This window comes from Sorex fumeus, unplaced genomic scaffold (genome assembly GCF_029834395.1).
Source record: "Sorex fumeus unplaced genomic scaffold, SorFum_2.1 ptg000093l, whole genome shotgun sequence".
NCBI classification, from domain to species: domain Eukaryota; kingdom Metazoa; phylum Chordata; class Mammalia; order Eulipotyphla; family Soricidae; genus Sorex; species Sorex fumeus.
Window position 1 is genome coordinate 6,467,265 of NW_026606150.1, and position 59,690 is coordinate 6,526,954.

At 61.7% G+C, this 59,690-nt stretch overlaps 2 protein-coding genes across 5 annotated transcripts; one reads left to right on the plus strand and one right to left on the minus strand.

Annotated features, from left to right (window-relative positions):
* Positions 1 to 1,600: 1,600 nt before the first annotated feature.
* TCIRG1 (T cell immune regulator 1, ATPase H+ transporting V0 subunit a3) lies at positions 1,601 to 12,063 on the plus strand. Its single transcript, XM_056131759.1, has 20 exons — positions 1,601 to 1,648; positions 4,611 to 4,731; positions 4,852 to 4,930; positions 5,737 to 5,957; positions 6,043 to 6,128; positions 6,322 to 6,448; positions 6,607 to 6,689; positions 7,181 to 7,274; positions 7,369 to 7,581; positions 7,799 to 7,943; positions 9,157 to 9,296; positions 9,364 to 9,521; positions 9,740 to 9,830; positions 9,932 to 10,050; positions 10,675 to 10,888; positions 10,990 to 11,115; positions 11,214 to 11,291; positions 11,434 to 11,551; positions 11,682 to 11,859; positions 11,934 to 12,063. Exons 2-20 carry the CDS (start codon positions 4,615 to 4,617, stop codon positions 12,013 to 12,015), a joined length of 2,469 nt encoding a protein of 822 aa, XP_055987734.1. The 5' UTR covers positions 1,601 to 1,648; positions 4,611 to 4,614; the 3' UTR covers positions 12,016 to 12,063.
* A 1,143-nt stretch (positions 12,064 to 13,206) lies between these two features.
* Positions 13,207 to 49,940, minus strand: CHKA (choline kinase alpha). Of its 4 annotated transcripts, none has more exons than XM_056131637.1 (12): positions 49,610 to 49,940; positions 36,016 to 36,127; positions 26,484 to 26,537; positions 22,924 to 23,037; positions 21,224 to 21,357; positions 21,032 to 21,136; positions 20,724 to 20,782; positions 20,039 to 20,126; positions 19,806 to 19,914; positions 17,477 to 17,583; positions 17,059 to 17,140; positions 13,207 to 13,773 (listed from the first exon to the last, which is right to left on the minus strand). In XM_056131637.1, exons 1-12 carry the CDS (start codon positions 49,906 to 49,908, stop codon positions 13,714 to 13,716), a joined length of 1,323 nt encoding a protein of 440 aa, XP_055987612.1. In that variant the 5' UTR covers positions 49,909 to 49,940; the 3' UTR covers positions 13,207 to 13,713. The 4 variants fall into 4 exon arrangements, with proteins under 4 accessions (XP_055987612.1, XP_055987613.1, XP_055987616.1 ...); XM_056131641.1 differs by lacking the exon at positions 49,610 to 49,940 and adding an exon at positions 41,889 to 41,937 and having other exon boundaries at positions 13,217 to 13,773; XM_056131638.1 differs by lacking the exon at positions 26,484 to 26,537.
* Between the last annotated feature and the right edge of the window lie 9,750 nt (positions 49,941 to 59,690).

Consider the following 59,690-nt stretch of genomic DNA (forward strand, 5'->3'; position numbering starts at 1 on the left):
CCAGACCCTCTGGCTGACTTGCTTCCTCTGCTTGGAACTTTTTTGGGGGGCTGGGAGGGGTTAGTAGTGCTCAGGGGTTACTCCTGGCTCTGCACTCAGGGATCACTCCTGGTGAGCTCGCAGGAGCATATGGGGATCGAATTCGGTTGGTGACATGCAGGGCAAACGCCCTCCCTGCTCCAGCACATGCTCCCGATTCTTCCTCACGGTTCTAGGTTTGGGAGGTTGGGTGGCTGGTTCCCTTGGGACCCCCCCACTCCAGCATGGCACGTAACTTCAGACACGGGAGCTCCTGAAAGGACACCCCTGTAATCTGGGCCCCGCAAATGCTCCTGTGAGCCCTTCAGTTTCAGAATGCTCCTCAGGGAGGGGTCCGGGACCCTCAGGGCTGGGAAGGGCCCAGGTGCCTCCTCTTCTGCTGTGGCCCTGCTTTCAAGGCTCTGGAGAACTCCAGCAAGGGAGCCCCGCTGCCGCAGCTTCTCGGGCCAGGCCTGCTGATCTCCAAGAGTTGGAAATGATGGAGCATTGTGGGTCCCTATTCAGCTGGTTTTGGTGGCCACAGGAGGCAGAACCTTTGCAGAAATGGCTCCCATGATGGCCAGTGGAAGTTTATCTGGCAGCTGTCCACAGCTGTCAGACTGCAGCTCTCTCCTGCTGGAAGCAACCCCTCCACCCCATGCCACCTGGTTCTGCTCCCCAAACAGGGACCTTCTCACTTTGGACCCCAATGACGGTTCGTTCCTGCACGCTTTTTTTTTTTTTTAAATAGTGAAACACCATGAGGTACAGTTGTAGACTTACAAATTTTTGTGCTTGGGTTTCAATTATACAATGATCAAGTACCCATCCTTCCACCAGTGCCCATTTTCCACCACCACAGGTCCCAGTATCCCTCCCACACCCCAACCCCCCATCCCACCCCGCCTCTGTGGCAGGGCATTCCCTTTTGTTCTCTCTCTCCTTTTGGGTATTGTGGTTTGCAAAAGAGGCATTGAGTGGCAATCATGTTTGGTGGTGAGGTGTCAGGGCACTTGTGGCTGGCCGTGCCCTGAAGGAGAGGGCAGAGGAACATGCTGGATCCCAGTGAGTTCCCGCCACTCGTCTGCCCCTACCCGGGAGAGGGGAGAAATGCAGGAGAGATACCCAGCATCTCCGTCTACGTGGACCCTGACCCCCCTAACACCTCCCCATTCTAGCCTTGGCGCTGGGCTGGCCAGACCCTGTGCACCAGGCGGGCTAAGCCGGCCGGTGCGGCGGGGCGGGGCGGGGCGGGGCTTTCCAGGACAGCTCCAGTCCCAGGCTGGCGGAGCCTGGGGGCGGGGCCTGGCTGAGGGGCGGGGCTTCCCGGGACGGCTCTGGTCCCAGGCTGGCGGAGCCTGGGGGCGGGGCCTGGCTGAGGGGCGGGGCTTCCCGGGACGGCTCCGGTCCCAGGCTGGCGGAGCCTGGGGGCGGGGCCTGGTTGAGGGGCGGGGCTTCCCGGGACAGCGCCAGTCCCAGGCTGGCGGAGTCTGGGGGCGGGGCCTAGAGGCGGGGCGGGGCTCCCCGGGACAGCCCCGCCCCCGCGGGGAGTGAGTTGCGCTGGCGCCGGGCTCGGACCGCAGAGCCCGGAACTCGGCGCTGAGCAACGCGGCGCGCAAGCCGCCCCGGGGTGAGTGTCACCGCTATCACCCGTGCTTCCTGCGGGCCCGGCAAGCGGGTGCGGGCGCCCCCACCCTGCTGTGCCAGTGGAGGCCGCTCAGTCGGGTGGGTCGCAGCGCCTTCCCGGGCGAGGGGGGAGGAAGGAGCCCGCTGCTCATCGCCGCTGAGTGAGCCTCGTTTCGCCCGGGCAGCGGGCACGCAGAGAGTTCTCTGCTGGAGCCGCGGAAGGAGCGACCCATTCTCCTGGTGGGAAAACTGAGGTCCCACTCACCAGCTTCTGCACGCAGAGCGAGAGGCAGTGGGTTGTTTCCCCAGAAGCCCACCAGTCCGGAATGATGGGGGTGGGCAGCCGACCCCCGCCACCAGTTCAGCTCACGGTTGCGGGCCAGGGTCTGAGGAGCGCCGCTGGGCCCAGGAGCTGGGGGCTTTAGACTCCGTCCCTGGCAGAGACCACGCAGGCCTGATGGCAGAGGAAGGAAGGGGCTGCAGTGTCCCGCAGGCCACAGGTTGGAGGCCCAGTTATCTGGTCCGTGCGCCCGAGGGCAGGAGAGAGGGGCCGCGCCTGGAGGGGCTCTCTCACCCTGCCCTCCTCCGCGGAGGGTGCCCTGGGAGCCAGGACCCTGTTCCCCGCCGGGCTGGAGTTTCCAAGGCTCCCACCCCTCCCGCCTTGGCCAGCCCATCCTTTCAGGGTCCCCGGACAGAGAGAACAGCCCTGCCCAGGCGTGAGCTGCGCCCGGCTCCGCTGTGGCTTGGTCCTGGCCACTGCACGCCACGTGACCGGGCCTGCCCTCTTCCAGGTCCCTCGGGAACACACGCTGCCGCGCCGTCCCCAGCGTTGCTCCTGGGGTCCAGGAAGGAGCGTGGGGAGGGGTTTCGTTCTCCTGTTCACCCCCAGATCCGGTCTTTGGCTGGGGTGGCTAAGCCCCATCCACCCGAAGAAGTGGGGGGCCCCAGGGGGTGAGCTGTCCCCAGGTCACAGCCCCGCCGTCCGGGCCTGCTGCCGCCCGCCTGGCCTTTGTCTCCGGGACGGGTCAGGGAAGGGCTCCGCTTCCGTATTTTTGTTTCGGGTAAAGCAGGCCCCGGGGCAGCCCCGCGAGGAAGTGACCGCAGGCCAGTCCCAGGCGGTGGGCGGGGCTTCGGCGCCTGTGCTCCCAGCCGGCCCCGACACACCCCAGCCTGCGGGCTCAGGAAACTGCGGCACGGAGGCCGAGAGGCTGGTCCTGGGTCCCCGAGAACGAGAGCGGAGCCCCAGATTACGGACTTCTGCGGGGCCGCCGAGCCGCCGTCCCGCCACACCTTGGAGGGAGGCCAGCCAGCCCTTCCCGCCCGCTGCAGTTTCACTTTCCAGTTTCCCCACCGCGAGGGATGCTCCCGCCCCACTTACGGGTTGGCGCCTGCCCCGCCCACCGCGCCCCAGACACGCCCACCTCGCCCTGCCTACGGCGGTCTCGCCCCGCCCACGCGCTCTGGACACGCCCACCTCGCCCTGCCTTCAGCGTTCTCGCCCCGCCCACGCGCTCTAGACACGCCCACCGCGCCCTGCCTACGGCGGTCTCGCCCCGCCCACGCGCTCTAGACACGCCCACCGCGCCCTGCCTACGGCGGTCTCGCCCCGCCCATGCGCTCTGGACACGCCCACCGCGCCCTGCCTTCAGCGTTCTCGCCCCGCCCACGCGCTCTAGACACGCCCACCGCGCCCTGCCTACGGCGGTCTCGCCCCGCCCACGCGCTCTAGACACGCCCACCGCGCCCTGCCTTCAGCGTTCTCGCTCCGCTCTCCGCGTCCCGCCCCGCCCACAGGGCCCCGACACGCCCCCCGCGCCCTTCGCTCCTCCCACAGCGCCGGGTCCCCCTCCATGCCCTGCCTACAGCGTTCTCGCTCCGCCCACAGTGCTCGCGCCTTGCCCACCGCACGACCAGGCAGCTCTGCCCTCACTGAGCTCCAGGGGAACCCCTGAAGGCTCCCCACATCCATCCTGAGAGCTGGGGAGGAGGGAGCCACCTACCCGTTGGGACAAGTCTGGCCCTGGGTGTCAGTGACCCTTGGAGTGAGAGGCCGGGGCTCCCCTCTGCCAGCAAGAGCTGCAGCAGTCAGGAGGCCTTGGTGGGGGGTGGGGGGACCCTTGGTCTGGGCCCCCAGACGAGTAGATGCGGGAGGCTCGCAAAACCACTCTCCGGCCCGCGGAGGTGGCCCTAGGATCCGTAGACTCCGTCCCTGGCAGAGACCACGCAGGCCTGATGGCAGAGGAAGGAAGGGGCTGCAGGACCGACCGAGTGAACACGAGACACAAGAGACAGAATGCAGTTCAGAAACAGAGAGAAAAAGGGACAGACTTTATTGGGGGCAATCAGGGTATATATCCATTAGTGAGGCAGCTACACAAAAGGTCGTGCCCATATATGGTTAGGAAGGTTTGTTTTCACATCTCACGCATAAAGTTTATGCGTATCTTGTACCAGACACGAGGTAGTTACACAAAGGGCCATGTCCATATGATTTATCAGACATGAGGTAGATACACAAATGGCCATGTCCATATGATTTATAAAATTTACATGCATCACGTACCAGACACGAGATAGTTACTTCTTGTTATTACTGACAGCCATGACAGATGTTCTCTCAGGATAACATACATCAAGATAACCATACATAGCACTGGCTTTGCCTGTTGCGGGGTCACGTAGGTCAAGATGACCATACATAGCACAGGCTGTGCCTGCCTCGGGGTCGTAGGTCAAGATGACCATACCTAGCACAGGCACTTAGGCCTTGGTCAGTTAAAGGGCCAGCTTCCCACAAGTAGACACAGCAGGTCAGAGCAGGGCCAGTGTCCCTCGGTCCCTTCGCAGGACTTTCCCTTGCATCCTGGGCTCAGTCTGCACTGCTGAGATTTTGTGGGCCTCAGTTTCCCCACCTGTCGAGGGTGGTAGGCAGGTCAGTGTCTGAGTCAGCTCCGTGTGCCCCGCAGGACCATGGGCTCCATGTTCCGGAGTGAGGAAGTGGCACTGGTGCAGCTCTTCCTGCCCACGGCCTCAGCCTACACCTGCGTGAGCCAGCTGGGCGAGCTGGGCCTCGTGGAGTTCCGGGATGTGAGTGCCCTGGGGAAGGCCCTTCCCGACACGCGTGGGGTCTGGGTGGCTCCTGTTGGGGGGGTCAGGCCTGGGCCCCAGGCCACTCCTTGGCGCCTGATGTGTGTGTGTCCGCGCCAGCTTAATGCCTCCGTGAGTGCCTTCCAGAGACGCTTTGTGGGGGATGTCCGGCGCTGCGAGGAACTGGAGAAGACCTTCAGTGAGTTGGCCCCAAATCCCCATCCCAGGCAGCCTTCCTGGAGAAGGTGCCTCCGAGCTTGGACTGAAGAGTCTGGGTCACTGAGGCGGAAGGCCAAGCATGAAGGTCAAGGCTTGGCGGGAAGCGTCAGGCCAGGCCAGCCGTAGTCTGGGGGATGTTCTCGGAATACACCTGGGGTGATCTGAGCAGAGCAGCCAGGCCACCTTGGAAAAGTCTGAGCCCTGTGGCTGTCCAGGGGCCACGCCAGGGGGGCTGTTTGCAGGGGAGAGGCAGGATCAGAGCTTTCTCTGCCGCAGACATGCTGGGTGTGTGGGGCCAGAGTTGGGATGGGGATTTGGGGTGCCCAAGGAGCAGCTCCCCAAACCGAGCTGAGAGGACTCCCTTCTCGGGCCTCAGGACGGCCTTTCCCGACACACCTGGTGCTTGAGGGGCCCTAAGGACATGGGGGTACTAGGGCTCCGTCCCTGCTGGGGCCCGGCCCGTGGAAGAAGGGGTGCCTGTGCAGGGACATATGGGGCCTGGGATTTTGTGGGTGTCAGTCAGTATTAGCTGGTGGCCAGTGGATTTTTGGGGAATTTTCTGGTGGCACACCCGGTGGCACGCAGGAATTACTCCTGGCTCTGCACACAGGGGTTCCTCCTGGCAGGCTCAGGGGACCATTTCAGGTGTCGGGATTGAATCGGGCTGGCCGCATAGGAGGCGAGCGCCCTCCCTGCTGTACTGTTGCCCCGGCCCTGGGGTGGGTTTTGGGGTCCCTCCGACGTGAGGTCCCTTCTCGGCTCACAGTTGCCCTCCCCTGTTCCCAGCCTTCCTGCAGGAGGAGGTGCGGCGGGCGGGGCTGCCGCTGGCCCCACCCACGGCCGGGCTGCCCGCACCCCCGCCGCGGGACCTGCTGCGAATCCAGGAGGACACTGACCGCCTGGCCCAGGAGCTCCGGGACGTGCGGGGCAACCAGCAGACGCTGCGCGCCCAGCTGCACCAGCTGCAGTTGCATGCGGAGGTGCTGGGCCAAGGCCACGGCCCCACGGTCAGCAGCAGCCCCCGGGCCGGGGTGGGAGGGGGTGGCCGGTGCAGCCAGGCCCGCTCTGGGCTCACGCGCTTCCTCCGTGCAGTTGGCCGCCACCCACGTGGACGCGACCTTAGAGACCATGCCGCTGCTCCAAACCCCCGGGGGGCCACACCAGGACCTCAGGGTCAAGTAGGTGATGGGCGGTGTCACGGTCAGCCCTGACCGCGGGGAGGTGGACTCCTTGGCCAGTGCTCGCCCTCCTTGACAGTCCGTCCCCCTGTCCTCTGCGGTTCCCCCGGAGGCTGCCTATCCCTCCTCGGGCGGGCGAGGGGGTGAGCTGGGGCCCTGGCAGCCGCCCCCCCAGCCTGACGTGGCCTGGCAGTTTCGTGGCAGGTGCCGTGGAGCCCCACAAGGCGGCCGCCCTGGAGCGCCTGCTCTGGAGGGCCTGTCGCGGCTTCCTCATCGCCAGCTTCAGGGAAACCGAGCGGCCACTGGAGGACCCCGTGACGGTGGGCGGGGCAGGCCTGTGGGCGGGGCCGGGGCTCGGGGGCGGGCCTGTGGGCGGGGCCGGGGCTCGGGGGCGGGGCCAGGGCGGGCCTGTGGGCGGGGCCTGGCCGCGGGGGCGGGACGTGGGGGGGGGCTCCCTTCTGAAGCCCCGGTTCCGCAGGGCGAGCAGACGACCTGGATGACCTTCCTCATCTCCTACTGGGGCGAGCAGATCGGACAGAAGATTCGCAAGATCACAGCCTGGTGAGTGCCAGGGCCGCGGCCACTCTCCACCCTGGTGCCCATGCCAACCCCGTCCCCGCACTCCGCCCCGGGGGCCACGCCAGCTCCTGTTCCTGCTCTCCATCCTGGTGTCCACCTCAACCCCTCTCCCTGCTCTCTCCCTGGGGCCTGTGCCAACCTGTCCCCGTACTCTCCCAGGTGCCCATGCTAACCTGTTCCCCCTCCCTGCCCCGGTGCCCACGCTAAACCCGTCCCCCCTCTCCGCCCCGTGCCCACGCTAACCCGTGCCCCCTCTCCTCCCACGCTAACCCGTCCCCCCTTTCCGCCCCATGCCCATGCTAACCCATGCCCCTCCCCATCCCGTGCCCACGCCACCCGCTCTGCGCCCCATGCCCGTGCTAACCCATCCCCCTCTCCTCCCACGCTAACCCGTTCCCCTCTCTGCCCCGGTGTCCACGCTAACCTGCCCACTCTGCGCCCCGTGCCCATGCTAACCCGCCCCTCTCCGCCAGCTTCCACTGCCACGTGTTCCCGTTCGCCGAGCAGGAGGACGCCCGCCGCCGCGGTCTGCAGCAGCTGCAGCAGCAGAGCCAGGAGCTGCAGGAGGTGGGCCCCACGCCCGGGCTGGGGGTGGGGAGATGGAGCCCCCAGCCCCGGGCCGCGGGCCCCCCACGCTCGCTGAGCGCCGCTCTGGCCGCAGGTGCTGGGCGAGACGGAGCGCTTCCTGAGCCAGGTGCTGGGCCGCGTGCAGCAGCTGCTGCCGCCCTGGCAGACGCAGGTGCGCAAGATGAAGGCCGTGTACCTGGTCCTCAACCAGTGCAGCGTGAGCGCCACGCACAAGTGCCTCATCGCCGAGGGCTGGTGCGCCGCGCGGGACCTGCACGTCCTGCAGGGGGCGCTGCGGGACAGCTCGGTGAGTCGGGGCTCCCATCCGGGCCCCCCAGGAGCTGCGGAAGGTGGGCACGTGCCACGCTGGGCAGCGATGGGGTGACTGAGGCGGGCGACTGGCGGCGCCTCATTTCCCAGCTCCGGGCTGCCCTTTCCCGGGTCCGCGATGTGGGTGGGGTGGAGCAGCCGGGCCCCTCAGGCTGGCCTGGGGCCCCTCACCAGCACCCACTTGGTCCCTGCAGAGCGAGGAGGGTGTGAGCGCCCTGGCCCATCGCCTCCCCTGCCGGGACATGCCCCCCACGCTCATCCGGACCAACCGCTTCACAGCCGGCTTCCAGGGCATTGTGGACGCCTACGGCGTGGGCCGGTACCAGGAGGTCAACCCGGGTGAGTGTCACAGGTGCCCCCTCCCTCCAGGCTGTGGCTCCCCAGAGACCCTGGTGCTCGAGAGGACGCCAGCATTCCTGTGTCCAGGGGCCCGCCTGGGTCTGAGCGCGACCCCCCTTGACAAGATTCTGAGCTGCTCTGAGCCTCAATTTTCTCTTTTGACTCTCAGGGGTCCCAGGGCCAGTGTCAGCCTGCTGGTGTTCAGCCTCGGGTCAGGGTCAGGGGCTACTGCTACAGGTGGTCTGTTGAGGGGCCCCAGCGAGAAACCAGTGAGGGACCACATGGGGTGGGGAGCAGTGAGGTGGTAAGGAAGGAAGGGAGTGCAGGGCTGTGTGTGCAGGGGGGAAGGGAACAGGGCTGTGTGTGCAAAGGGGAGGCAAGCAGGGCTGTGTGTGCAGGGGGAGGGGAGCAGGGCTCTGTGTGCAGGGGGAGGGAGTGCAGGGTTGTGTGTGAGGAGGAGGGGAGCAGGGCTGTGTGTGCAGGGGGGAAGAGAACAGGGCTGTGTGTACAAAGGGGAGGCGAGCAGGGCTGTGTGTGCAGGGGGAGGGGAGCAGGGCTGAGTCTGCAGGAGGAGGGGAACAGGGCTCTGTGTGCAGGGGGGAAGGGAGCAGGGCTCTGTGTGCAGGGGGAGGGAGTTCAGGGTTGTGTGTGAGGAGGAGGGGAGCAGGGCTCTGTGCAGGGGGAGGGAGTTCAGGGTTGTGTGTGAGGAGGAGGGGAGCAGGGCTCTGTGTGCAGGGGGAGGGGAGCAGTGAAGGTGCCCTCTTGCTCCTGCCTGCAGTGCCAACTGGCACAGCTGCTGGCCAAGCCCAGGTGGACCCACCCAGTGCTCCCTGTGGGGGTCTTGCATTCCTATGAGTCCCCCCCACCCCGTCTGAGCCTTGGTATCCCACACTCATGACCTCGTTTCCCCAATTCCCCTGTGAAGCCCCTACAGTGGGTAGGTGCATGGGAAAGTTCCTTTTGGGAGCCCCCAAAAGAATAGTGCCAGTTCTGCATTTCTACAGGGATGGGGGCACTGATGACTTGAAGGGCCGTGTAGAGACAGACCCACAGCTGACCCGTCTGTTGCGATTAAGGAGGTGGGGCTCAGAGAGGTTGGGTCACCAGCCCGAGGTCACGAGGTCACGCAGCATGTTGGCTCCTCTGTGGCAGCCTGGCCTCCCTGTGGGTGGCGCTCCCCGGCTCTGACTGACACGGGCGCCTGTCCCCGCAGCTCCCTACACCATCATCACCTTCCCCTTCCTCTTTGCCGTCATGTTCGGGGACGTGGGCCACGGGCTGCTCATGTCGCTCTTCGCCCTGGGCATGGTGCTGGCGGAGGACCGGCCGGCCGTGAAGAAGGCGCAGAACGAGGTAGGGGCCAGCCCGGGGGTGCGGGCGGGCTGCGGGCACGGCCAGGGCTCACGGCCTCCCACCCCAGATCTGGAGGACCTTCTTCGGGGGCCGCTACCTGCTCCTCCTCATGGGGCTCTTCTCCGTCTACACCGGCTTCATCTACAACGAGTGCTTCAGCCGCGCCACCGCCATCTTCCCCTCGGGCTGGAGCGTGGCGGCCATGGCCAACCAGTCCGGGTGGAGGTGAGTGGGTGCCCACCCCCCCAACCCCCGACTGCTGGGCTCCCTGCCCCCTGCCCCTGACTGTTGGGCATCCCGCCCCCTGACCACTGTGCACCCTGCCCCTTGCCCCTGACCGTTGGGCACCTCTTCCGCAGCCCCTTGTCCCTGTCCGCTGGGCACCTCTCCCCACCCCCCCTACTCCTTGCCCCTGACCGCTGTGCACCCCCCCTCTGCCTCAGTGACACGTTCCTAGCCCAGAACCCAGTGCTCAGACTGGACCCCAACATCACCGGCGTCTTCTTGGGGCCCTACCCGTTCGGCATCGACCCTGTGAGTCCCAGCTGAAGGGCGAGGTGCTCCGGCAGGTGTGGGGTGTGGTCAGGGAGCCCCCCACTTCCTTCTGCCCACTGACGGCTGTGCCCTCCCCCCAGATCTGGAGCCTGGCTGTCAACCGCCTGAGCTTCCTCAACTCCTTCAAGATGAAGATGTCCGTCATTCTGGGGGTGACCCACATGGCCTTCGGGGTGGTCCTGGGTGTCTTCAACCACGTGTGAGAAAGGGGGTGCAGGGCAGGGGCGGAGCCTAGGGCGGAGGGCGTGGGTGTGGTCAGAGCGCGGGGCGGGGCATGTGATGAAGGGCGGGGCCAGGGTATAAGGCGTGGCCAGAGCCTGGGGTGAGGTGTGTGGTGGAGGGCGGGGCAGAAGGCATGGGTGTGGCCAGAGCGTGGGGCGGGGCATGTGGTGGAGGGCGTGGTGCGCATAGGGCGTGGCCAGAGCGTGGGGCGGGGCATGTGGTGGTGGGCATAGGGCGTGGCCAGAGCGTGGGGCGGGGCATGTGGTGGAGGGTGGGGCTGGAGCGGGCGGGCAGGGCCTAGGGCATGGGTGTGGCCAGAGCACAGGGTGGGGCATGTGGTGAAGGGCAGGGCTGGAGCCAGGGAGGGGCAGGCGGTGGGTTAGGTGTGTGGGCTTGGCGGGGGTGGGCCGAGGAGGGGCGGGGCCAAGAGGGAGGCGAGGAGGCGGGGGCAGGGCCAGGGGCGGGGCTGTGGGGGGCGGGGCCGGAGCTGGGGAAGGGGGCAGTGGGCAGAGGTGTGGGCTTGGGAGGGGCGGGCCTAGGAGAGGGCGGGACCGAGGACAGGCAGGGGGCAGCTGACCCACTGACCAGCCCTCCCCACCAGGCACTTCGGGCAGCGCCACCGGCTGCTGCTGGAGACGGTGCCCGAGCTGGTGTTCCTGCTCGGGCTCTTCGGCTACCTCGTCTTCCTCGTCGGCTACAAGTGGCTGAGCGTGGGGCCGGCGGACGCCGCGGGGGCCCCCAGCATCCTCATCCACTTCATCAACATGTTCCTCTTCAGCAGCAGCGCCAGCAACCGGGCGCTCTTCCGGGGCCAGGTGGGCGGGAGTGGGCTGTGGTCACGCACTCGGGGTCCGCCGCTCGAGCTGGGTGCGGCCTCGAGCAGGTCCCTGACCGGTGGGTGTCCCCTCCCCTGCAGTCCGCGGTGCAGTCCACGCTGGTGGTCCTGGCCCTGGCCATGGTGCCCATCCTGCTGCTCGGCACGCCGCTCTTCCTGTACCACCGGCACCGGCGCTCAAGGGCAAGGCCCGCTGGAGGACAGCCGGTGAGCTCCGGGAGGGCGTGGGGAGGGGGAGTCGGGGAGCAGGTGTCTCGGGAGGTGGCCATGGGCAAACACCACGGCTAATGTCCCCACACCCCCAGGACGACAAACAGGGGCTCCTGGATACGTCAAGCTGTGACGAGGAGCTGGCCGGGTGCCCGGGGGACCAGGACGATGAGGTAGTTGCGGTGCCTTCTGGCGGGGCAGCCGGGGTCCCCTACCCCCTCCTTTGCCCATCCCGAGCCCACTGTCCCCTCGCTTCCGCCCGCCCCGAGCCCGCTGGCCCATTCCGCTGGCTCCTCACTGCCCCCGTGCCCACAGTTCGTGGCGTCCGAGGTGTTCATGCACCAGGCCATCCACACCATCGAGTTCTGCCTCGGCTGCGTGTCCAACACGGCCTCCTACCTGCGCCTCTGGGCCCTGAGCCTGGCCCATGCCCGTGAGTGACCAGCTGTCCTGGGCCCCACCATCCTGTTTAGTGGGCGGGGGAGGAGTGGTGCTGGCCTCGCCGGCCCCCCAGGAAGGTGCCCCCCCTGTGTGCCTGGTGCCAGTGCCCCCCTTGCCTGCAGAGCTGTCGGAGGTGCTGTGGGCCATGGTGATGCGCGTGGGCCTGGGCCTGTGCCGGGAGATGGGCGTGAGGGCCATCGCACTGGTGCCCGTGTTCGGCGCCTTCGCGGTGCTCACGGTGGCCATCCTGCTGGTGATGGAGGGGCTCTCGGCCTTCCTGCACGCGCTGCGCCTGCACTGGTGAGTGGCCGGGCGGCCGGGCGGGCGGGGGACCCCAGGACTGTCCAGCCTCATGTCCCCCTGTGCCCCCCTAGGGTGGAGTTCCAGAACAAGTTCTACTCGGGCACCGGCTACAAGCTCACCCCCTTCACCTTCGCCTTGGACGACGATGACTAGCGCCCCCGGACCTCGCCCGCGATGGGGCGGAATAAAGGGGCGAATGGGAACGGCGTCCTGGTCCTGTCTGGGGGTGTCGCTGCTCCCACCCAGCCACACTCCCTGGCCGCTCCGCCGGATGCCCTCTGGAAGCCCGGCTGGCGCCGAGCTGAGGGGCAGGGAGGGTCTGAGGGACTCTCCGTTCGCGGGGGGTGTCAGGCTGGCTGGAAGGAGGAGGCGTCTGTGCCACGTGGCCTCAGGCTTCGCCTTCCTGGACACCCAGCGCCCCCCATGCGCCTCCCCCCCGCGCACAGGGCACTGGGGTCACACCAGACCCCCCACCTCACTCTGCCATCTTGCAGAGAAGGCAGACAGCTGGGCCCCAGGGTTGGTGTCCCTGTTCTCTGCTCTGCAGGGACAGCGCCCAGCAGGGAGCTGCCCCATCCTGTCCCTGCCAGAGCCCCCGGGCACAGAGCTTTGAGGCCCCACAGCCGGGCAGTCCACGCGGGGCCCATGGTCACGGCCATGTGGCCCAACTTCCAAGAGGGGCCTCCATGGCTCCACCTGGCCGGGCTCTGAGCAGTGTCCACCGCGTCTGTGGTGAGCTGCAGGGTGGAGCTGGGGACAGGTGATGCCCAGAGCCGTGGTGGTGGACACGGCCGCACCTAGGCACCAGCACGGGAGCGCCAGTCTAGTGCCAGGGTCAGGATGCGGGGAAACCCAAACGGCAGGGCAGGGGGTGGGCCCAGATTATCAGCCACAGCCAGAAAGCACCTGGGAAGGCCAAGGGGGCCGACCCAGGGCAGCAGGGCCCCAGAGGCTTTTGCTGGGGGGCAAGGTAGGGACACACACGGCAGTGCCGAGGGGGGCCCATATGGGATGCCTGGGGTGGAAGCGGGGTCGGCCACGCACCGCAAGGCAGCTGCCTTCCCCCTGTCTCGGCCCCCGTGGCCATTTTTGACACGCGGGATCCCCTCAACTCCCCCCACCATGCAGACTCCTGCACAGCCTTGCAGTCTCCCCGTGTGGGGAGCGGGCCCAGAGCAGGAACCCCGCGGGGGCTGGGCCCACGGCACCCCGAGCTCGCACACATCCACAGTGGGGCACGGTTAGGTGGTCGCAGCTCTTTATTGTCTGTAGCGTACAGTCCAGCCGCAGAAATGTGACGCGGGGAGTCGGAGTTCAGAGTGAGAAACCGCGTCGCCGGGCACTCGCGGTCTCAGGTGTGCTGCCGGCGGCCGCGTCCCCCACGGCGGCTGGGGCCCCCCAGCTCCAGGCTGAGCAGAGGTGGGGGCGGAGGGGCTGGGCCGGCCAGAGCGGGTGGCAACCGCATGTCCGTCGGGCATCTGGCGCCCTGCCCGCCCAGAGCCAGGGGAGCGTCGTGCCCACGGGGGTGGGGGGGTGGGGGTGGGTCGCTAGGAGGTGCCAGCGGCGAGGGCTGCTCACAGCGCCCCCTGCAGGCGGCCGGCGGGAGCTATTGCACTAGTTCCTATACTTCTGCTTCCCGATGCAGGCGGGCCCGGGTCCTAGCGGAATCTTACAGGAGATAGGGCAGAAATGTGACTCGACTTTAATACAGTCCTCCGTCTCAGACACGTCTGTGCTCAGTAGTCAGACATCCGGCCTCCGTGCTGCCCGCAGGCCGGGCATGGGCGCACGAGGAGGCGCGGGCGGGGCGCGCCCACGCGGCCCAGGGCTGAGGTGTGGGGTTCCTGCAGGTCACACTCCCAGCTTCCTCTTCTGCTCGAAATAGGCGTCAAAGCGGGCCTGGGCGTAGTCCTAGGAGACACAGGGACAGCTCAGCATGGCCGCTGGCCCCTCCTTCACAATGAAGGCTCAGGGCGGCCGCCAAATCCTGGGGTTCCCCACAGTCTCCAGACTCGGGGGCACTGTGAGGGGAGCAAGGAGTCCCTGGGCCGCCTGCTGTCCACCTGGTACCTGCTCTGCCTACAGTGCTCGGTGCAGACACTGCTACGGGAGATGCAGGTCTGGAGCCCCTCACCTCCCGGGCCTCGCTGTCCGCGCCCATTCCGGGTCACTGCCCAGGCCGTGGCCACCACAGCCCCCCCATACCACTGCCACCGACTGGCACAGCAGTGAAGGAAGGTATGCATGCCTGCGCCCTGCTGGCTCCACAGGGCAGATGGGAAGACGCTCTCTGGCCATCTGCTGGACTCCGGGCACTTATATTTTATCTGCCTTCTGGCCTCTGAGTTCCTTATTTCTTTTTGGGGGGGTCACTCCTGGCGGTGCTCAGGGGACCATACGGGATGTTGGGAATCGCAAACGCCCTACCTGCTGTACTATCACTCAGCCCATCCTTTTATACTCCAAATGCATGTCCTGGTCACTATTTTCCCAGTCTGTGTCTTGCCTTTTTATTTTCTGAGAGCAAGAGTTCTAAGGGTTGAAGTCGAATGAGGGTTTTCTCCTTGTCTGTGCTGCCTGGGGTCAAACTCAGGGACTCGGGGTGCAAGAGCTCTGCCAAGCCCTGGTCCGGCCCTCGAGGCAAGTGCTTGATGCAACCCAAGAACTGTCATGGTCCCCACAGCCAGGATCGCTCTGTGAGGGAGACCTCTCAGCTGTGGGCACCGTTCCAGGCTGTCAGTGCGGAGACAGCGCGGCCGGGACGTTGGCTGGGGGAAGAGGCCCGAGATCAGTGTGCGGAGGAAGGACGTTTTCTGATTTGTTTTGGGTCACACCCAGCAGTGCTCAGGGGTGACTCCTGGCTCTGCACTCAGGAATTATTCCTGGCAGTGCTTGGGGGGCCATAGGGATGCTGGGGATTGAACCCGGGTCAACCATATGCAAGGCAAGCGTCCTCCCCACTGTACTATGGCTTTGACCCCCCAGGGACTATTCTTGTCCCTGGGACCCTTCAGCCCAGGAGCTCAGACACAAGTGCTCACAGCGTGTAGGGGGCACAGACAGCCAGGCTGCCAGGATCATGCTGGGCACACACAGTGACAGCAGGGTAGGGTGTGCCTGCCCCTCCCACTACTGGCCTTTACAGACTGACCTTGAGGCCTGTGTCACCCGGAGGCAGGAGACAGCCTTCCTGCATCCAGCACTTCCCCATGACCCCGTCCAGTGGAAGCACTCCTTCCTGCCCTGTATCTTGGGGTCCCTCTGACCTGGGGGCAAGTGGGAGGAGCATCTGGTCTTCTCTGTTAATTCCTCAGGGGCCCCATGCGCTGGTGGGGGGCCTGCTCCTGACCCAGCGTTCGGGGTTGCCCCGGCAACGCTTAGGGGACATGTAGGGCAGGGGTCAGCCGGGCCCCTGGCCTCTTAGCTGTCTCCCCAGCTCATTTTAAACTCGTTTTGGTGACAGGCTTCTCTTTCTAGTTCCTTTTGAAAAACATTTTCAGGGTTTTGGGCTACACCCAGCAGCACTCGGGACCGTATGCGGTGCCAGGAACTGAACCTCGCCTCCCGAATGCAAACCCTGCTCCCCTCATTTTTCTAGACACCTTTTTTTTTCTTTTTGGGTCACACCCAGCAATGTTTAGGGGTTACTCCTGGCGATGCTCGGGGGACCCTATGGGAAGCTGGGAATCGAACCCGGGTTGGCTGCGTGCAAGGCAAACACCCTACCCCCTGTGCTATCGCTCCAGCCCCACACCTCTTTTAACTGCTGATTTCCTTATCCTGGGGCCGCCTGACCATGCTCGGGGGACATAGACACACTTCAAGGGACCGAACGGCCCCGTGCCTGCCCCCTACACGGTCTTCCCAGACCCTCTTTCTAGCTCATTTTTGTTTTGGGGTCACACCTGAGGGTGCTCAGGGTTCCGCCTGGTTCTGCATGCAGGGATCACTCCTGGTGGGGACTGGGGCCACTCAAAGCGCCGGGGACCGAACCCGGGTCAACCACGGTCAAGGCAGGAGTCTTAGCCCCGTGCTGTTTCTCCGGCCATAACCAAAAAGAGTTAATGGTAAACTAGACTTTTAAAAAAGTGACTGTCTTTTTTTTTTTTTGCTTTTTGGGTCACACCCGGCAATGCTCAGGGGTTACTCCTGGCTCTGCACTCAGGAGTTACTCCTAGCAGTGCTCAGGGGACCATATGGGATGCTGGGAATCGAACCCGGGTTGGCCGCATGCAAGGCAAATGACCTACCTGCTGTGCTATCTCTCCAGCCCCCTCCTTTCTTCTTTAATCCAAGATTTATTTAGAAATATCCTAGATCTTTTGGTAACTGATTTCCAGTTAAAACCCACTCTGGTGGAAACATTCTATTTCAATCCTACCATCTGCGTTCTGGCAGTGCTCAGGGGGCCCCACAGAGCTGGGGACCACCCCCGGGGCCCCCACACGCGCAGGAACGGGCTCTCTCTGTCCATCTGCCCAGCCTCCATCCTGAGTCTCCAGCTGGTCTGTGCCAAGCCCGTGCCCTGTGCCAGCATGGAGGTCAGTCGTGTGGACACCCCGGCATGGCCCCTGCACTTTCCCTCACAAGCTGTGCTGAGCCCGGGGCCACCGTCTGCCTTGCTCCCTAATTGTCAGCTACTCATCTTGGGGGTTGGGGTGGGGAGGCACAGTCGGGACCATGTGGTGCTAGAATCGAACCCAGAACCCCCGCACTCCAGCCCACCAGGCCATCTCTGTGGGCCTGCATTATCGCTGAAGCAGGAGCTTTCGTCTCTGGACGAAGGGGCGACTTCCATCAGGAAAGGGCGCCCTCAGCATCACAGGCAATCTCCTCTCTGAAGGCCTCAGGGGTCACAACCCTGCTCTGCTCTAACCCTCTGGGCCCCCTTCCGCCTGAGTGCATCTGTGCGCTGCTGCCCTCTGGCCAGAAGTGGACCCTGTCCCGCCCGGTCGCTGAAGGCGGGCTCCAGCACTCCCGAGACTCATCATCTGGGGCTGGGACAGGGCACTGGGCACGGACTCCTGCCCGCGGCATGCACATGGGGTCCCCGGGTCAAAGGTCCCGAGACATCCTGGAGCCAGCGCCTGTCTGGATGCAGGGGAGTCGCCCCCCGTGCAGCCTGTCGGGGGTCGGGGCTCTGAAAGGCAGACGCCAACAGGCGCCCGGGGCAAGGGAAGAGTCACCCGCACATACCATGTACCCAAACTCGATGGATGAGATCTTGGCCTGCACGATGGACCAGAGTCCCCAGAAGAAATGCGACGCCAGGGCAAACCTGCAAGCAGACGTGGGTGCGTGAGACGGCGAGAGCGGGTGGGTCGCGGGCTGGACAGCGTGGGGCTCTGGCAGCGGGAGAGGACCGTGGCAGAACCGGAAGGCCCTGAGCCACACGGAGAAGCTCGGACGCTCTCTGTTTGATTTCTTTGGTTTCTGGGTCAGGCCTCAGGAAGGACCCCTGGGGGTGCTCTGGGGACCCTCTGAGGTGCTGGAACCCCAACTGTGATCGCAGCAAAGCAGCCGCATGCCAGGCGCGTGTCTCGGGGCCTGCACTGTCCAGGCACCCAAGGGCTCCACACACACCCAGCCCTGTAGCACGCGGAGGGGTCGGTACCTGTTGACTTCCACCAGCATGTCCTCCTCCATGCGGGACTTTTCTTCATCGCTGAGGTTTGCAAACTCCTCGTGGAATGTCGTCAAGTAACTGGAAATAAAATGGAGCTTAAAAAAAAAAAAAGCAACATGTCAGACTTCCCAGCAGACGGGCAGAAACAAACGCTGGGGCTGGAGCAACACGCAGAGTGGACGGCACTTGCCCGGCAACCCAGTGTGGCTCCCGGCACCCCACCGGGCCCCCGAGCACCGCCAGGAGTGATCCCCGAGTGCAGAGCCAGGAGGGACCCCTGAGCATCGCCGGGTGTGACCCAAAACAAACAAAAAGAAGCAGAGACGGACCCTGGGGGCGTGTCCGGCCGGGGACAGACCTGGGCGCTGGGTCCTGGGCTCGCTTCGGGGCAGCGGAGGAAGCCGCCGCGGGTTCTGAGGAGCCTCTGAAGCCGGGCGGGGCTGCGGGCTCCTTCCGAAGGGGCTTCGTTCACTTAATTCCCTACAGAGAAGCAACGCTGACCCCGGGGACCCGCACCCCCTTGGAATCAACGAACGTAACACGCTGGACACAGGATCCGCCCAAGCCCTGCCTCCTCCCTGCAGGCGGCCCCCTCGGCCCCCCGTCCAATGCCAGCGCCGCCCCCCACACCCCACCACAGAGGAAACTTCCAGGTTCAGGCACAGTCTCAGCACGGTCCAGAGGGGCCGCCACCGGCCTTGGACCAGGCCCAGGGGGGACCCCAGGCTGTTCGCTACAACCTCATGGGCACATTCTGACTGTTTATCTCTGCGTGAACGATGACAGAACCCTCCCTGCCGACGAGGAAACGGAAGCCGACATGGGGACCACTGGCCATCTCAGGGCTGCACTCAGACCCGGTGGCCACGCTATTGGACCACCACTGACCCTGCTAGGGGCCGCCACACCTGCACTGGGATGAGGAGAGGGAACCCCAGACAGGGCAGAGGGAGACACTGGGACAAAACAGAAAGAGGGGACAGATTCTCAGAACAGAGAGAGAGACACCCAGAGTGCAAAGAGAGAGACAGACCCCGGACAGAGCACAGACAGAGAGATCCTGGACAGAGAGAGACCCCCAGACAGGGAGATACCCCAGACCGCGGACAGAGCAACTGGCTCTCCAGGAGCTGTGTCTAAGCCCAGAGGGTTTGTGTGTTGTTTGGGGGGTGCACCGGTCTGCCCTGGGAGAGAACAGGAGAACCCCAACCTTCCACGGGCCAGCTGACGCGCTCTGGCGGCAAAAGCTGATCATGAATCACAGTTTGCATTTTTTCCAGGTTTTTTGGGGGTTATTTATTCTTTGATGCTCAGAGATTACTCCTGGCAGTGCTCAAGGGACTATGTGGGACGCTGGGGATCAAACACGGGCTGGCTGCTTGCAAGAGCCCTACCTGCTGTTCTCTCTCTCTGCCCCCTACAAATAGTCTTCAAGTTTTATTCTTGGCATCTTCTTTTGCAAATAGATTGCTTAATTTTTTTAAAGCTGGTTTTGTTTTGGGGACACACCGGCGATGCTCAGGGGTTACTCCTGGCTCTGCACTCAGGCATCGCTCCTGCCGGTGCTCGGGAGACAGCACTGGACTGGACTCACGGCCAGTGCCCGCTGTCCCACTGCTCTGGTTCTCAGTAATAATTTTTCTAATGAACGTCCAAGGGGCCGGGGATGTGGCTCACGTGTCAGAGCACATACAAAAGCCTGAGGCCTGTGAGCACTGCATAGCTGAGCACCACAACAGCTGAAGTGAACCCAAAAGGCCACTCACATACATGGACAGAGACAGATGTGAAACTAAAATCAACAGAGGCACTTCAGGGGGCAGCATGGGGTGCCAAGGATCAAACCCGGGTCTCTGGCACGCAGCCAACAGCCCCGCCCTCAGACTGGGGACGATCTCAGCAACCCCAGGACGGTTTTACCTCCACAGAGGCCAAGGCCACTGCAGACGCGCCCCTGGGCAAGCAGAGCAGCCGGCGCTGGCCCGTCCCTCCCTGCACGTCATGCCCCCTGTCCCCTCACTCCTCAGGCTGCCGGGGGGGGCCGAGGGATGGAAGGGGGTTCCCAGGAGACAACGCCCCGGAACAATTCTCCACAGGGGCACTGGGTCCCCTCAACTCGGGATGGGGAATAAAACCAGCATCCCAACAGCTACCAGCGTGGGAACTTGGCACGGCACGGAACCTGCAGTTAAGAGGGTGTAAGGGCCCGGAACAGGAGCGGAAGGCCCAGCGCAGGCTGCTTTTCCATTCTGGAAAGAGCTGGAAGGAGATGGCTCGTCTGGGACACACACAGGCCCGCGCCCGCACCCGCGCCCACCTGCTGCTCCCTGCTGGGGTACCGGTGCGGGCTGGCTCTGAAGAACGGGAACTTCTCGCAGCTGTAGTCGTACATCCACTCGCAGAAATGGTTCCCGATGTCGAACCCCCTGGCAGAGGACAGAGGCCGAGAGGGGGTCAGGGGGGCCCCGAGCAGAGCCCCCCCCCCCGCGGGCCCCCGGCCTCCCTGGGTGTCGGTGCCAGGGCAGCCCCGGGGACGGCAGGTCGTGTCACCTGTAGTTGTAGCTGCTGTACTCGAAGTCGATGAGCATCAGCTTCTGCCTCGGGGCCTCCTCTCTGCCCTCCAGCAGCAGGATGTTACCTGCGGCGAGGGGGCGGCAGGCCTCACTCTGGGCCCGGGGCGCCCCCTGCCCAAGCCTGCCAGCGCGGCTCCCACACGCATGCAGCTCCCACACACACGGGCTCTCACGCACACAGGCTCCCACGTAAACGCGGGTACACACATACACGCGGGCTCACACACGCATGCGAACTCCCGCACACACACGGGACTCATGCACACCGGTTCCCACATGCACGCGTGTTCACACACACGCGGGCTCACACACACAGGATCCCACATGCACACGGGTTCACACATACACGTGGGCTCCCACACACACATGGGCTCTCATGCACACAGGTTCCCACAGGCACGCAGGTTCACACATGCACACGGGCTCTCACACGTACATGGGCTCACACACACACGGGTTCACACATGCACACGGACTCACACACACACGGGTTCACACACGCACGCGGGTTCACACACACACGGGCTCTCATGCACACAGGTTCCCACATGCACACGGGCTCTCACACGTACATGGGCTCACACACACACAGGTTCACACATGCACACAAGCTCTCACACACGCGGGCCCACGCACACACGCACGCGGGCAGCGGTGCTCACCTTCCTGGCAGTCGTTATGGCAGAAGACAACAGGAGACGGTGTCGCTGTGAGCAGGGACCTGGGGAAGGACCGGGCATCACGGGCAGCTCGCGGCAAGCGGCACGTCCCGCCCACACCCGCCCAGACCGAGCTCGGCCCCCGGGACAGGCCTGGGTGCAGGACGCCGCCCCTCGCAGCTCCGGCCACTGCCCACTGTGTCCCGCTGAAGCGAACAGTCCTGGGCCGCCACGGCCGCTGCTCGGAGACCCGCGTCCCCTCGCGCCCGCCCTGCCCGCGGCCTCGCGGGGCCCCAGGAGAGGACACGCACCTCAGCCTCTCCAGCTCCCGAGGCAGGTCGTACCCGAGCAGCCTGTGGAGCTGCTGGGCTCTGGCTTCCCCGGTGAACTTGACCCTCTGCACCTGGCTCAGGTACCTGGAGGCGAAGGGGACGGGTCACGGGCCGGCAGCAGGTGACGGTGGCCCGGCACCACGGCCCCATGGCCACGGGGCCCCCACTTACTTCTCCATGGTTCCGAAAAGCCACCGGGGCTCCTTGTTGAACGGCATCTTCATGCCGTGGAAAGTGGCCATCTTCTCGGCTATCTCTGCAGAAATGTCCGGCAGGCTCAGCTCGCCCGTGTCCAGGCGCCGACTCTGAAATCGGGCAGGGAGTTGGAACCTGGCATCTGCCGAGCCCCGAGGGCACCGGAGGCTCCCCCCACCCGACCCGGGGGCATCATGCAGGGCACAGCGCCAGGCCCACGGCTGGGGTCCAGCCGCCACCCCCGGCTCCCAACTGGTAGGGACGCTCACCCCTAGCCTGGCGGGCTCCCCGTCGGCCTCCGCCAGCCTCTGGGCGCCCTCCCGCCCCCATCCAGGCCGCAGTGCTCGCGAGCCTGCCCCCCGCCTTCGGACACTTGGGTCAGGGTCCTGCAGAGCCATTTCCCATCATTCTCATGGGGTCCCTGGCACCCCCAAACTGGGTTTTGGGGGGCAAAGCCCCACCAAAGCAGAGGCTCCATACGGACTTTCTGCTCATGCCCCCGTGCTCGGGCTGGGGGGAGGCACGGCCCCAGGCACTGCTACAGCCCAGGAAGGACCCAGGGGAACTGCAAGGAGAAGCAGCCCCAGGAACGCTCTCGGACGCTGTGTGGCCAAGGGCAAGATGCTGAGGTCTCTGTGTCCCCTTTCATAGTTAAACAAGAGGGACACCCCCCATGACGAGCTGGAGCCGGAGACGCACGCACTGTCCCCCACTCCTGGCGCCAACAGCCCCCCTACGCGGGGCCCCCGAGGAGGGCAAGGAAGACCCCTGGGCGCAGGGCACCCCCGTGGGCCTGCAGGACCCCCTGGCGTGCACAGGCCTGAGTCCAGCCCACCGCTGCGGGAACAAATAAAAGGACAGAAACGCGAATGTGCTCACACATGATCTCAGGACGCTGAGAAATGAGACAGTCTCCCGTGCTCAGCGGTCACTGCCCTCCTGTGCCCTGCGGAAGGGGACCAGGAGAGACAGAACCCAGCTCCCCAGCACTCGAGATGAGCTGGGCCAAAGCCGAGGCCACCAAGCTGGGCCCCGGGGCGGGGAGGGAAGACCGTGGGTCAGGACCTGCCTTAAACGGCTCACCGGGCGCCACAACCCACCCCCGGGACCCCACACGGTACCCAAGCCCCGCCAGGAGTGACCCCTGAGCACTGCCGGGTGTGGCCAGAAACCAGAAACCCCCCCTAAACCCATAACCATAAGTCTGCCCATAAGCCCTGGGCAACTGGCTGTGGTTCCACAGAGATGGGGCACCCCGAGCAGGGCTCAGGGCCCTGGGGCCACATCCGGAGGTACTCAGCCCTGCGGCTTCAGTTTCTCGTTGTTGTTTGGGGGTCACACCCAGCGGTGCTCAGGACTGATTCCTGGCTGGCTCGGGGACCATACGGGATGCGGGGATCGAACCCAGGGGCCCCGTGTGCAAGGTCAGCGCCCTCCCTGTGTCCTGTCGCTCCGAGATGGGCTCAGCCCTCCCGCGAGGCCTGGCCTCAGCACAGTCGGGGGGGAGGGGGCAGCAGGAGGGACGCTGGCACAGTCCAGCGGCGACGTGTCACATGACTTGGGCCCAGAGCTCTGGACTCTGCAGCCGGGCCGCGGTGGCATCACTGAGTCGTTCCCTGCTCCCCCCCCCCCCCCCCGCCCCATGACGCCACCACGGGCGGGCACACGCCTCTCACCGGAATGAACTGCTCCAGGCGGCCCTGGGGAAAGATACCGTAGAGCTTCGGCCCGAGCGACCTCTCGGCCAGAATGGCGAACATCACGCTCTCCAGCACCATGGCCTCGGCGCCCTGCAACAGACAGCGAGGGGGTGGGGGTCACGGGGGCCTCATTGATCAGGCGCACCGTTCAAGTTCGATCTAGGTCGCCGGCGCCCAAAATAGAACCTCGATCGATGTTTCATATCGCTCGATTTATTTTTGAACTTCTCTGCGTCTGGCCTGGCACCTTCTCAAAGGCCACAGCCGCAACGCCCCGCCCGGTGCCCGCGGTGCAGGCCGTCCTGGGGTGAACTCCGGGGCACGGTGGGCGGCCACCTGGCCAAGGGCACCCCGGCTCCGCGGGCGGATGCGGCCACCCGGCCCGGCCCCCGCTCACGGCCGCTGCCCAGCCTGAGTCCCTCCCGTGTGTGGGGGGGTGTTGGGGTGCAGAGGGGCGGGGCCCAGCTCCGCTCTTCGGTTTGGCCTCCTCCGACAGTGCTCAGGGCCCGTGTAGGATGTCGGGGACTGAACCAGCGCCGGCCGGCACAGGATGGTGCATCACCCACTGCACCGTACGTCCACCAACACCAGAGGAGATTCGCCCTTGCTACGATGAGCCGGCAGGAGGCCGGGGATGACCCCCGAGAAAGAACCTTTCAAACGGACCCAGCGGGGCTCTGGGCCCCCCAGGACTGCAGCTGGGGGTGGGGCAGGGGCTCAAACCCGAGCCCCCAGAAGGGCAGAGACACACTCTCTCCGGCCCCGTCATAAACTCTTCTCACAAACACAAAGCCAGAGCGGGGGAGGTGCCTGCAGGCGCGACAGAGCAGGGACACGGAGGACAAACCTGCAGAGCTGATTCAAGGAGCCAGGCCCGGCCAGAGCGAGCGGCCCAGCAGAAGGGCCCTGCCCGGTCTTGGGCGGAGGGGAGGGAAAGCACCTGGCTATCACCCCCAGAACCGCAGAAAGGGGGAAAGGTACTGATGAGGGTCCGCAAGCTCCAGTATACGCTGACAGAAAATGGGTCTGTTTGCTAGGACACACACACACACACACACACACACACACACACACACACGCACGCACGCACGCGAGGCTCAGATCCTGACTGCCGGGTCCAGCGCCTGCCGGTGTGGTCTGCGGCGAGGGCACCGCAGCAGGGCCCCGTGGTGACTGGGTTCTAGAGTCCTTGTATCAGACCTGCTCTGTGTGGGTTTCGGGGCCGCCCCGGCTGCCTCCCCTAACACCACCTCCCCTTCAAAGGTCTGAGATTTGCAGCCGTCCCTCTGGTCAAAGGCGCCTGAGCTGTCCCTGGCACTCTCGGAGCCTCCCGAGCAGGTGAGCACGTGGCCAGGAGTCCCCGAAGCTCATCAGTTCCCTAGGGCCGGTCATCAGCCAGACCCATGGTTAGCCGCGCCCCCCGCCCCCTCGGCGCAGGCAGGGAGTCACCAGGCCTCCGGGAGCTCCAGCCCCAGTGTGCAAACACGGGACCCGCTTTGGGGGTGTAGCAGCCGCCAGGCCGGACCCCTCCGGAGAGAAGAAAGCTCAGAGGAACGAGGGGCGCTCGGAGCGGGCAGGGGACCGGACGCGGCTCTGCGGGAGCCCAGCGCAGAATGGGGATCCCCAGGACGGCCCCAAACAAAAGCCCACACAAAGGGGCAGGACAGAAAGAGCATCAAAGCGAGCGGCAGGAGCAGCGCTCGGACACGCCGGGCCCGGGGCCGCTGAGCACCTGTCCGCTCTCTGTGTGGGCTCTGGGCAGGGCCAGCAGTGCCCAGGACTGACCGGGGCCCCCTGCGTGCCACTGCTGTGCCCTCTCTCTGGCCTCTGCCCACCTTAACAGAATCTCCACTTCAGGGCTGGAGCAATAGCACAGCGGGGAGGGCGTTTGCCTTGCACGCGGCCGACCCGGGTTCGATTCCCAGCATCCCACATGGTCCCCTGAGCACCTCCAGGAGTGATTCCTGAGTGCAGAGCCAGGAGTAACCCCTGAGCATCGCCGGGTGTGACCCCCCCCCAAAAAATAAGAATCTCCACTTCATGGGGCCAGAGCACAGCAGGGAGGGCACCCGCCCTGCCTGCAGGGGCGTACCCCACCCCCAAAAAACAAACCAAACAGAAACTTCCCCTCCGGAATTTCCTCCTGTGATAATAAGCAGAACTCCCGGAAAGCCAGGGGACAGTGTGGGGACGTCCCAACTGACTTTCCCTTTCCTGAAAGAGGCAAAGCCCTAGCTCCCTGCCTGAGCACCGCAGTCCCTGGGCACGGAGCAAGGGGCGCGGTCTGCCAGCCACCTGTGGGGGCGGGACCCTTGGGCCGCGGGCACTGGTGCTCCTGGCGCCGGGGTGTCCCGGCCAGCAACTGTGCCAGGTGGCCTCGCCAGCAGCTAGGCCCTGTGCTTGGGGCCGTGGTGGCCACTCCTTCGGGGCTGTCGGCTCCCACGCAGATCCACTAGCGGGGCCTGGGACTCCTGATGCTGTGTGTGCGGGGGAGACCCTCGAGATGGGGGTGGGGGGCAAGAGAGGGGAGCAGGGAGGGTGGACGCGGAAATGAGGGAGGTGGGAGCGTGAGGGGGGAGCCTCGCCCCACTATCAATGCCCTGGTCCCCCTCCTTCCTCCGCCTGCTGCGAGGCACGGAGGGACCTGGCTGAGCCCCGTGCCCGCCACCCCTTGGGGTGTACACAGCCAGCCGCCCCCTCCTCGGGACAGACCTTGATGCCTAAGTCAGAAACTGTCCACTCTGCTTCCAAAGTGGGTCCCCGACTACCCATCCAGGAAACACGGGTGTCCACTGGGCACCCGGCACCGGGCCCCAGGAAGTCACAAAGTGCCGGACAAGGAGTGAGGGGTGACAATGGCCCTGGGGGCGGTGGCGGGGAGCAGGGACGTCGAGTCAGGGACGGGCTCAGGGCGCTCAAGGACCCGAGTTAGAAGGAGGCCGGGGGTGGGGGGGTCCCCACTCGGCCAGCGGCTTCCAGCAGAGAGACGCCCTCAGCCCTGAACCCAGCCCGCTGGCCCCAAACGCACCATCTGCGACTGTCACAGAGGCGCTGCCAGGGGCCATGTGCCCACAGACAGACCACCTGGCGCGGCCCCTGGACACCAGGAGAGCCAGAGTAGCGTGAGAGCACGCTCCTGGAGCGGGGAGGACGGGGAGGCAGTCGGACATGCCCCTCTGGGCGCAGCCGTCACCCCACTCCTCCCTTGAAGGTGCACGTGTCTCTCCAGAACAGACCAGCCCTTGGGGAGCCTCTTGGGTGCCGGCGGGAGCAGGGGAGGACCACAGGCTGCTGCCCCCCGGGATGGCCACCCCCCACACCACAGGCAGCCGTGGAACTGGGTGCTGCCCCCCGCGCAAACACACGGCCAGACGCCCACCCGCCCTCTCCGCACCGAGCACGGCTCCTGCACGCCGGCTCCTGACTCTGCTCTCCCAGCAGGACCGGGACACGCCAGGCCCTCTGGCGCAGCTGTCCACTGAGACAGGCCGCCCAGAGCAGGTCGCCCTCGCCCAGACGCCTGGGAACTCACTCACTTGACATTCACTTTCTTTCTGAGCTTGTTCGGATCCCTCCGTATTAAAGGACCTCTACGGGGGAGAAAAAGCAAACACTTCCGGTGAGAGGCGGCACCGTGACCACACCAGCCGCGGCCACCAGGCCAGCCGGGGTGCCCGAGGGGGGTACTCAGCCCACACTCGTGTTCAGTGCGGGACTTGTCCCACTCGCCCCTGAGCCCGCTCTCAGCCACCCCCCTTCACCAGGATGGGGCGTGCAGTCGACGGGGCGAACCTTGTCCCAGTGTCACTGCGCAGGGAGGGTCGGCGGGGTCCTCCGGCCACAGACACCGGGTCACGCTCCGGCCCAGCTGCGTCAGCAGGAAATGGAGGCAGCGGCAAGAGCCGTGCGGGCAGGGCAGGGGGAGGGCGCACGCCACGCTCGCCAGGACAGCCCCGAAACTTGCTCGTGTCAGGATCCCGAGTCCAAACACTGGCACGGGGAAGGCCCCTACCACGTGACACCGGGCCTGCCCACAGGGAAGCGCTTTGAAGGTGGACGGGCGAGTTCTCGGAGGCCCCAGGAACAACCCCCTTCCCTTCCACCGCGGTGCCAAGGACGCCTGCTCCGGGCGGCGGGGGAGCCTCGTCCTGCTCGCCAGCGCCCAGGCAGGTGCCCAGGGCGGCCCAAGGCACGGGCAGGCACACGGTAGCCCCCAGGAGGGGACATCCTGTACGAAGTGCAGAGTACAAACGGGGACTATTCGCTGCTCTCTCTCTCTGTCCTGCGTTTCTCTGACAAAAAAGCACCACGGGTTAAATCCCTTCACGATGAGCTGCAAAACCGTGAGGCCCGAGGAAGAGAGTGGCAGCCTTCGCCAGGTGGGAGGAGGCGGCAAGGCCTGACCCCTAACTTCAGGGCCCCTGTTCCGTGTGTGTCACCTGGGACTTGACTCTGGCGTTCCTCAGTGGGACTCCACTGTGTGCCTACTATGGGTCGGTCCCAGTGAGGAGCGGGGGGCTGCAGAGGGAACCCCCATGCAGCGACGCCCACGCAAGGAACAGGGCACGGGCGGGCAGGCCAGAGGGGGCACAGTAGGGGGCAGGCCCCAGCAGAGGGGACAGGCCTTGGTGTAGGGGGACAGGCCAGCCGGCGCCCTGGCACGAGAGAACTGTATTGATGGAAGGGGGTGCTAAGCCCCAGAGCCCCCTGCTGCCCTGGCTCCCGGGAGCTCCAAGAGGCTGGTGGCAGCGGGAGTCAGCAGGGCCGTGACCTGCGGCGGGAACGGGGTTGGACCTGGGCACCGCTTTCGGACATCCTCAAGGGCTACGGGGCTGCTATTTTCGATCTGGATCTTAGGGAGCTGCAGTGGGGGGTCCTGAGTCACAGAAGACCCTTCCCTCGGACGGTGCTCTCGGAAGCCGCCACTCCGTGCCCAGGCGCCAACCGTAACAGGCCTGTCTTCATGGATGTAATAAATACATGTTTCCACATGAAGTACTGAGCCGGCCCTGCCCTGTCAGAACACCATTGAAGCCCGCGTTCCGTCGCCTCAGTACACATGTGTGTAAATATACACACACATAGAGAGTGAGCAAAAAAAAAAAAGTCACTTGTCACTTATTCCGTTGCACATCAATTTGCTCGAGTGGGCGCCAGTAACGTCTCCATTCATCCCTGTCATGTGCCAGCGTAGCCCAATGGCGTCTGCTCTCTCCAGGAACACAAAGAGCCTCAAACCGTTCGTAGGCTCCAAATTTTCCTCCAACTATTTTAAATTCTAATGAAAGTTTCATAAGGGACTGGAGAGGTAACACAAGGGGACAGCCATGTTGGAACCCAAACACAACCAGGTCCCTGGAGACCAGCCAGGAATACTCCCTCAGGAGTGCCCCTTCAGCAGAGTCAGGTGTAAAGCCCTGGGCGTCGCTGGGCATGGCCCAAATAAATAAGATATTCCCTAAATCATATAATAAAATCCAAATGCTCCCTATTACAAATCTGACGACAAATGATTTTATATTCAGTAATTACTTAAAAATCTGATGTGAGAGGGCTGGAGCGATAGCACAGTGGGTAGGGTGTTTGCCTTGCACGCAGCCAACCCGGGTTCGATTCCCAGCATCCCCAGCATCCCATAGGGTCCCCTGAGCACCGCCAGGAGTAACTCCTGAGTGCAGAGCCAGGAGTAAACCCTGTGCATCACTGGGTGTGACCCAAACAATCAAAAAAAAAAATCTGACGTGAGAATTATAGGGCTCGTGTCTTTTTAAAGAGCTTTGATGGTCTAGATGGAAACTCCCCGAAGAAAGGTGAGGCGAGGGGCGGGGTGATAGTACGGGGTTGGGGGACTCGGGGTCGACCCCCGGCATCCCGCATGGTTCCCCAAGCTCCGCTACGGTGATTTCTGAGTGAAGAGCCAGGAGTTACCCCTGAGCACTGCCAGGGGTGACGTAAAAAGCGGGGGAAGAAGAGAGAGGGAGGGGCCACACTCCACAGTGCTCTGGGTGGTCCCGGGGATGCTCAGGGGCCCGGGCACTGCCAGGAATTCATCTCCATCCTACCTCGGGAACTGCTCACTCAACAAACTTTAAAATTTAAGACCTGAATTCCAGAAAGTACCATTACCCATTAGCCAGGCGGAGGAGGAAACGGAATTTCCCCCTCGCACACTTACTTCTACCGAGTGTGGGGAGCAGGGGTGAGGCTCGGGAGCGGGGCGCGCCGTGAGCCCGGGGCACCTCCCGCGCCCAGACCCAAAGCAGCTCCGAGAAGCGCCTGGCACTTGGACGATGCCTTTGGCGCAGGCTTCGAATGCTGCTTCCCTGAAACACTTCACTTGAGAAAGGCTTTTATACTCGAGACAAAAAGCGCGTCCCAGTGCAGGCTCGGTTTCCCAAGGCTCCCCCTCGCTCTGAAAGCGAGGCCGGGCAGGCTGCCCGAGGTGGACAGCGGCCAGGGGCCGTCAGCTGTACACGGAGCACGTCCCCGGGTCGCCCTCATGGGCCTCCCCCCTGGTTTCTCTCCTGACCGCCTCTGTGCTGTTTGCAGCAGCTCATGGGAAGGTTTTACAGAACCGCATTAAAATATGAGCCAACAGTGACTTGCGCATGTCCAGCTTCTGGGAGCTGCCTGTGACTTGTTTTTTTTTTCTTTTTGGTGGTGGTGGTGGTGTCTGTGCCTCATCTGGCAGTTGGCGAGGCTCAGGGGCGCCCTGCCGACTCTGCGCTCAGGAATTCGTCCTGGCCATGATCAGGGGACCACACGGGGTGCCGGGGCTCGAACTCAGGTCAGCCAAGTGCAAGGCAAGTGCCAGACCTCCTGTACTACTGCTCCTGTGATTTTTAAGAATTCAGATGGGGCTGGAGTGATAGCACAGCGGGTAGGGCGTTTGCCTTGCACGCGACCGACCCGGGTTCGATTCCCAGCATCCCATCTGGTCCCCTGAGCACCGCCGGGAGTAGCTTTTGAGTGCAGAGCCAGGAGCAATCCCTGTGCATCGCCGGGTGTAACCCAAAAAGCAAAAAAATAAAAAAGAAAAGAAAAGAAAGAAATTCAGACCACGGGGTCCTTTCCTTTGTTCTGTTTTGGGGCCACACCTGGCCCTGCTCAGCGGTTCCTCCTGGCGGGGTTCGGGGGACCCTGCGTGATACCAGGGCTGAAGCCAGGTCAGCGGCAGGCAAAGAAAGTGCCTCCTGCTGTCCAGTTGCTCAGCATCAGACAAGTGATTTCTAACACTGTGTGGAAGTCTCCGCAGAACCTTCCCTGACCCCCAGGGATACCCCAGGCAGTGGAAGGATCCTTCCTGGCAGTGGACGCAGTGTAGCAACACCAAAGGCATGAAGCAATATTGGTGCCTCTGTGGAAAAAATGATGAAGTCATCAACAACCCTCAGTTACCCCCAAACAGCCTAGGCCTTGTTGGGTTGGGAGCCACACCCAGGGTGCCAGGGCGCAGCTCGGGAATTACTGCTGGAAGCGCTCGGGGGGGGCTACACAGGCGCTGAGGACCAGACCCGGGTCAGCCGCGTGCAAGGCGAGTGCCCTGCCTGCTGTCCTACGGGCCCTGGCCCCAGTCCCAGCGCCTGAACGCAGCAGGACCGGGTGCTAACCCTCGGGCATGAGGAGACAGAAGTCCACGAGGAAAGTGTCTCTGGCAGCACCGGGGCCGAACCCAGAGCACCGAGCACTCGAGGCAAAACGCTACCACCGAGACACGCCCCGGGCCCAAGCCAGAACTTCGACAACACTCTGGGCAGGCAAAAGACAGCGCTGAGAAGCGTGGGGGCCAGCAGAGGACTCCCTGTCCAGTGCCCCAGAAGGCCCGTGCGTGGGCCCCAACCCCAGGGCTGCTGCAGGCCGAGGCTCTAAGTGTGTGTGGGCAGGACTGGGGGGCTGTGAGCTCCCCAACAGTATTGGGGGCTCACGGAGAGAGGAACGAAGCTCTCTGCTAGGAGCAGTAAGAAAGCCTGGACCAGAGCATCACAGCATTCCTCCGCCGAGAGGCCCTGAGGAGGCCTGGCCCGCCAGGCCCAACGCCCCGAGTTTGCCATTTTCTACTGAGGAAACAGAAGAAACGGGCGGGGCCCCCAGCGCTCAGAGCCACACTCACTGCACCTCCCAGCGAGGCCGACGCCAAAGCTGGTGCCTCTGGGCAAAAGCGGGACAGCTTTCTTTTTAAAAAGCATTTCTTGGGGCTGGAGCGATGGCACAGCGGGGAGGGCATTGGCCTTGCGCGTGACTGACCCGGGTTCAACCCCCAGCATCCCATAGGGTCCCCCGAGCACCGCCAGGAGTGATTCCTGAGTGCAGAGCCAGGAGTCAGCCCTGTGCATCGCCGGGTGTGACCCAAAGAGAAAAAAACAAAAAACCACAAAGCATTTCTTAAAACCCAGAACTACAGAAAGGCAGGAAGCGGTGGAGAACGCTCAACTTCAGGGGATTCATACTATATGGTGACTTGTGTCTGTGTCTGTCACCTGGAAACCGGAGTGCTCCAGGCATGACAGCACGGCCAAGGCTGCAGCGGAAAAGACAGGCACACAGCTGAGGTGGCGTCCCCGCGCCCGCCGAGAGCCGCGGACAGACACTTTCCCATGTCCAGGCTACACGGGAGTATGTGGTGTCCCCAGAGGCGCACGACAGAGCAGGCACGGGAGGGCTGGAGTCACTGGCGACGTCCCAGGGGGATGAGCCGAGGAGAGGCCCAGAAACAAGAGGCCCAACGCCCATGGGAACGTGCCCAGCGCGGAGAGGTGTTGGCGCCCAGCGCTGTGTCCGCACAGACTGCTTGGGGCCGCCTGTGACCGCACTGTATGGAGGTGCAAGGGGCTGTTTCTGACGCAGCAAAAAGTCAACTTAATTCAGAGACATCCGGATGGTTCGCAGTAGTGGGCCCCCAGCGACCAGGCTGCAACGCCCGGGAGCACGCTGAGCGCCCACGTCTACGCGGTCAGCGCCCGTGTCCGGCAGGAGAGGCCCTCAGAGTCCCCTCCTCGGAGCCACAGCCCGGCGCGCTGCTCCCCTCTGTGGGAGGGTCCACATTTTCGAGTGGGGCTTAATTTCTAATCTCTCTGAGGGTAAGATGCCATGGCTTTCCTGGAATCTAAGGACCGTGTCTTTCCTGTCACCGAATCACACCTGCGTTGTGCCTTGGCGTTTTTCATTATATGAAGGTCAGCAGTCAAACAAGCACTAAGATTTGCCTTCTAGTACTCAAGAGACAAGACAACATTTTCCCAGACGACGCTCAAGAGAGACGGTCGAAGTGTATCAGGAACCTTCTTGCCCAGGGAGGCAGATTGCTCACCCACAGCACACACACACACACACACACACACACACACGCACACACACACACACGCACAGGCGACGCCGAGTGGACAAGACGCACTGACATTTGTGTCTTCCACAACTCAGGACAAATAAGCAAACTGGTCACTGTACGCAGCGAAGGCTGCTACCGGGCACCGCAGAGCTCATGTTCCTTCCCAGGATCAGAAGGGGGAAATCAAGTTACACGGAGAGCAACCTTGCTATTCTGCGCTCTCTTCTAGAAGTTTCCTTCTGCAAAGACAGACTGGTGCCTCGAAACGGCTATTTACTGTCTTGCTTTGGTTAATGATGGTTTTATGGTTGAACTCAGGGTTTTTTTCCCCCAATAATGTAGGAGCACTGCTATTTATTTAGCCATTGATTAAGCTGATTGAATTGGGAATGAATTCCACATTACCTTTTATTTTAATTTTTAAATTTTGTAAGTTAGTTCACAATGTTTGACTACATTCAATTTTCAAACACCAATCCCACCACCATACACCTTCCCACCACCAAATTCGGGATGTTTCCATCTCAAACCCCAATCCCTGTCCCAAAACACAACCGAAATAATATGTTTCGCATTATCTGTTATGAAGAGCTGCTGAATACGCTTATAAAAAAGTTGAACTCAGTTTTCTTCAAGTAAGAAGCTAAGAAAATAACCTCCTCATTAAAATTAAAGCTACTCTAAGAGTCTAAGACTAAATTACAGTGATATATATACCACCTTAAGTTCAGACCCGGATCCTGGTTAAGGGTGTTTAAACACTAATACTGTGGACCTCTTTCTTAAGGCCTCGTGTCTCGTCTCAATCTTGTCCCATTCAGATTCTCCTGGAAGTCCTGGGGACCGGAGGCGAGCAGAGCTGGGAGTGCCAGGCTGGCCTTCCCGGGGACAGCATGGCCTTGGCCCCAGTGGTGACCAAGCCCCAGCCACTTCACTGCGACTATGGAAGAAGGGCCGCCACCCGGCTCCAAGAGCCACGATGATGGAAAGTGGGAAAGCTGAAGACTGTCTCGGCATCTGAAATCATCACTTGCCTGGGACTCAGAGCGCTCGGCAGTTCTACTTGGATTTGATTCTCAAAGGTAAAAATCCCAAAGCTCACGAGGAGAACGGGAGAGGCCGACTAGCCAGGCGCACACGCACCCGGTGGTGACACGTCCACCCGTGTGCCTCTCCCAAAGGAGGCGCGGGTGCCAGCACCCTGGGGGGGTGGCCCTGGGCGTGGAGACAGGAGGGCAGGGCCTGGGGGCTGGGTCACGTTCAATTCCATCCTGACTCCACACGTGACGGAAGCCTGGGCTCCGGGTCTGCTTTCACTGCTCCTAACTGCGGCCCTTTCTCACCAGCACAACAGGCTCTGTGACTTCTGCTCTGACAGAGGAGGAGCCTCAGCGTGACCCCTAGCTGCTCCCTTTCTGCAGGCCAGATTCACGCCTGAGACCGTGCTCCCAGCCCAGGGGGTGGGGGAAACTTAAACCACGTGCAAAATATTTGGGGAAAACATTGACGATCGATGGTGAAATCCCTGTCGAGCTCAACTTCTAAAGCTGCCCGGGGCTGGAGCAATAGCACAGCGGGGAGGGCGTCGGCCTTGCACGCGGCCGACCAGGGTTCGATTCCCAGCATCCCATATGGTCCCCCGAGCACCGCCAGGGGTGATTCCTGAGTGCAGAGCCAGGAGGAACCCCTGTGCATCATTGGGTGTGACCCAAAAAGCAAGAAAGTAAAAAATAAAAAAATAATAATAATAAAGGCGCCGGCAGCTCCCTGTCCGTCTCTGCTCCACGTCCCTTCCCTTGGCCTCCTCGAGCCACCGAGCCCCACGGCAGCTGGCCAGCCGGGCTCCCGGCACTGTGCTCGCTGGCGGTGGGTCACGAAACATGCTTACGTGTGAGGCTCTGGGCTTCTCAGTATTTAGACGAATCGACTCCACTCAGTCATTACACTGAGAAGAGAGACTCCAACCTATCAGCAAAGAACAGCGTTTTTCCAACAAAAATGAGCGAGCTGTCTGCTGTGTGGAGGCACAGCGTGGCCGCCGGCTCACCCACCCGCACCGACCCCTCTCCCTGTCCGTCTCTGCTCCACGTCCCTTCCCTTGGCCTCCTCGAGCCACCGAGCCCCACGGCAGCTGGCCAGCCGGGCTCCCTCTCCCGCGCAGCTCAGCCTGTCGGTGGGGGTGCTCCCAGCCCAGCCAGGACGCGTGTGGCCACAGCCGGACTCCGAATTAACTCTACTTCCAATGACTTCAGGGGCCGGGGCAGTAGTGTGTCTGCTCTGCACACGGCCAACCCAGGTTCAATCCCCGGCATCCCGCATGGTCCCCAAGCCCTGCCAGGAGTGATTCCTGAGTGGAGAGTCAGGAGGAACCCCTGAGCACCATCAAGTGTGACCCCAAATGCAAACAAACATAAAAATCAAATGACTTCAATGATTCTGCCCTCTGCGTCCTGTGATCCCAAGGCTCCCTTCTCCTTAAACACAGGGACACAGAATTTGTGGATTTTCTCCCCGGACGTTTTTACTGTGTTTAACTACTCTAGGGGGCTACTATGAGTGGTTAGCTGGATTCAAAGGGACCCAGTATCAGTGTCTAGTCACTCTCCTCAGGGAGGAGGGAAGCATCTGTCCCGACTGCGGGGGGCTCAGTCAGCAGCCCGGCCCCCGGGGGTTGATACTCCGAGAGGAGCCCAGTGCCATTTCCGCTCCTCACCTCTGTCCACTGGCCACCTGGGCACTGCAGGCCAGCAGGCACAACGCCAGCACTCTGGTCAGCTGGGAACAAATGAACCCTATCGCCCACCACGGTGCTCAAAGCACAACAGCCAGAGACGGATGTCGTTACAGGGGCCAGAGGACATCGTCCGGGTTCTCAAACGCTGAGCTGGGACACTGCCACTCGGAGACACGGACAGCCCCGGGCACGTGGCACGGGGCCACTGCTCCCAGGGTCCAGCCACGGCGTGGGCCCCACTGGGCGAGAAACGGCCACTTCCGGGCCCAGGTGGAGAAGGCCCCTCACAAGCACACTTTGACTCCTTTTGGTCTGTCTGTGTCTGGGTTGGGGCCATTGCCAGCTGTGCTCAGGGGACCGTACGGGGTGTCAGGGGACTGAACCCTGGCCCACTGCCCTACCTCTGGGGCCCCAGGGCCAATTCCCACATGGACTGACACCCACAGTGCCAGTCCGGTTTTGGGTATTTCCAAAACCTAGTTTTCACTGACTTGGACGTGACCTGCGTTTTAGACCGACCTCTGGAAAAGTGAAGCCAGGCAACTTCTTGACCGGCTCTCCCCAAGAAAAGGGAAGTGGATGCTAAACAGCACTGCCAGGGAACTGCACGGCCAAAACTGTGTCGGGCCGCGGGACGAGACATTCCCGGTAGAGGTTTAAAATCGAAATCAACAACCGGGTCCTCGGCGTATCCCCCAACCGGTGAAGACCGGGCAACAATCAAGACGCTTTGAGATCAGGTGGCGGTAAGAAACCTGAACAGCGCGGACTCTGTGCTCAGGGCGAGGGTGATTACACTGCAGCCTGAGTGATGATGTGCGGAAAGCACCGGCCTCACAGACACCACCCACGACTTAACAGCGTCGCTCTTTCTGGAGGGAAAAACCAGGACTGTTTGTACAGGTTGGCTAATAAGCATTAAGCAGACAGAGGATCTCACCGAGGGCGCACACACGAGCCCGTCCAACCAACCAGAGCTCGCACTGGCGCCCCGCCGCGTCCCACTCACCATCTTCAGGATGGCCCCGTACAGTCGCAGCAGCACCTTGCGCGGCTCGTCGCCCACCGTGGCCAGGGTGTCGGGGAAGGAGCACTGGAACAGCATGTTGCTGAGGCCTCCCCTGTCAGAGACAAAAGGACAGTGAGTGTCCGGCCTCGGCCTCCGCCCCCCCGCTCCTCTCTGCTCCCAGTGCGTGGGACTGGATGTGTGCGCCTGCAAACGCAGGGGCCCTGGAGGGGACAAGCCTGAGAACCCCCGACCCTGGGAGCCCCCGGAACATTCCTGCAAGTCCCAATCCTTCTAGTAATTAAGCCCAAGCCCCACTACTGGCCAGGGAGGGAGCCCGGCAGCAGAGACCCGCCTGCGCGTGGGATGCCCCGAGTTTGATACCCAGAACCAAAAGAATAATGAAACTACACTCAAAGCCCCCGACACGCGGCAGGGCGCTCGCCTCACACAAGGCCAACACGGGCTCGATCCCCAGCACCCCAGAGGGTCCCTGAAGCTCGCCAGGAGTGATCCCTGAGCCCAGAGCCAGGAGTAAGTCCCAAGCACAGCTGGGTGTGGACCCCCCCCCCCAAACACACGCACACAAAAAGCAGAAATGTCCACTATTGGGGCCAGGGCAAGGGTGATGGGATAGCTTGCAGGCAACTGTCCCCTGAGCACCACCAGGAGTAACCCTCTGAGCACTGAGTCAGGAGTAAGCCCTGAGCGCCACTGGGTGTGACCCAGTATCTCACCCCCTCAAAACGGCTCAGAGATTCAACCACGGTAACCGTCCTTAAGCTATCTCCTCCAGAGCTTTCTTCTTAAGACAGACCAGGGCAGGAGCTATAGTACAGAGGGTAGGGCGCTTGCCTTACCCACAGCCGACACAGGTTCAAGCCCCAGCACCCCACAGGGCCCCCCGAGCACCACCCGGGGTGACTCTTGAATGCAGAGCCGGGAGTAAGCCCCGAGCATCGCCGGGTGCGACCCAAAACCCAACACAAACAGGCAAAGAAATTAAAGTATACTTCTCCTATCTACCACTTCATGCCAACATTAGTAAAAATTTCTCAATTTGTGTGTGCATGTGGTGGGAAGGCGGGGTGGGGGGTCATGTTTGGTTTGGAGCCACTCTTGACTAAGACAAGCACTTCAGGGGCTGGAGCGATAGCACAGCAGGTAGGGTGTCTGCCTTGCACGCGGCCGACCCAGGTTCGATTCCCAGCATCCCATATGGTCCCCCGAGCACTGCCAGGAGTGATTCCTGAGTGCATGAGCCAGGAATAACCCCTGTGCATTGCCGGGTGTGATCCAAAAAGCAAAAAAAAAAAAAAAAAAAAAAAAAGACAAGTACTTCAGGGGCCAGAGCAATAGTTCAGCTGTTAAGGTCTTGCACACAGCCGACCCGGGTTCGAGCACCGGCTCTCCATATGGTCCCCTGAGCACCGCCAGGAGTAAGTCCTGAGTGCAGAGCCAGGAAGAGCCCTGAGCATCACCACGCATGGCCCAAAAGAAAGAGACAAGTGCCTGAACCCTATACTATCTCTATGGACCTCTAAATTCTACTTTTCGGGTTTTTGTTTCGGTTTGGGGGCCATATCGGGCAGTGCTCAGGGATTATCCTGGTGGGCTCAGGGGACCATATTGAATGCCGGGAATCAAGGCCTGGCGAGCCATCTGGTAGGCAAGGCAAGCGCCCTGCCTGCTGAACTCTCTCCTGACACTCTAAATTCTATTCTTATCTCAGTTAGTCTTGGGGTGCACGGGGGCTGGGCCACGCCCGATGGTGCTCAGGGATCACTCCTGGCCCTGATCGGAAGGAACAACAGATCTTAAGGAGTTTTCCAGAGCCAAGTGTGACGCTGGAGGCTCTGACGACATAAACTGGGATGCGCTCTGGCGTCACCCCGAGAAATGTCCCTTCTACGGGGGCCAGACAGCAGAGGGCCCTTGCCTTACCCGTGACTGCCCTTGGTCCACTCCCTGTCACTTCCTGATCCCTTCAGCACCAACACAGAGACCAGATGGGCCCCGGGCACTGCCAGATGTGGCCCCACCTCTGCCCACCCGAAAGGCACCGTCCCCTGTAATGGAGAGCGGGCAAAGCCTGTGAGCTAGGGTTCAAGGCGGCTGCAGCGGGGCCCAGCGACCCGGAGCCCAGCCTGTCTGCAAGCGCCAGCATCCCAGCCCTGGGGAGGAGGCGGTGCTGGCGCCCCACGGTACCCGACCCTCTCAGCACTGCCGGGCCAGGCCCAGAAACAGCAACGGAACCAAGTGGTGGAGCCGAGAGACAGGACAGCGGCAGGGCACTGGCCTGGCACACGGCCGGTCCGGGTTCGATCCCCAGCACCCTGGATGGGCCCCTGAGCCCCATGAGGAGTGATCCCTGAGCACCACCAGGCGTGATCCCCCCATCCCGTCCCCCAAAAATAAATAAAAGAAAGCCACTGGCTGATCCCACAACCGCTCTCTTGAACGCCGGGCACAGGGGCGAATCGGGCACACGTCAGCAGGGCTGGGGACAGCCGTGCCGGCAAACCCAGAACCGTGGCAGTGCGAGTGGCTTGAGGCAGTGGGCAGGCTGTAGGCTCGGCCACGGTGCAGGCCCCCTCCTGGGGGAGAAACCCAATTCCACTGGGCCCCGGTGCGGGCACCCTGACCCCCAGGGGAATCTCGGCAGGGTCCGCCCCGAGCAAGGGCAGGCGCTTCACTGTGTCCAGGGTGCAGGGCTTTCCCAGTTCAGCACAGCGGCAGGGGCAGGGCTGGGAGAGCCTGGCAGGGAGGGCGCCCCGGGCGGCCGATGCCCTTGGCAGCAGCCAGGAGCCCTACTTTCCCTTCCGGTCACACACTGAGAGCGCGGTCAAGGCCAAGGGGGACAGACGAGCCACTGTTCCCGCTGTGGGACCCGGCTCAGCGTGGGCCCGTGCTCGAGGGTGGCCGCCCGCCACCAGTGGGGCACACACAGCCCGTCTGCGCCAACAGGCTTCCGCGGCAGGAAGCAGAGCGGCGACTGTCTTTAAGGACAATCCAGTCAACGAAACAAGGTCACTGCAGGGGGAGGACCAGAGAGGAATACTTCGCGCAGGACAGAGATACGGAAGAGAAATGCCACCGCAATGCTAGCAAAGCCCACAGAACGACAGCAGTCCACTCCCCAGCATCCATATGGTCCCCTGAGCCCTGCCAGGAGTGACCCAAAAAGCTGGAAACAAACAAAAAAAAAAGAATATTCACCCCAGGGGGCCGGAGCCATAGGACAGAGAGTGAGGCGCTTGCCTTGCACGTGGCTGACCCCAGTTCGATCCCCCGTGCCCCATATGGTTCCCCAAGCCCCACCAGGAGAGTGATCCCGAGATGCAGAGCCAGGAGTAACCTCTGAGACCACCAGCTATGGCCCCCCCCCAAGAAAGAAAACCTCCGGGGGCCGCGGCGATAGCTCAGGCTGCAGAGCACAAACTCCCTTCTGTGTCCGACCTTCTTACTGGGGGCCACACCCGGCTGTGCCCAGGGGTCACTCCTTCTAGTGCCTGGTGACCACACGTGCTGACGACGGGGTCTGGACCTCCTCCGTGCCCAGCGCTGAGCAGCTCTGGCCCGTGCTGTTCTGCGGCTTAAGGGGCCAGACCGTATGTTGCTGGGGGCCACCGGGGACACGCAGGGGCCCTGACAGGAACAGTGACCCAACAGCCTGCGGTCCACTTATCTCCTACCCCCTTATCTCTTCCCGGAATGCTCCACTCGGCTTTCAGGGAATGTTCCAGGAGAGGCACTTCTCTCTCCTCCGCAGTCTCGCTGTTCGAGAGCTGCGGTGCAATTCTTTCCAGTGGGGCCTGGGACGGCTGAGACCATCCCCACGGCCCCGGGGAGCACATCACCTGCTCTGGGAGCACCGGCCAGGAAGAAAGGCCAATTCAACACCCCTGACAAAACACTGACCCCAGTCACGCCCCTCAGCAAGCACGGACCCCACGGTCACCCCCTCGCCAAGGAATGAAGCAGTCAGGGCCGGCCTTTGCCTCAGACTCCGGCACAGTGAAACTCTGGACGGTGACTAAACCCAGGAACAGAAACCCAGATGCGGTGACAGCGGCGCCGAGGCGCCCAGGCCCGTGGAGGCGGAGGCTCTGCCCTCATAGCACGTCAGGGAGTGGCGTGTGCCTGCCAGCCCCGGCGCCTGCCTGCGTCCAGGCCGTGTCTTGGGCCCTGGGCTGCGTGACCTGTGAGGGCGAGTCACTTCACTCAGCCTCAGATCCGGAGGAAACTCAGTCCACACAGCAGCTCAGGCCCCGACAGCTGCTGTCTGTGCTCAGGGGTCACTCCTGGGGCGGCTCTGGCTACCTGCGGTGCCCGGGTTGGAACCTGAGTCAGCGGAAAGGAAAGTCCCTTACGCATGGACCCTCCCTCCGGCCCAGGAGCCAGACTTGGAACCCTGGGCCATCAGCCTGGGGGCCCGACACCGGCTGGTGGGAAAAACTCCCGGAGAACTGCCCCAAATTTCTAGGACCACCCCCACCCGAGTGGCGGCAGATGGACTAGAAGGAATAATGTGATGGATTTAATAAATAAATACTAATAAGCGTTGGGTTTTGTTTCTGCGTTAGCTGTCTGACAACCTGCAACCTATTTTTCTGATTCCCGAGCCCAGGGGAGTCAAGACCGACCCCACTGTTGGAAACACCCTAACAACCGCCTCCTCTCCTGCTCTGTAGCTGACAGACCTCAGGTTACTCAAGATGCTGACACATGGGGCCCAAGTAACAGTATGGGGGGAGGGCGCTTGCCTCGCACGCAGGTTTGATCCCCGGCATCCCACAGGGTCCCCCGAGCACCGCCAGGAATAATTCCTGAATGCAGAGCCAGGAGGAACCCCTGAGCATCGCCAGGTGTGAACCTTTAAAAGGCACATAAAAGGGGGGGGGAAGATGCTGAAACATGCCAGTCTTAATGTGAAACATCTGTGTTTCACCCCAATTTTAAACTGAAATATAATATAGGTTACACAGATAACCCTCGTCACCAACTTTAAATGTCCAGCCGGATGACAACACACTCTCACTCTGTGCAACCGTCCCAGCACCATCCGAACTAACTTGGAAACGGAGCTCTGTTGCACGTCAAACAATGCTCCGTCCTCCCAGCCCAGCCCCGGGGCGACTGTGAGCACAGGGACCTCACACCGAAGTGGAATCCTGGGGCCGGGGAAGGCCCGTACCTTGCAGACATTAGCCCAGGTTTGTTCCCTGGCACCCCGTACGGCCCCCCAGGCCCTGCCAGGAGCGATCCCTGAACACAGAGCCAGGAGGAAGCCCTGAGCATCGCGGAGTGTGAAAACAAAACATAAGCGGGTTTTTTCCGACTGGCTAATTTCCCTCCGTACAATGTCCACAAGACTAACCCAGGCTGTACCATAAGCCAGAACCTCCCTCCTCTATAAGGCTGAATAGTATTCCACTGTATGTAATCTCTTCCTCCCCATTCAACCACGCCAAAAGTCAACATATTTTCAGTCACTTGCAAAAGATTCCTATCTCAGTGAGTCAGTTCAAGGCTCGATGGTAAACCGAGATATACCTGCTCCAGAGAAACCTGGAACACCGAGATTTTTATTTTAAACTGACGTGGGAAATTAATTAGGTGGTCTGCTCCAAACCCACTCCAATTCGCTGGCAAATTTTCCAGAAGTGGGGCCACGGGGGCCGGGCAGTGCCGGGTCTCGGGCGTTTGTTCCACGAGCCTGCCTTGGTTTGGTCCCGGGGCAGAGCCAGGAGTCGGCCCAGCCCGGGAGTGAAGGGGCTTCCTGGGAGACAGTGACTGCACGCGACTCAGCCCCCAACACCGTGCCGACCCTGAGCACCACCAGTGTGGCCCAAAGGAAAACAAAAACTTCAAACCTTTCCGAGAGTCACACATCAGGCTGAGCACACATGGGACTCCCCGCGGCTCAAGGTCTCGGCCAGGAGTTTCAAGAGTATCATCTGCAAATCAAAATCACCATGAAGAAAAAAGCAAATTCAAAGAATGACCAGAATCTCAAAATCTCGTCAAAAAATGATCCATAAACGCACTGTACCAGATACAGAAAATACAAGAGCCAGAGAGATGTACAGTGGGTAGGGCGCTTGTACTGCACGCTGCTGACCGGGGTTCGAACCCCAGTATCCCTGCCAGGAGTGATTCCTGAGTGCACTGCCAGGAAGGAGCAAGCCTTGAGCAACACCTGGTGTGGCCCCAGAAAAACAGACTACAGCTTAATACCAAAACAACCAGTTAATTCAGAACACAAAATTTTAAAAGATAGATCTTTGCCAAATTTCTTTCTCTTTCTTTCTTTCTTTCTTTCTTTCTTTCTTTCTTTCTTTCTTTCTGCATCACACTCAGCGATGCTCAGGGGTTACTCCTGGCTCTGCACTCAGGAATTACTCCTGGCGGTGCTCGGGGGACCATACGGGATGCTGGGAACTGAACCTGGGTGGGCCACATGCAAGGCAAACGCCCTCCCCGCTGTGCTATTGCTCCAGCCCCTGCCAAGTTTTTTTTAACCATCTAAAAACTCACAGTCCAGATGGGGAGAAGGTGTAGGAAGATGAGAGCAGGAATATGCAACAGTCGGAAATAAGACGCCCTGGGGCTGGAGCCATAGCACAGCAGGGAGGGCGTTTGCCTTGCCGACCTAGCCAGGAGTAACTTCAGGGAATTGCGGGTGTGACCCAAAAAGGAAAAAAAAAGGGGCCAGGGAGACAGAACAGCGGGAGGGCGTTTGCCTTGCACATGGCCGACCCAGGTCCGATCCCCAGCACATCATATGGTCCCCCGAGCACTGCCACAAGTGATTCCTGAACCCTGAGCCAGAGGAAGTACTGAGCACCACTGGGTGTGGCCCCCAAACCAAAAATATTAATGATAGTGATTTCCACTCCCTGAAACGGAACACCAGCCCACTGGTCTATTTCCAGCAGCCGATCTCTAACCCCTCTTCAAAATGACCAGGCAGGGACTAGAGAGATGCCCAGCAGGAGGGGCGCTCCCTTGCATATGACAGGCGGGCGCAACGGGCTGGGTTCAGTTCCCAGCGCGGCATGTGCTCCCCTGAGCACCGCCAGGAATAATCTCTGAGCACTGAAGCAGGAGTAAGCCTGAGCATCACTGGGGATGGCCCGAAAACCAAACACAGGAGCCAGGGAAACAGTCCGGGGCTCACGCGCTTGGCGTGCAGATGACCACAGTTCCCTCCGGGCTGCAGGGTCCCCGGGGCAGCAAAAGGTGTGACTGAGATTCTAGACGCTTCTCCCTCATGACCTGCCTCCTGGATGAGCGCAGCACTTAGCCCGTGACTGAGACTCCCGCTCGGCCTCCCCTCCAGACCCTCTCCATGTCCCTTTCGTGCCCCTGCTGCTGCTCAACACGCCCCCAGGGCCAGACCCCCGTGGTGAGCCCACCCCCCGCCCCGCCTCCCCAGGCCTCCCTCCCCAGTTTCACCATCAGCGCAGGAGTCGGGCACCAGCAGGTAGGACACATTAGCCAAGCGGAGACCACGATCTCCCCGGAGCGGAGGAATGACTCACGCTAAGGCTTCCTGAGGAGAGAGCGAGCTCCCAGAGGGGCGCGGCAGAGAGGAAAACCCAGAAGGAAAGCAAGGAAAGCGTGGGAGCCAGTGCAGGGGCCAAACAAGACTAGACAGGGGCTGTGTGTGTGAAAAGGCAAGTCCTGCATCAGTGAGAAACTACGGCCAAGTTTGAGGACACAGGGCTAACACACAAAGGCCAACCTTTCCTATGAACACCAAGGTACAAACAGAAACTAAAGCCGAAAGCACAGACCCATAGAGAGGGAATATGAGCCCTGCCCGGCCCCGACCCTGAAGACCACTGGGTACGGCCCCACCAAAATAATCTTTGCTAATACCCCCAAATTACTCAGGTGTAAGCCTGAAACATATACAAGGGCAGGGCAGTAGTCCAGAGGGCAGACAATTACAGCCTGGCATTTACAGCCGCCCAGGTTTGATCCCTGGCACTTCCGTGGGACCCTGAGCACCTCCAGGAGTGATCTCTGAGCCCAGAGCCAGGGGTAAGCCCTGAGCATCTCTGTGAGTGGCCCAAAGGATTTAAACAAAAACATGTGCAAGACCCCACGAGGAACCAGGACTAAGGAAGCGAAGACCCACCGAACAGGGGCAGGCAGGCTCCGTACTGCAGGGACGCTGGCCTCCCGGGGGCTGGAGGGGCAGGACAGTGGACAAGGCTCTTGCCGTGCAGTGAGCCCCCCTGACTCGACCCCCAACAGCGTCGAGGGTCCCTGGAGAAACACCAGGAGTGACCCGACAGCCGAAAGTGGCCCGGTCCTTCTCTAACCTCTAGAGTCCGTGCACTCCCAACTGAAATTCCAGGGGCTGGAGCGGGTAGGGCTTTTGCCTTGCACGTGGCTCACCTGGGTTCGATTCCCAGCATCCCATATGGTCCCCCAAGCATCACCAGGCGTGATTCCTGAGTGCAGAGCCAGGAGGAACCCCTGAGCATTGCGGGGTGTGACCCCCCCCCAAAAAAATCCAACTGAAATTCCACTATTAGAAAAACCAACAAATTGATTCTACATTTAAGTGGAGATGCAAAAGATTCAGAGGAGCCAACACTGAAGAATAAAGTCAGAGGACTAACCCTGCTAGACTTTAAGATGTACCATAAAGCTACATTACATTATTCAAGATAGAGTGGAACAACCACAACAAAAAAAGAAACAAACCCAGATCAATGTCACAGTATAGATTCACACAAACACTGTCTACTGATCTGGACGAGAGTGAAAAGCTGTTCAAAAGAACGCTTCTGGGGTTTTTTTTTCCTTTTTGGGTCACACCAGCAATACTCAGGGGTTACTCCTGGCAGTGCTCGGGGAACTGTATGGGATGCTGGGGATCGAACCCGGGTTGGCTGCATGCGTGGCAAACGCCCTCCCCGCTGTGCTATGGCTCTGGCCCCACAAGAACATTTTTTTTTTTTAACAGTGCTTAAACCACACAAGGAAGGAACCGGCTCAAAGGGCTGGGTGCGTCGTGCTTTGTCGAACAGAGTCCCAATTTCTTTGTTTTTTTTTGGGGGGGTGGCCCGTGAGTGTCAATGCCTAGGGGTTACTCCTGGCTCTGCACTCAGGATTTACTCCTGGCGGTGCTTGGGGGACCATATGGGATGGCGGGGATCAAACCCAGGTCGGCCGGGTGCGAGGTCCGGAGCCCTGCTAGGAAAAATCCAATGAGCAGGTGTGGCCCTTCAAGCAACATAAAAATAAAGACCCCTGGAGTAGGGTGTGCTCTCTGCAGACAACCGACCAGGATCAAATCCCTGGGTCCCCCGAGTCCCGCCAGAAGTGACCCGTGAGTGCAGAGCCGGGAGTAAGCCCTGAGCATCACCAGTACGGCCCAAAAAACTAAAATCGAAGTCCCCAGAGAAAGTCCCCCGGGAAAGCGCAAAGGGCTTGAGCGCGGGCCGCGGAGGCTCTGAAATGTATCCAGACAAGCCCGTGTGAAACTTGGAACTGTTTTTCCTTTTCCTGTTTTTGGTTTGGTTCTCGGGCCACACTCGGCAGTGCGCAGGGCTGACTCCTGGCTCTGTGCTCAGGCATCACTCCGGGCGGGGCTGGAGACTTGCATGGGCTGTCTGGAATCAAACCCTGGTTGGCCGGGTCTAAGGCAAGCGCCCGAACCCCGGGTTCTGTCGCCTGAGCCCCACATCTTTGGAAAGATCTGCCACTTAATCTCACAACCGGGAGGGAGAGAACAAGGGTGAGAATAACCGACCCTTGATTTGACGGGCAAGGGGACAGGGGCTGGCGTCAAGCTGTGTCACCTGGGCCGGGCCCAAACTTCCCCCGCAGTCAGCCCATTAATGAGCGTTTTCATCCTTCCGCTGGGGCGGCCTTGGCAATCGGCCGCCGGTTACAAAGACCCCTGTCTTCACACTAAGCGAGCTGCAAGAAAAAAAAAACCTAGGCCGAATCCAGTGTGTCAGGCACCATTCTCCTGCTAAGAGATACAAAGCGGAACACGATATGCCTTCCAGGAACTCAATCTGACGGGGAGTCGGACAAAGGTCTTCGCCAACCAGGAAGGGCAGAGGTGGAGAAAAGGTGTGCTGGCCGGCCGGCTGGGGCTGCGGAGTGGAAGAATTGAACTCCGCTCGATTCTCACCGAGCGAGCCTCGCAGGAAGAATTTCAAAACGCGAACGTGAGGTTGCCAAGCAGAGAGCAGGCGCGAAGAAAAGGCCTGGAGGCTGGGAAACGAGGCTCACTCGAGGGTTGCAGAGTCCCGAGTCGCCAGCTCGCTGGAGCTGCTGGCGGTGAGGGGGAAGGGGTGACTTCGGAACAGTGAAAAAAATCAACACATGCACGCGCACACAAAGGTAGGCCGGGGCTCAAATGTAAGTCGTGAAAAATCCAGGGTTTATTCTCGGGCAGTAGGAAGCGGCAGCGAAAGTTTGAACAAAGAAATAATGTCACTGGATAAACAGAATGCAGAACACATGGGACACACACGCACAAAGAGCTAATCCCAGGCACCGCCCGCCCTGGGGTCCAGGCAGGGACAGGACGGTCGGCCTGGGCTCAGAAGACAGGAGTGGGCGCAAAGCAGGTCAGGGGGCTTGGCTGGCCCCGAGTGGCCCGGAGGGGCCGAGTTCAGGGCGACCACAGCACACTGAGGCGGGAGGGAGTGACGGGAGGAAGTCTCGGGCAGATGCACGCCCTGGGGTAAGGCAGTGAGTTCTGATAAACCGCTGGCAACTCTGCAGAGAGCTGAGGCTGGAGAAAGAGATTAGCGAGTGTGGAGCAGGGGTCAGGGCGATAGCTCACGCTGCGGGCCAGGGTTCAATCCCCGCCATCCCGCAGTCCTCCAGGTAACGCCGGAAGTAAGCCCTGAGCACTGCTGGGTGTGTGGGCAATTACGCCTGCTTGCTGGAGCCCCCCCCCCCCCAGCAACTCCACCGGGAGGATCCTGGGTCTCCAAAGGGCCCTCTCCTGACTGCCGCTTGCCTTTTTTTTTTTTTAAAGCTAGCCTGCCTGCTTTCCCCGACTTCAGATCACCATGCTTGCTCACTCCAACGCCGACATCCTGTTCCAGGAAGCAGGGCCGAGAAGGTAGAGCCGCGGCACTGGTGTCCGGGCCCTCCGCTCCAAGAGGGACACGGCCTTCCAGGAATACTAATTTCAGGGGGAGAGGAACAAAGCACCCTCAAGGCTCTTTTTGTGTCTGGATTTTGTCCCGGTGCCAGGGATCACACCCAGGGCCCCCGACGTGCAGGCCACGCACGCCTGCTCCTGAGACACCCCCGGACTGTCGGGCCTGCAACAACACAGAGCCGAGCCGCTGAGCTGGGACGCAGGCGCGGGGCCGCCGGCCTGCAGGGTTTGATTTCACAGCTGGGCTGACAGCACCTTTTAGGGCGTTCCGGCAACCTTCTGCGGGCCGTCAAGGCCACCTGAATGTGAACCGCTCCCATAGGCAACTCAGAGACTATCGAATAAATGAACACACGTTGGTTTTTTCTGTTTGTTTTGGTGTGCTTCTATCAAACTATCTTTTTTTTTTTCTTTTTGGGTCACACCGGCGGTGCACAGGGGTTATTCCTGGCTCTGCACTCAGGAATTACTCCTGGCAGTGCTCAGGGGACCATATGGGATGCTGGGAATCGAACCCGGGTCGGCCGCGTGCAAGGCAAACGCCCTACCCGCTGTGCTAATTGCTCCAGCCCCTCAAACTACCTTTTGGGTTTTTTTTTTCTATTACTGAACCCTACCCAGTGATGCTCAGGGCTTACTCCTGGCTCTGTGCTCAGTGCTCACTGCTAGTGGCGCTCAGGTCACCATATGCATCACCGAGGACTAAACCCTGGTCGGCCACATGCAAAGCAAGCGCCCCTGCCGTTGCCCGCTGCGGTCCCAGCTAACTGCCTTTTAACTTGTGCTCATAAATGTTATTTGTACCAGAGGCCGGAGGCATACAAAAAAAGGGAAGTGAAGCTCGGTTAATTTTGCTGCCTTTGCGGATCTGATGAAAGGCCGGCATGAAAAAGATTCACATGACTCAAGCTGCATTTGGGGGTTACTGGTGGTAGCAGGCAACCTGGTCAGCTAATTACAAGAAAACTGGGGGGTGGGGGGCAGAGGAATAGGACGGGTAGGACGAGAGTTCAGTGGGTAGGCCACTGAATGCCTTGCCGCCCGGGTTCGATCCCTGGCATCCCATATGGTCCACTGAGCACCGCCACGAGTCATCCTGAGAGTGGCCCAAAAACAAACAAAAAGAAAGCTTGGAGACCCGAGGGCAGTTCAGTGGCCCAGGGGACACGAGGACCAAACCCCACTACCACATGCCCCCACCCACCACCCTTCAGCAGGAGCCCCAAAGGCATCGGAGCTCCCGAGGTGGTCCTGGTGGGTCCCAGCACGGCAGGACCCCAGCTCGGCACCCTGAGGTGTCCCCAGCGCACCACCGGGCCTGGTTCCTGAGCACCGCCAGAAGCCCCCACCCCAAATTAAGCACTGCTGCGGGACTCCCCTCCCAGCCCCCACCCCAAGAAACTGGCACAGACCTTCTGGGAGGGTTGTGGGGACAGACAGCACCCAGGGTTTCAGACCGCTGTCAGCACCGGGGCCTAGGTCTCCCCTCCCCACCGTGTCCACAAAGGGCCCACACTAGAAGGGGGGTTGTATGGGGGCCCCCCAGGTGCCTGGCCCTGTGCTCAGGGTTCACTCTTGCTGGCGCTGAGGAACCATGTGTCCTTCCGGGGCCGGAACCCAAGGCAGCAAGTTATTGCCCCAATAAGATCTCTCCAGCCTGACTTTGCTTTTTATTAGGGGGCGGGAAGGGAGAGGGTATTGGACCACACCCCACGGTGCTCTGGGCTGACTCTTGGCTTTTTTTTTTCTTTTTTTTTTTTGCTTTTTGGGTCACACCCAACAATGCACAGGGGTTACTCCTGGCTCCTGCACTCAGGAATTACTCCTAGAGGTGCTCAGGGGACCATATGGGATGCTGGGAATCGAACCGGGGGTCGGTCGGCCACGTGCAAGGCAAACGCCCTCCCCCCTCCACGCTGTGCTATCGCCCCAGCGCCCTCAGGGCTGACTCTTAGTGGCGCTGTGCCGGTGACTTACCCCCCCCCCATTCACTCTCTTGCAGCCCTGAGTTTTGGCTTTGCTTTTTTTTTTTTTTTTATAGTTGGGGGCAGTCGGGCCACACCCCACGGTGCTCAGGGCTGACTCCTGGCTCTGTGCTCAGGGATCGCTCTGGCGGGGCTCGAGCACCAAGCAGGTCTGTCTCTCGGGGGGCGCCCCCAACAACACGGCCCGTTAAGGGGCGCGGGGGCGAGCCCGACCCAGGGCAGGGGGTCTCCGCGTCCCCCCGCCCCGCGGGTCTCAAGCCGGACCGCATCTGGGGGCTAAAGGGGGGTCGGCCGAGGAACGCCGAGCGGTCCCAGCAGGGTGGGGCTCAGGCCCGCGCCCGCGGGAGCCGTCACCTGGGACCCGGGGCGCTGAGACCGCGGCGCGGGCGCCCCCCGCCCTCCCCCCCGGGCCGGGCCGCATTGTTCCCGGGGCCCCGCGCCCCCGCGGGCCGCCACCGACCTGATGACACTGATGTGGAACTGGTCCTCGCGCAGGCCGCGCCAGGCGCCGGGCAGGAACTCCTTGCACCACAGATAGGCCCGGCGGCGCGTGCGGGGCTCGGGCTGCTCGGCGGCGGCGGCGGCGGCGGCGGCGTCTGCGGGGGGCGCGGGGGGCCGGGCTCGCGCCTTGGGCTCGCGCTCGCCGGCGGCGTCGCGCGGGGGGCCGGGCGCGGGGGCCGCGGGGTCGCCGCCGCAGCTCAGCAGCAGCCCGAGCGCCGGCGCCTCCGCCTCGCCCCCGTGGCAGAACTTGGTCTTCATCCCGGGCGGGCGCGGGGTCCGGCCGGGGCGGGCGGGCGGGCGCGCGCTGCCCCGCGGGGAGGCCGGGGCGGGCGGCGGGCGGCGGGCGGCGGCGCTCGGAGGCCGGCGGCAGCGGCGGCAGCGGCGGCAGCGGCGGGAGCGGCGGGAGCGGCGGGAGCGGCGGGAGCGGCGGGCGGGCGGCGGCGGCGGCGCTCGGCTGGCCCTGCTGGCCGCGGCGCGCGCTCCTATACCGCCGCCGCACGAGAAGCGCCCGCCGCGTCACCCGCCGCCCTCGCGCTCGCCGCTGATTGGCCGCCGCCGCCCGCCCCGGCGCATCACAACCGCCGCCGCCCTCGCCACGCCGCGTCCCCATTGGCTGCGGCTCGGGCCCCTCCCCCGCCCCGGGCGCTGCGCGGGGGCGGGGCCTGGAGGGGCGGGGCCAGGTGGGCGGGGCGGGGCTTCCACCGGGCGCCCGCGGGCTGCGGGGCGGAGGGGTGCGGGGTCGCAGCGGAGCCCCCCCCCCCCGGCCCCTCCCCGGGCCGGCTGAGCCGGCAGCGTTTTCCTGCCCTCTGGGGGGTCTTAGCGTCACCTGGGTCTTGCCTGCGGGCGGAAGCTTTCCTCGGGCCTCTGGGAATCCCCAGGGCAGCGCGGTCGGGGGACAGGGAGGAGCCCCCCCCCGCCCCCCCTCGAGGCTGGACACTTTTGCGCCCGGTCCCGCGTGACCTTGGGGCGCGGCGCGGCTGTTTGCACCGCACAGCTCCGCACCTTGCGCGGGATGGCCACGCCCCGTCCAGCCCGGGGCCCCGGGGAATTCTTAGTCCCGAACCAGCCCAGGCCCCCGAAAAGAGGAAAAGATGAGTTGCGGGCTGCGCGGAGGACCCCCGAGGCCGCCCGCTGCCTCAGTTTCCCTGTCCGTGGTGCTGAGAACGCCGGGACCTCAAAGGCTCCCGGCTGGTGTGGCGCCTTCCCTTCCAGCAGCGTGTGCCCTCCACCCCCCCAATGTCAGCTGCCTAGAACAGTGACCAAAGGTGAGTGCCACCTGGCTTCTGGCCTAGAGGTCGCGCCCGCCTCCTCCCCGCCCCCGCGTGCCTCTGACTTTATGCACCTTTGTCCACCGAGGGAGTGAGACATTCACCCCCATCCCGGAGGCCACTCCCCCACCCCAGGACCCTCCCTCCACGCTGACCCACTGCCCTTCACCCTTTCTGGAAGCGGGGCGCGGCCGAATACAAGCAGGCCAAGCTCTTGGTTTCCAGTTTTCCCTGGCTGTCCGGGAGACTGGCCCGTGGTGACAGCAGTGGCCGGCAGTGTGGGGATCTCACTGGATCCAGAAACAAAACAAAAAAAAAATCGAGTGTGAATTTGCTCCAAGGAGAGGGACTTTTTCACAGGATTCTCCAGGTCAGGAGGGTGGGCCTGGACCCTGAGCTGCAGGGGGCAGCTCTAGCCCCGAGGGTGGCACGGCCACGAGGCAGGGACTGGACATCAAGGTCTCCAAGCCGGCCCTTCGGATGGAGCCAAGGACTTTGGATAAAAATACTAGCCCGCGGGGAGGTGCAGCATGGGCATGGCCTGCCCAGGTGACGAGCCCTCTGTCCCACTGTCCCCTGGCACCAGTTGAGTCATCTCAGAGGAATATGAATGACCTGGCCAGGAGGCTGAGGCCCTGCAGGGTAGGGCTGCCCTGTCATGTGAAATGACGACTTGGGTGGCTGCCGGCTCAGGCTGTGAGGACCGCAGGCACCTTTCTGGGCTCCTCGTTCTCCAGCTCTCAGTGGTCACCTCATTAAAGGTATTCTATAGTATAGCACCATAGTATAGCGGGGAGGGCACTTGCCTTGCATATGGCCAACACGGGGTCGATCCCCAGCTCCACATACGGTTCCCGAGCCTGGCCAGGCATGATCCCTGATCTAAGTGTGTCTCCCCTCCCCAAAATAAATAAATAAATAAAACAATGATGTTGGAAAAGTTCGAGTGGCTGTTGCTCCCCTTTTAGGCAAGGTGGCCTCCAGCTCCCTTCTTCCACCGGACCAAAGACCTGAGCCCTGCTTGGCCAGCCTTAAGGGGTCAGTTCGAGCCACCGTTAGTAGTGGGGTCCAGCCCAAGTCTACTTAGGCAGACACAGGGACGCCTGCGTGGAATAATGCCAGAATAAAGGATAGGTTTAAGATTTTTTGGTTTCAGTTTGGGCTTGGGGGGCCACACTCTGTGGTGCTCAGGGCTGACTCCTGGCTCTGCCCTCAGGGATCACTCCTGGTGGGGCTCAGGGGACCGTAGGGGATGCCGGAGATCAAACCTGAGTTGACTGGTGCAGGGCAAGTGCCCTTCCCACTGTGCTACCTCTCTGCACCCCCCCCCCTTCGATAATAGGTATTACATGAGGAAAACAGGGCCAGGGGAGGTGGCTCAAAGGGCAGGTTTCTGTGTGGACACTGCTTGTGATTTGCTTCCCAGGAACACATGGCCCAGTACTCCGAGCACAGAGCAGGGAGAAGCCAAAAAACACAACAAAAACCCTGGGGTGTTTGGACATGGCTTGGCAGGTGAAGAGGCCTCGAGCAAGCAGCCGGGCATCAGGCTGGCACCCACTGTACTGGGCAGGGCAGACGGACATCAGGCTGGCACCCACTGCACTGGGCAGGGCGGACAGGCATAAGGCTGGCACCCACTGCACTGGGCCAGGCGGATGGGCATCAGGCTGGCACCCACTGGACTGGGTGGACGGACATCAGGCTGGCACCCACTGTACTGGACCTGGCAGACGGACATCAGGCTGGCACCCACTGGGCCGGGCGGACAGACATCAGGCTGGCACCCACTGTACTGGACCAGGCAGACTGGCATCAGGCTGGCACCCACTGCACTGGGCAAGGCGGATGGGCGTCAGGCTGACATCCACTGTACTGGGCCTGGCAGACGGGCATCAGGCTGGCACCCACTGCATTGGGAAGGGCAGACAGGCGTCAGGCTGGCACCCGCTGCATTGGGAAGGGTAGAACCCACTTCTCAGGAGACACCAAGAGGCTGATGAACAAGGTCAGACCTGGCCACAGAAGCACACAGGAAAAGAGCCCGACTCACACCATCCAAGAGGGAAACCTCTCGGACATCTGTGCCAGCAAGTCCGGTGCCCAGGCTCTCCCCAGAGGCCTTCCAAACAGTGGGAACTGTTCGTACTGGTGGTGCGCATCCAAGAGAGCCAGAAATTGGGACATATTGTACAGCAGATAGGGCACTTGCCTTGCACACAGCCAACCTAGGTTCGATACCTGGCACCGTGTATGGTCCCCGGCCCTGGCAGGAGTGAGCTCTGAGCCAGGAGTCAGCCCTGAGCACTCACTGCTGGGTGTAATCCTGATGACCCCAAACCAGGGTTGGTCACATGTAAAGCAAGAGTTATCAACCTTCGGGGCTGGAGCGATAGCACAGCGGGTAGGGCGTTTGCCTTGCACGAGGCCGACCTGGGTTCGATTCCCAGCATCCCATATGGTTCCCCGAGCACCATTAAGGGTAATTCCTGAGCGAAGAACCAGGAGTAACCCCTGAGCATCGCCAGGTGTAACCCAAAAAGAAAAAAAAAGTTATCAACCTTCATGACTTCAATTGAACAATCCTGGCACAGGACCAGAGAGGAACCTGGGGTTAGGCCCTTGCCGGGTTCAATCTTGGGCACTGCATTCTGCATTGCAACAAATTTCTTTTTCTTTTTCTTTTTTTTTTTTTGGTCACACCCAGCAATGTCTAGGGCTTACTCCTGTCTCTGCACTCAGGAATTACTCCTCCCAAAAGTGCATGAGATGCCAGGGATCGAACCCAGGTTAGCCATGTGTGCAAGGCAAACATCCTACCCACTGTACTATTGCTCTGGCCCCCAGAGCAAACAAATCCTGGCTGGAGAGGGAGTGCAGGGGTTAAGTTTTGAACCTCTGAGTGTGACCAAAAAATGACGCAACATAAGGATATTTCCAAGAGCTCTTGGGTAGGGGCAGTGCCGTGAGCTGCAGGGAATGGGCCTTAGGAAGAAGGGGACTTGGGGACAGGAAACGCCACGGAGTTCCTGGCACTCAGCCGACTGGTTTCTCGGTTCCTACCCAGGGGACGGGGCTCGCCAGTGGCCTCCACCATGGCAAAGAAGAGTCCAGCAGCGTGCCCAGGTCTGAGAAAAGCCATTTTTTAAAAAAATTTTATTAGTGAGACACCATGAGGTACAGTTGTAGACTTACAAATTTTTGTGCTTGGGTTTCAATTATACAATGATCAAATACCCATCCCTCCACCGGTGCCCATTTCCCACCACCACGGATCCCAGTATCCCTCCCACCCCCCCATCCCACCCTGCCTCTGTGGCAGGGCATACCCTTTCTTTCTCTCTCTCCTTTTGGGTGCTGTGGTTTGCAGAAGAGGCATCGAGTGGCAATCATGTTCGATCTAGAGTCCACTCTCAGCACGGATCTCCCATCCTGGGAGGATCCTCCCAACACCCTTTATTTGGTGCTCCCTTCTCTATCTGAGCTCCCTTTTCCCCTAGCATGTGTGTCTGGCCTCCAAGCCATGGAGTAAACCTCCTGGTTCTAATCTCCTCTATTCTTGGGTGTTAGTCTCCTGTTTTGTTACTTTATGTTCGCCAGATGTATGCAATCTTTCTATGTCTATCCCTCTCTTTCTGACTCATTACGCTTAGCATGATACTTTCCATGTAGTACCACTTGCATGTAAATTTCATGACTTGAAAGACCATTTATTTTGTGCTTTCGGTTTGTAGGCAACGCCTGGGGATGCTCAGGGCTTACTCCTGGCTCTGTGCTCAGGGATCATTCCTGGTGAGGCTCCAGAGACCACACGGGGTGTTGGGGATGGAGCCCAACTCGGGTCTACTCCTTGCAGGGCAGCTGATTACTTACTTTGGCGTATCCCTGGCCTCAAGATGGTTTAAACCTGCCTCCCCACTAGTCAGGTGCCTGGAAGGAAGACCCCCTGCCTGTGCTCAGGCTGCATTGCGGTGGGCACCAAGCCTTCCATGGAGGTGAGACCGCGTACCCAAAGCAGGCAGTTCAAAGGGGCAGAGCCCGACACCCACGATCTGCTTCTTCCTTCATCACTATGGGGTACCCTCAAGGAAAGAGGGGGCTCACCCCCTCTCCAGGCTGCACTCAGCACCATGCATGTGCCTCGCTTCTGTGCTGAACCTTGAAAGATTGATTGGAGGGGCCAGATTGTGTGAGGACAGCAGGTAAGGCCTTCACTTCGGCCGATTGGTGCTCCATCCCCGGCGTCCCACTCGGTCCCCCGAACCCTGCCAAGAGCCAGCTGAGTGCAGAATCAGGAGTAACCCCTGAGCACTGACGCATGTGACCCAAAAGACAAAAAAAGAAAGAAGGAAAAGAGAAAGATTGATGTGAGAGCAGAAAGGCTGGCAGGCTGCAGCCTCTGCTCTCAAGACCAGCTTCTGGGGGGCTGCAGTGATAGCACAGCAGGGAGGGCGTTTGCCTCACACGCGGCCCACCCGGGTTTGATTCCCAGCATCCCATAGGGTCCTCCGAGCACCACCAGGAGTGATCCCTGAGTGCAGAGCCAGGAGTAACCCATAAAAAGCAAAAAAAAAAAAAAAAAAAAAAAAACCAGACTGATTTCTGGTGCTGCCACAGAGCAAAGGACACCCCTGCAGGCTAGATATCCCGGCCCAAGGAGGTCCAGTCTGTGGCCATGTCCAACAAGTACACTTAGTCCCGCCCAGGGCCCAGAGGGTCTAAGGAAATCAGGGGACTCAAAGCCCAGTGTCTCCAGACAGGCCTCCCTTCCCGGCCTCTGTCCAGCATTGGGGGGGGAAGTCTGGCCTGGGGGACTGGTCCTCTGCCTGCCCTGTGACTAGGACGAGGTCCCCCCCCCCCAGAGGATGGCATCACTGTCCCAACCCCTCAGGCCCTGCAGACCCCGTGCCAGGCTCTAGGGACAGTCACATCCATTTTTTTAGAGGGGAGCTTGGTCCACACCGCAGTGCTCAGGGCTTTCTCCTGGCTCTGTGCTCAGGGATCACACCTCTGTGCGGGGTCGGAGATGGAACCCGGGGTGGCAAAACACAGGTCATGTTTTGAGGGGTTGCTCCCGAGCGGTGCTCAGGGGGCCTAGGGACCACACCCCCAAGATGCTTGGCCAACCAGGCTGGCGGTTGAGTACAAGGGCCAGTGGTACTTGGGACCCTCTAGGGCTGCACCTGGTGATACTCTGGGCACTGGGAGGTGCCAGAGATCAAACCCAAGAAGGGCACATGCTGACCATACTGTATCCCAGCCCATAAATCAGAGCTCTGAATATATATTGCGAGACCCGTGTGGGAGAGTTGTGAGCTAGTAGCATCTCGCGCGATGAAAAGGCCCGAAGAGGCTGGAATGACAGTACAGCACAGGGAGGGCGTTTGCCTTGCACACAGCCGACCTGAATTCAATCCCCAGCATCCCATGTGGTCCCCCGAGCACCGCCAGGAGTAATTGCTGAGTGCAGAGCCAGGAGGAACCCCTGAGCATCGCCAGGTGTGACCCAAAAAGCAAAAGTAAATTAAATAAATAGCCAGTAAAGCCTTGCACACGTGAATTCAGTACCATACTCCGGAGTGATCCCAGAGTGTAGAACCAGGAGTAAGTCTTGAGCACCACCAGGAGTGGCCCAGAAAATAAAAAGGAGTGATACCTGAGCACAGGACCAGGAGTCAGCCCTGAGCACTGCTGGGTGTGGCCCCCACATCTGTAATAATCGTAAGAATCCTGCTTTGTAGCACCCTGAAGTGGTGGGAAAACCATCTTCCCCGCTGACCACCAGCTTGGGATGATCTGGTTATCTTCACTTATTTTTATTTATTTGTTTTAAATAATTTAGGAGTACTGCTATTTGTTCAGCCATTGATTAAGCGGATTGAATTGGGCATGAACTCCACATTACTTTTTTATTTTATTGTATCACCGTGGGGCTGGAGCGATAGCACAGCCGGTAGGGCGTTCGCCTTACAAGTGGCCAACATGGCCGACCCGAGTTTCACTAATAAAAAAAGAAAATAATAAAAATAATAATAATAAAAATAATAATAATAAAGCTTGGGATACCTTGAAAAAAAAAAAAGAACCCCTTGCCCATCCCCCATCTCCGTAAGTGATCTGCAGGGCCTCTGGGTGTATTTCTGTGGCCCCAGAGCTAACGTCTTCAAGCCGACTTTCCTTTGACCCAGAAGAGAGCCCGCCTTGCCAAGCATGTACTTTGCATGTTAGAGGTCAAGGCTTGGTCCCCAGCATCACATGGGCACAGGGAAAATCAACCCCTGAGCACTGTGCTCAGAGTCCCTGGGCTCCGTTGACTTGTGGGAAACCTCAAGAGGTAATCTTTTTGTTTGGGCGCTTACAGCCAGCGGTGCTCAGGGCTGACTCCTGGCTCAGTGCTCAGGGGACCATTTGGAGTGCTGGCGATCGCCACATGCAAGGCAAATGCTTTCCTCACTGTACCAACATTCAGGCACCTCAAAATGTAATTTGAAAAACAAAAATCTGGGTGTGCTCCCCCCTAAAAAAGCCATCCTGGGAGAAGTGGCTCACTGGAGTTTGATCCCAAGAAAGGCAAGACGTAGGCCCGGAGTGATAGAGCCGCAGGGAGGCGTTTGCCTTGCACGTTATCGACCCGCACTCAGTCCTCAGCACCCCATCTGGCTCCCTGAGCACAGAGCCAGGAGTAACTCCTGAGTGCCCCCGGCCCCAAAACCAAACAAAAGAGAATGGCAACGAGATCGGAGCGATAGTCCAGCGGGTAGAACATTTGCCTTGCACGCGGCCGACCCGGGTTCGATTCCCAGCATCCCATATGGTCCCCTGAGCACCGCCAGGAGTAACTCCTGAGTGCAGAGCCAGGAGCGAACCCTGAGCATCGCCAGGTGTGGCCCAAACCTCCCCCTTCCCCCCCCCAAAAAAAATCAGCAGTGGCCCCTCATTAGGCTTCACCACGGACACTGTTCAGTGACCGACCGCTGGCCTCTGGCATCCCCACTGCCCCTGGGGGGCGGGGAGGGGGCTACTCAGTCAGCAGGGGACAGAGAAGGAAAACAACTTCAGAAATCTGGGGGGGTCCGAGGAGGCGCCACGCCCCTCGCACTGCCAAGGTCACATTCCAAGGTTACCTGCTGCCCCAGGGGCCAGGAATCCAGCCCGGCGAGATTCCTGTGCCCGCAGCTGGGGGCGGGGAGGGGGCGGCCGGTGTCCCCGGGCCCAGGCATCCCTGGCCCTCCGGCCGGCCGGCCGGGCATCACCTTCCCCGCCCTCCTTGGAGCCCCGCAGGCGGCCGCGGCTTTCGCAATCGAGCCGCTAAAAAGCGATTTACGGGCCTCGGCACCACCCGCCGCGGCGCCCGGCCGGGCCCAGGGGGGGAGGGGGGCGGCGGGCAAAGGTCCCTCCCGCCGGCCAGGGTGAGCCCCGGCCAGGACGGCAGACCCCGGAGACGCCTCCCACAGAGCCCGCACCCCGCATCAGGCGGGGCGTGTGTGGACGGGTGGAGGGTGTCCCGGCACCCCAGATGGTCCCGCCGCGCCCAGCGTCGCCGGCCTCTCCCCCAGCGCCCAGGCCCGCCCGTATCCCGGGAACAGAGGGGCCGACTGCTCTCCTCCCGCTCCCCCTCCCCCTCTCCTCCCCGCCCCTCCCCATCTCTCCCCTCCCCCTCTCCTCCCCGCCCCTCCCCATCTCTCCCCTCCCCCTCTCCTCCCCGCCCCTCCCCATCTCTCCCCTCCCCCTCTCCTCCCCGCCCCTCCCCCTCTCCTCCCCGCCCCTCCCCATCTCTCCCCTCCCCCTCTCCTCCCCGCCCCTCCCCATCTCTCCCCTCCCCCTCTCCTCCCCGCCCCTCCCCATCTCTCCCCTCCCCCTCTCCTCCCCGCCCCTCCCCATCTCTCCCCCGCCTCCTCCCCGCCCCTCCCAGCTCCCTCTCCTGAGAGGAGATGCAAGGCACCCCGTTTCCCAGGAGCCTCACAGTTCTTTGAAGGATCAAATGGCTGAGCAGTTCCCATGAGCTCAGCACAGCCCTGGCACCTGGTGAGTGCCATGAGGGAAGGTTTGCTCGGGCAGCTCCACTGGCCTGAACTGAGCCCGGGTGCGGCGCCCCGGCTCCCCTGTGCCCTTGTCTCCCCACATCCAGCCTGGGGGCCACCAGCTCCCCACCCAGCTGCCCCCTGAAAGCCCCCCACGCCCCAGGATAGTTTCCCAGCCTGCCACCCACCTGCTGCCCCCTCCTGCCACAGTCCCCAGGCCCGGGATGATTCCCACGCCTGCAGCCTCCAGTCGGGTCCCTCCTGCTCCCTGGCCCGGAAGGCAAAGCGTCAGCAGCTCCAAGGCGCACCCCTGGGACCCACCCGTCCGTCAGGCGGGCCCTACCTCCCTCCAGGAAGCCCGCCCTCCTCTCTTCCCTTGGACGTCATCACTGGAATGGTCGAAAATATTCTTGTTTTGTTTTGGAACTATACCTGGCAGCGCTCAGGGCTTACTCCTGGTTCTGTGCTCAGGGATCACTCCTGGTGGTCTGGGAGACCAGACCATTTGGGGTGCCAGGAATTGAACCTTGACCCGGGTCATTGGTATGCAGAGCAAGCGCCTAACTTCCTGTACTCTTTTATTTCTCTGACCCACCCTTGAACTGTGCCTTAAGGACACCTCTTGCCACAGTGTAAGGGACAAAAAGTTTTCTTTCTCTTCTGAGCGTGTTTGTCTCCTCTCAGACGTTTTTGTTAGCTTTGGGGCTACACCCAGCGATGCTCAGAGGCTTCGCCTTAAGCTCTGTTTCCA

Excerpts from the sequence above, each read along its gene's own strand:
- TCIRG1 (XM_056131759.1), top strand. The coding sequence starts at position 4,615 with ATGGGCTCCATGTTCCGGAGTGAGGAAGTGGCACTGGTGCAGCTCTTC. Across the intron at positions 6,449-6,606 it reads CACTGGAGGACCCCGTGACG|GGCGAGCAGACGACCTGGAT; the intron begins GTGGGCGGGGCA and ends CCGGTTCCGCAG. Across the intron at positions 10,889-10,989 it reads GGGCGCTCTTCCGGGGCCAG|TCCGCGGTGCAGTCCACGCT; the intron begins GTGGGCGGGAGT and ends CCTCCCCTGCAG.
- CHKA (XM_056131637.1), bottom strand. The coding sequence starts at position 49,908 with ATGAAGACCAAGTTCTGCCACGGGGGCGAGGCGGAGGCGCCGGCGCTC. Across the intron at positions 23,038-26,483 it reads AGAAAGAAAGTGAATGTCAA|GGCGCCGAGGCCATGGTGCT; the intron begins GTGAGTGAGTTC and ends TGTCTGTTGCAG. Across the intron at positions 20,127-20,723 it reads CCATAACGACTGCCAGGAAG|GTAACATCCTGCTGCTGGAG; the intron begins GTGAGCACCGCT and ends CCCTCGCCGCAG.